This window comes from Saccoglossus kowalevskii, unplaced genomic scaffold, assembly GCF_978046115.1.
Source record: "Saccoglossus kowalevskii unplaced genomic scaffold, keSacKowa6.1 SCAFFOLD_35, whole genome shotgun sequence".
In the NCBI taxonomy this organism is placed as follows: Eukaryota; Metazoa; Hemichordata; class Enteropneusta; family Harrimaniidae; genus Saccoglossus; species Saccoglossus kowalevskii.
This window is the reverse complement of record NW_028188620.1, coordinates 1,161,107-1,233,195: the sequence shown is the minus strand read 5'-3', so window position 1 is coordinate 1,233,195 and position 72,089 is coordinate 1,161,107. Positions and strand designations below refer to the sequence as shown.

At 35.2% G+C, this 72,089-nt stretch overlaps 1 protein-coding gene and 1 long non-coding RNA gene across 2 annotated transcripts; both read right to left on the bottom strand.

Moving 5' to 3' along the window:
* Positions 1–36,651: 36,651 nt before the first annotated feature.
* On the bottom strand, positions 36,652–44,640 carry LOC146726096 (uncharacterized). The gene has a single exon (XM_085496277.1). The coding sequence runs from the start codon at positions 44,638–44,640 to the stop codon at positions 36,652–36,654; it is 7,989 nt and encodes a 2,662-aa protein (XP_085352403.1).
* Positions 44,641–44,900: 260 nt separating this feature from the next.
* LOC146726095 (uncharacterized) lies at positions 44,901–56,550 on the bottom strand. The gene is made up of 2 exons (XR_014928655.1): positions 56,487–56,550; positions 44,901–45,164 (listed from the first exon to the last, which is right to left on the bottom strand). It is a non-coding gene; the product is annotated as an uncharacterized LOC146726095 (long non-coding RNA).
* Between the last annotated feature and the right edge of the window lie 15,539 nt (positions 56,551–72,089).

Here is a 72,089-nt window from a genome sequence, read left to right as displayed (position 1 = left end):
TTACCATATATGGTCATAGAACACATTAAGTATGCATATCCATAATATCTCGAGCACTTTTAAAGGTAGGGACATGTACCCAAACCTATACTGAAAACATTGGACAAGAGAATTGTCCAACATATGAGATGACCATATATGGTCATAGAACTCATTAAATATGCATGCCTCTAATATCTTAGGCACTGATGCAGGTAGGAACATGGAACCAATGCTATATTGAAGTCATTGGACAAGAGAATTGACAAACATACCCGATGACTATATATGGTCATGGAACGCATTTAATATATGCATGGCAATAATATCTTGGACACTATCACATATACAAACATGGGACCAACGTTAATTTTGGGGGCTATTGCAAACAGTCATACCTGGCCATGCATTGCATGTGACTTGGCCATGTGCCATGGTCTTGAAAACCGGTCATTGCTGCTATGCAGCTATATTTAGGTTTTCAAGACACATGTCTTGGAAACCTTTTGTAATTGTTATGTTTTTTATTATTAGGTTTTCAAGACACATGTCTTGGAAACCTTTTGTAATTGTTATGTTTTTTATTATTATTATTCCGCCAGATTTTTCGCTAAGCGCCATTTGAACACCGTTGCACATATCTTGAAAATTTTTTCATATATTTGTAAAGTTTGATGAGATCTAATGCATATCCTAAGATGACGCATATTGGTCACGTGGTATGGCGGCCATTTTGAATTTAAGGCGAAAAATGGCATGCTCATTTAAACACCTTTCTGAGGGTCTAGGAGTCTCAAACTTTCGCCTAAAAGAAGCATTGGCCCTAGAGCTACGTATATCAGAAAAAAAAAGTTGAACGGTCATGTGACTTTTTTTTCTAGAATTTTCTGAAATATTGTTTTGCATCTCATTTGCATAATTTTGACCGTATCAAAATTCCACGCCATAATTTTGAAGAACATCATACATACTACAGATTAATCAAAGAATCATGCTAGTGCGACCAGTAGTTTTGGAGCAGTTGATTTATGAATATTTTTCACATTTTATATAAAATAGTCAGCAATGTTGCATTGTGGGAAAGGGGGGAGGGCCCATATACGATACACATTGAATTGACATATATTGAGAACTACTGCACATACAAACATGGCACTAACGCTATATTGAAGACATTGGACAAGAGAATTGACCAAAATATTGGATGACCATATATGGTCATGCAACTCATTAAATATGCATGTCTCTAATATCTCAGGCACTATTGCAAGTACAAACATGGAACCAACGCTGTATTGAAGACATTGGACAAGAAAATTGACCAAAACATTGGATGACCATATATGGTCATAGAACTCATTAAATATACATGTCTTTAATATCTCAGGCACTATTGCAAGTACAAACATCGAACCAATGCTATATTGAAGACATTGAACAAAAGAATTGATCAACATAGTTGATGACCATATATGGTCATATAACTCATTAAATATGCGTGTCTCTAATATCTCAGTCATTATTGCAAGTACAAACATCGAACCAACGCTATATTGAAGACATAGGACGAGAGATTTGACCAACATATTCGATGACCCTATATGGTCATAGAACTCTTTAAATATGCATATCCATAATATCTCGAGCACTTTTAAAGATAGAGACATGTACCCAAACCTATACTGAAGGCATTGGACAAAAGAATTGACCAACATTTTAAATGACCATATATGGTCATAGAACTCATTAAATGTGCAAGTTTCTAATATATTAGGCACTGTTGCAAGTAGGAACATTGAACCAATGCTATATTGAAGACATTGGACAAGAGAATTGACAAACATACCCGATGACTATATATGGTCATGCAACTCATTTAATATGCATGGCTATAATATCTCGGACACTGTCACATATACAAACATGGAACCAACGTTAATTTTCAGGGCTATTGCAAACAGTCATTCATGGCCATGCATTGCATGTGACTTCGCCATGTGCCATGGTCTTGAAAACCGGTGATTGCTGCTATGCAGCTATATTTATTAGGTTTTCAAGACACATGTCTTGGAAACCTATTGTAATCGTTATGTTTTTTATTATTCCGCCAGATTTTTTCGCTAAGCGCCATTTCGAGACCGTTGCACATATCTGGAAAAAATTTTCATATGTTTGTAAAGGTTGATGAGATCTAGTGCATATCCTAAGATGACGCATGTTGGTCACGTGTTACGGCGGCCATTTTGAATTTAAGACGAAATATGGCATGCTCATTTAAACACCTTTCTGAGGGTCTAGGAGTCTCAAACTTTCGCTTAAAAGAAGCATTGGCCCTAGAGCTACGTATTTCATGAAAAAAAAGTTGAAGGGTCATGTGACTTTTTTTTCTAGAATTTTCTGAAATATTGTTTTGCATCTCATTTGCATAATTTTGATCGTATCAAAATTCCACGCCATAATTTTGAAGAACATCATACATACTACCGATTAATCAAAGAATCATGAAAGTGCGACCAACAGTTTTGGAGGAGTTGATTTATGAATATTTTTCACATTTTATATAAAATAGTCAGCAATGTTGCATTATGGGAAAGGGGGGAGGGCCCATATACGATACACATTGAATTGACATATATTGAGAACTATTGCACATACAAGAATGGAACTAACGCTATATTGAAGACATTGGACAAGAGAATTTACCAAAATATTGGATGACCATATATGGTCATGCAACTCATTAAATATGCATGTCTCTAATATCTCAGGCACTATTGCAAGTACAAACATGGAACTAACGTTGTATTGAAGACATTGGACAAGAAAATGTACCAAAACATTGGATGACCATATATGGTCATATAACTCATTAAATATACATGTCTTTCATATCTCAGGCACTATTGCAAGTACAAACATGGAACCAATGCTATATTGAAGACATTGAACAAAAGAATTGATCAACATAGTTGATGACCATATATGGTCATAGAACTCATTAAATATGCGTGTCTCTAATATCTCAGGCATTATTGCAAGTACAAACATGGAACCAACGCTATATTGAAGACATAGGACGAGAGAATTGACCAAAATATTTGATAACCATATATGGTCATAGAACTCATTAAATATGCATGTCTCTAATATCTCATGCACTATTGCAAGTACAAACATGGAACAAAAGCTATATTGTAGATATTGAACAAGAGAATTGACCAACACAATCGTTGACTATATATGGTCATAGAACTCATTAAATATGCATGTTTTTAATATCTCAGGCACTATTGCAAGTACAAACATGCAACCAATGCTATATTGAAGACATTGGACAAGAGAATTGAGCAACAAAGTAGATGACCATATATGGTATTAAATATGCATGTCTCTAATATCTTAGGCACTGTTGCAAGTAGGAACATGGAACCAGTGCTACATTGAAGACATTGAACAAGAGAATTGACAAACATACCTGATGACTATATATGGTCATGGAACTCATTAAATATGCATGGCTATAATATCTCGGACACTATCACATATACAAACATGGAACCAACGTTAATTTTCATGGCTATTGCAAACAGTTATACATGGCCATGCATTGCATGTGACTTGGCAATGTGCCATGGTCTTGAAAACCGGTCATTGCTGCTATGCAGCTATATTTATTATTATTATTATTCCGCCAGATTTTTCGCTAAGCGCCATTCGAACACCGTTGCACATATCTTGAAAATGTTTGCACATGTTTGTAAAGTCTGATGAGATCTAGTGCATATCCTAAGATGACGCATATTGGTCACGTGGTACGGCGGCCATTTTGAATTTAATGCGAAAAATGGCATGCTCATTTAAACACCTTTCTGAGGGTCTAGGAGTCTCAAACTTTCGCTTAAAAGAAGCATTGGCCTTAGAGCTACGTATTTCATGAAAAAAAAGTTGAACGGTCATGTGACTTTTTTTTCTAGAATTTTCTAAAATATTGTTTTGCATCTCATTTGCATAATTTTGATCGTATCAAAATTCCACGCCATAATTTTGAAGAACATCATACGTTCTACAGATTAATCAAAGAATCATGAAAGTGCGACCAGTAGTTTTGGAGCAGTTGATTTATGAATATTTTTCACATTTTATATAAAATAGTCAGCAATGTTGCATTATGGGAAAGGGGGGAGGGCCCATATACGATACACATTGAATTGACATATATTGAGAACTATTGCACATACAAACATGGAACTAACGCTATATTGAAGACATTGGACAAGAGAATTGACCAAAATATAGGATGACCATATATGGTCATGCAACTCATTAAATATGCATGTCTCTAATATCTCAGGCACTATTGCAAGTACAAACATGGAACTAACGCTATATTGAAGACATTGGCCGAGAGAATTGACCAACATATTTGACTACCATATATGGTCATAGAACTCATTAAATATGCATATCCATAATATCTCGAGCACTTTTAATGATAGAGACATGTACCCAAACCTATATTGAAGGCATTGGACAAACAAATTGACCAACATATAAAATGACCATATATGGTCATATAACTCATTAAATATGCATGTCTCTAATATCTCAGACACTATTGCAAGTACAAACATGGAACCAACGCTATATTGAAGACATTGGCCGAGAGAATTGACTAACATATTTGACGACCATATATGGTCATAGAACTCATTAAATATGTATATCCATAATATCTCGAGCACTTTTAAAGATAGAGACATGTACCCAAACCTATGCTGAAGGCATTGGACAAAAGATTTGACCAATATTTTAAATTACCATATATGGTCATAGAACTCATTAAATATGCAAGTCTCTAATATCTTAGGCACTGTTGCAAGTAGGAACATTGAACCAATACTATATTAAAGACATTGGACAAGAGAATTGATAAACATACCCGATGACTATATATGGTCATAGAACTCATTAAAAATGCATGGCTATAATATCTCGGACACTATCACATATACAAACATGGAACCAACGTTAATTTTGAGGGCTTTTACAAACAGTCATACATGGCCATGCATTGCATATGACTTGGCCATGTGCCATGGTCTTGAAAACCGGTGATTGCTGCTATGCAGCTATATTTAGGGTTTCGAGCCCTATGGGGCGAAACCCTTTTGTAATTGCTATGTTTATTAGGGTTTCGAGCCCATTTGGTCGAAACCCTATTGTAATTGTTCCGTTTATTATTATTATTATGATTCCGCCTAAATTTTTGGTCACGCTTTATGTCAACGCTGTTGGACCGATCAGCTCAATACTTGCCACAATGGTAAAGCTGGATGAGATCTGGTGCATACCCTAAGTTCAGACACATAGGTCACATGACCAGGCCGCCATCTTGGGTTAAAGACGAAATTTTCAATGCCGAATTGCACACCTTTCTGAGGGTCTCAGTGCTCCAATTTTTTAATGGCAGTAGCAGTGGGATAAGGGCTACAAATTTCATCAAAAAAACTTTAGCGGTCACATGACTATTTTTTTTCTAGAATTTTTTTAATTTTGTTTTGCATCTCATTTGCATAATTTTCGACTAATCAACTAACCCTGAATAACTTTGAAAGATCATATGACATAGTATTTAATCCCAAAATATGAAGTCCTGGCGATAAGCCGTTTTTTAGAAGAAGATTTTAGAATGTTTTTTTCATATTTTTTTTGTTCTTTTATATGGTCACGTGACCTCATTTTGTAGACATAATTGCAATATCTCAAGCACTGTTACAGATAGGAACATGCAACCAATGCAATATTGAAGTGATGGTACAAGAAATTTTACTAACAAACAAGATGACCATATATGGTCATGTGACTTCATTAAATATGCATAAATGCAATATCTCAAGCATTCTAACATATAGCGACATGCAACCAGTGCAATATTGAAGTGATTGTACAAGAAATTTTACTAACAAACAAGGTGACCATATATGGTCATGTGACCTCATTAAATATGCATAAATGTAATAACTCAAGCACTGTTACAGACGGGAACGTGCAACCTGTGCAATATCAAAGCTATGAGACAAGAGATGGGACTAACTAATGTAATGACCGTATATGGTCATGTGACCTCATCAAATATGCATAATTGCAATATCTCAAGCACTGTTACAGACAGGAACATGAAACCAGTGCAATATCGAAGTTTTTGCACAACAGAAGTGACTAACACATCCGATGACCATATATGGTCATGTAACTTCATCAAATATGCATAAATGTAATAACTCAAGCACTGTTACAGACGGGAACATGCAACCTCTGCAATATCGAAGCTATGGGATAAAAGTTGTGACTAACTAATGTGATGACCATATATGGTCATGTGACCTCATCAAATATGCATAAATGTTATATGTCAAGCACTGTTACAGATAGGACCATGCATCCAGTGCAATATTGAAGTTATTGCACAACAGAAGTGACTAACACATCTGATGACCATATATGGTCATGTAACTTCATCAAATATGCATAAATGTAATAACTCAAGTATTGTTACAAACGGGAACATGCAACCAGTGCAATATTGAAGCTATTGCACAACAGAAGTGACTAACACATCCGATGACCATATATGGTCATGTGACCTCATCAAATATGCATAAATGTTATATCTCAAGCACTGTTACAGATAGGAACATGTAACATGTTTAGTATGAAGGCCATGCAATTCCTTTAATATATTCTTGTCAATGATGCTGATTTTGGAACGCTGCTAATAAGTCAGTGGGCTCGAAACCCGACATTGCTGCAACGCAGCTATATTTATTCTTATTTTTTTTCCGCCGTTTTTATAAATCACTGTAACTTGAAAAATAATGCTGCGAATGATTTGCCATTTTGCATGCTGATAAAGTGTTATGAGTTGTGGTGCATATCCGAAAACCAGCCATGTAGGTCACATGACCTGGCCGCCATCTTAGGTAGAACACAAACCGGAAGTGCTCAATTGCACCACTTTCTGAGTGTCTAGGAACTTCCGGTTTTTTTGTGTAGCATCATTGGCTCATGTCTAGCAAATATCAGCAATAAAATCTTTAGCGGTCATGTGACCTTGGCCGCCATATTGGATTTTCCGAAAATTGACAAAAAACTTTTAAAATCTTCTTCTCAAAAATGGCTCATTCATGTGATTATACATTTGCTTTGCAGCACCTATGGCCATAGCCCTACAAAGTGACTGAAGCAGATTTTTGAAAAATGGCTTCCTTTGGCAGCCATCTTGGATTTAATAAAAAGTGAAAGTACGCTATAACTCATGAACAATTTGCCAGATTTAAACCAAAGTTGGCATACAACAACCCTTCAATAAGATGATTATGTGTTCATAAAAATATTTCCCATGATTCAAGTGGTTTTGGCGGCCATATTGAATTTATCAAAAAATTGCAAAAAACCTCAAAAAATTATCTTCTTAAAAACTGCTTGTTTGTTTGACAATCAATTTAGCATATAGTATCTCTGTTCATAGCTCTACAAAGTAACTGTAGCAGATTTTCGAAAAATGGCTTCTTTTGGCAGCCATCTTGGATTTAGTAAAAAGTGAAAGTACACTATAACTTATGAACGATTTGCCAGATTTAAACAAAACTTGGCATACAACATCCGCTCAATGAGATGATTATGTGTTCATGGAAATATTTCCCATGATTCAAGTGGTTTTGGCGGCCATGTTGAATTTATTACAAAAATTCAAAAAACCTCAAAAAATTATCTTGTTAAAAACTGCTTCCTTGTTTGAAAAGCAATTCAGCATATAGTATCTCTGTCGATAGCTCTACAAAGTTACTGAAGCAGATTTTCGAAAAATGGCTTCCTTTGGCAGCCATCTTGGATTTAGTAAAAAGTGAAAGTACACTATAACTTATGAACGATTTGCCAGATTTAAAGAAAACTTGGCATACAACATCCGCTCAATGAGATGATTATGTGTTCATGGAAATATTTCCCATGATTCAAGTGGTTTTGGCGGCCATGTTGAATTTATCACAAAAATTCAAAAAACCTCAAAAAATTATCTTGTTAAAACTGCTTCCTTGTTTGAAAAGCAATTCAGCATATAGTATCTCTGTCGATAGCTCTACAAAGTTACTGAAGCAGATTTTCGAAAAATGGCTTCCTTTGGCAGCCATCTTGGATTTAGTAAAAAGTGAAAGCACGCTATAACTTATGAACAATTTGCCAGATTTAAACAAAACTTGGCATACAACATCCGCTCAATGAGATGATTATGTGTTCATGGAAAGATTTCCCATGATTCAAGTGGTTTTGGCGGCCATGTTGAATTTATCACAAAAATTCAAAAAACCTCAAAAAATATCTTGTTAAAAACTGCTTGCTTGTTTGAAAAGCAATTTAGCATATAGTATCTCTGTTGATAGCTCTACAAAGTTACTGAAGTAGATTTTTAAAAATGGCTTCCTTTGGCAGCCATCTTGGATTTAGTAAAAGAGAAAAAGTTCTATAACTCATGAACTATTTGTCCTTGCATTAAGTTTATCATATTCCTGTGAAATCAAATCCATATGTTATGTAGTTTGTCTGCTATCTTGCATTCTAGACATGAAACGTTCGTCAAATAATCACATCGAGCAAGTGCAATTTGTCATGAGCCACGCAGGCTCGAAACCCGTCATCGCTGCTATGCAGCTATATTTAGGGTTTCGAGCCCATTTGGTCGAAACCCTTTTGTAATTGTTCCGTTTATTATTATTAGGGTTTCGAGCCCATTTGGTCGAAACCCTATTGTAATTGTTCCGTTTACTATTATTATTATTATTATTATTATTATTATTCTTCCGCCTAAATTTTTGGTCACGCTTTATGTCAACACCGTTGGACCGATCAGTTCCATACTTGCCACAATGGTAAAGCTGTATGAGATCTGGTGCATATCCTAAGTTCAGACACATAGGTCATATGACCAGGCCGCCATCTTGGATTAAAGGCGAAATTTTCAATGCCGAATTGCGCACCTTTCTGAGGGTCTGAGTGCTCCAATTTTTTTATGATAGTAGCAGTGCGACAAGGGCTACAAATTTCATCAAAAAAAACTTTAGCGGTCACGTGACTTTTTTTTTTAGAATTTTTTTAAATTTTGTTTTGCATCTCATTTGCATAATTTTCGACAAATCAACTAACCCTGAATAACTTTGAAAGATCATATGACATAGTATTTAATTCCAAAATATTGAGTCCAGGCGATAAGCCGTTTTTTATAAGAAGATTTTAGAATGTTTTTCCATATTTTTTTGTTCTTTTACATGGTCACGTGACCTCATTTTTTATACATAATTGCAATATCTCAAGCACTGTTACAGATAGGAACATGCAACCAGTGCAATATTGAAGTGATGGTACATGAAATTCTACTAACAAACAAGATGACCATATATGGTCATGTGATCTCATTAAATATGCATAAATGTAATATATCAAGCACTGTTACAGATAGGGACATGCAACCTGTGCAATGTCGAAGCTATAAGACACGAGATGTGACTAACTAATGCGATGACCATATATGGTCATGTGACTTCATCAAATATGCATAAATGTAATAACTCAAGCACAGTTACAGACGGGAACATGCAACCAGTGCAATATTGAAGTGATGGTACATGACATTTTACTAACAAACAAGATGACTATATATGGTCATGTGACCTCATTGAATATGCATAAATGTAATATATCAAGCACTGCAAGAGTTAGTTACATGCAACCTGTGCAATATCGGAGGTATGGGTCAAGAGATGTGACTAACTAATGTGATGACCATATATGGTCATGTGACTTCATTAAATATGCATAATTGAATTATCTCAAGCACTGTTACAGATAGAAACATGCAACCTGTGCAAAATCGAAGCTATGGGACATGAGATGTGAGTAACTAATGTGATGACCGTATATGGTCATGTGCCGTCATTAAATATGCATAATTGTAATATCTCAAGCAGAATCACAGATAGAGACATGCAACCTATGCAATATCGAAGCTATGTGACAAGAGATATGACTAACTAATGTGATGACCATATATGGTCATGTAACTTCATCAAATATGCATAAATGTAATAACTCAAGCACTGTTACAGATAGGAACATGCAACCAGTGGAATATTGAAGCTATTGCACAACAGAAGTGACTAACACATCCGATGACCATATATGGTCATGTGACCTCATCAAATATGCATAAATGTTATATCTCAAGCACTGTTACAGATAGGAACACGCAACCAGAGCAATATTGAAGCTATTGCACAACAGAAGTAACTAACATATCCGTTGACCATATATGGTCATATGACCTCATCAAATAAGCATAAATGTAATAACTCAAGCACTATTACAGACGGGAACATGCAACCTATGCAATATCGAATCTATGGAACAAGAGATGTGACTAACTAATGTGATGACCATATATGGTCAGGTGACCTCATCAAATATGCATAAATGTTATATTTGAAACACAGTAACAGATAGAAACACACAACCTGTGCAATATCGAAGCTATGAGACAAGATATGTGACTAACACATCTGATGCCCATACACGGTCATGTGACATCATTAAATATGCATAAATGTAATAACTCAAGCACTGTTACAGACGGGAACATGCAACCTGTGCAATATCGAATCTATGGAACAAGAGATGTGACTAACTAATGTGATGACCACATATGGTCATGTGACCTCATCAAATATGCATAAATGTTATATCTCAAGCACTGTTACAGATATGAAAATGCAACCAATGCAATATTGAAGTTATTGCACAACAGAGCTGACAAAAACATCCGATGACCATATATGGTCATGGGACATCATTAAATATGCAAGAATGTAATACCTTAAGCAATGTTACAGACAGGAACATGCAACATGTTTAGTATGAAGGCCATGCTATTTCCTTTAATATATTATTGTCGATGATGCTGATTTTGGAACGCTGCTAATAAGTCAGTGGGCTCGAAACCCGACATTGCTGCAACGCAGCTATATTTATTATTATTATTATTATTATTATTCTTCCGCCTAAATTTTTGGTCACGCTTTATGTCAACACCGTTGGACCAATCAGTTCCATACTTGCCACAATGGTTAAGCTGGATGAGATCTGGTGCATATCCTAAGTTCAGACACATAGGTCACATGACCAGGCCGCCATCTTGGATTAAATGCGAAATTTTCAATGCCGAATTGCGCACCTTTCTGAGGGTCTGAGTGCTCCAATTTTTTTATGATAGTAGCAGTGCGAAAAGGGCTACAAATTTCATAAAAAAAAACTTTAGCGGTCACGTGACTTTTTTTTTTAGAATTTTTTTAAATTTTGTTTTGCATCTCATTTGCATAATTTGCGACAAATCAACTAACCCTGAATAACTTTGAAAGATCATATGACATAGTATTTAATTCCAAAACATGGAAGTCCAGGCGAAAAGCCGTTTTTTATAAGAAGATTTTAGAATGTTTTTTCATATTTTTTTGTTCTTTTATATGGTCACGTGACCTCATTTTATAGACATAATTGCAATATCTCAAGCACTGTTACAGATAGGAACATGCAACCAGTGCAATATTGAAGTGATGGTACATGAAATTCTACTAACAAACAAGATGACCATATATGGTCATGTGATCTCATTAAATATGCATAAATGTAATATATCAAGCACTGTTACAGATAGGGACATGCAACCTGTGCAATATCGAAGCTATAAGACACGACATGTGACTAACTAATGTGATGACCATATATGGTCATGTGACTTCATCAAATATGCATAAATGTAATAACTCAAGCACAGTTACAGACGGGAACATGCAACCAGTGCAATATTGAAGGGATGGTACATGAAATTTTACTAACAAACAAGATGACCTTATATGGTCATGTGACCTCATTGAATATGCATAAATGTAATATATCAAGCACTGCAAGAGTTAGGGACATGCAACTTGTGCAATATCGAAGGTATGGGTCAAGAGATGTGACTAACTAATGTGATGACCATATATGGTCATGTGACTTCATTAAATATGCATAATTGAATTATCTCAAGCACTGTTACAGACATGAACATGCAACCAGTGCAATATTGAAGTGATGGTACATGAAATTCTACTAACAAACAAGATGACCATATATGGTCTTGTGATCTCATTAAATATGCATAAATGTAATATATCAAGCACTGTTACAGATAGGGACATGCAACCTGTGCAATATCGAAGCTATAAGACACGAGATGTGACTAACTAATGTGATGACCATATATGGTCATGTGACTTCATTAAATATGCATAATTGAATTATCTCAAGCACTGTTACAGACATGAACATGCAACCTGTGCAAAATCGAAGCTGTAGGACATGAGATGTGAGTAACTAAAGTGATAACCGTATATGGTCATGTGACGTCATTAAATATGCATAATTGTAATATCTCAAGCAGAATCACAGATAGAGACATGCAACCTATGCAATATCGAAGCTATGAGACAAGAGATGTGGCTAACTAATGTGATGACCATATATGGTCACGTAATTTCATCAAATATGCATAAATGTAATAACTCAAGCACTGTTACAGATAGGAACATGCAACCAGTGCAATATTGAAGCTATTGCACAACAGAAGTGACTAACACATCCGATGACCATATATGGTCATGTGACCTCATCAAATATGCATAAATGTTATATCTCAAGCACTGTTACAGATAGGAACATGCAACCTGTGCAATATCGAATCTATGGAACGAGATGTGACTAACTAATGTGATGACCATATATGGTCATGTGACCTCATCAAATATGCATAAATGTTATATCTCAAGCACTGTTACAGATAGGAACATGCAACCAATGCAATATTGAAGTTATTGCACAACAGAGCTGACAAAAACATCAGATGACCATATATGGTCATGGGACATAATTAAATATGCGAGATTATAATACCTTAAGCACTGTTACAGACAGGAACATGTAACATGTTTAGTATGAAGGCCATGCAATTTCCTTTAATATATTATTGTCAATGATGCTGATTTTGGAACGTTGCTAATAAGTCAGTGGGCTCGAAACCCGACATTGCTGCAACGCAGCTATATTTAGGGTTTCGAGCCCATTTGGTCGAAACCCTTTTGTAATTGTTCCGTTTATTATTATTATTATTATTATTATTATTATTATTCTTCCGCCTAAATTTTTGGTCACGCTTTATGTCAACACCGTTGGACCGATCAGTTCCATACTTGCCACAGTGATAAAGCTGTATGAGATCTGGTGCATATCCTAAGTTCAGACACATAGGTCACATGACCAGGCCGCCATCTTGGATTAAAGGCGAAATTTTCAATGCCGAATTGCGCACCTTTCTGAGGGTCTGAGTGCTCCAATTTTTTTATGATAGTAGCAGTGCGACAAGGGCTACAAATATCATCAAAAAAAACTTTAGCGGTCACGTGACTTTTTTTTTTAGAATTTTTTTAAATTTTGTTTTGCATCTCATTTGCATAATTTTCGACAAATCAACTAACCCTGAATAACTTTGAAAGATCATATGACATAGTATTTAATTCCAAAATATGGAAGTCCAGGCGAAAAGCCGTTTTTTATAAGAAGATTTTAGAATGTTTTTTCATATTTTTTGTTCTTTTATATGGTCACGTGACCTCATTTTATAGACATAATTGCAATATCTCAAGCACTGTTACAGATAGGAACATGCAACCAGTGCAATATTGAAGTGATGGTACATGAAATTCTACTAACAAACAAGATGACCATATATGGTCATGTGATCCCATTAAATATGCATAAATGTAATATATCAAGCACTGTTACAGATAGGGACATGCAACCTGTGCAATATCGAAGCTATAAGACACGAGATGTGACTAACTAATGTGATGACCATATATGGTCATGTGACTTCATCAAATATGCATAAATGTAATAACTCAAGCACAGTTACAGACGGGAACATGCAACCAGTGCAATATTGAAGTGATGGTACATGAAATTTTACTAACAAACAAGATGACCATATATGGTCATGTGACCTCATTGAATATGCATAAATGTAATATATCAAGCACTGCAAGAGTTAGGGACATGCAACCTGTGCAATATCGAAGGTATGGGTCAAGAGATGTGACTAACTAATGTGATGACCATATATGGTCATGTGACTTCATTAAATATGCATAATTGAATTATCTCAAGCACTGTTACAGATAGAAACATGCAACCTATGCAATATCGAAGCTATGAGACAAGAGATGTGACTAACTAATGTGATGACCATATATGGTCATGTAACTTCATCAAATATGCATAAATGTAATAACTCAAGCACTGTTACAGATAGGAACACGCAACCAGTGCAATATTGAAGCTATTGCACAACAGAAGTGACTAACACATCCGATGACCATATATGGTCATGTGACCTCATCAAATAAGCATAAATGTAATAACTCAAGCACTATTACAGACGGGAACATGCAACCTGTGCAATATCGAATCTATGGAACAAGAGATGTGACTAACTAATGTGATGACCATATATGGTCATGTGACCTCATCAAATATGCATAAATGTTATATCTCAAGCACTGTTACAGATAGGAACATGCAACCAATGCAATATTGAAGTTATTGCACAACAGAGCTGACAAAAACATCAGATGACCATATATGGTCATGGGACATCATTAAATATGCGAGATTGTAATACCTTAAGCACTGTTACAGACAGGAACATGTAACATGTTTAGTATGAAGGCCATGCAATTTCCTTTAATATATTATTGTCAATGATGCTGATTTTGGAACGCTGCTAATAAGTCAGTGGGCTCGAAACCCGACATTGCTGCAACGCAGCTATATTTATTATTATTATTCTTCCGCCTAAATTTTTGGTCACGCTTTATGTCAACACCGTTGGAACGATCAGTTCCATACTTGCCACAATGGTAAAGCTGTATGAGATCTGGTGCATATCCTAAGTTCAGACACATAGGTCACATGACCAGGCCGCCATCTTGGATTAAAGGCGAAATTTTCAATGCCGAATTGCGCACCTTTCTGAGGGTCTGAGTGCTCCAATTTTTTTATGATAGTAGCAGTGCGACAAGGGCTACAAATTTCATCAAAAAAAACTTTAGCGGTCACGTGACTAATTTTTTTCTAGAATTTTTTTAATTTTCTTTTGCATCTCATTTGCATAATTTTCGACTAATCAACTATCCCTGAATAACTTTGAAAGATCATTTGACATAGTATTTAATTCCAAAATATGAAGTCCAGGCGATAAGCCGTTTTTTAGAAGAAGATTTTAGAATGTTTTTTCATATTTTTTGTTCTTTTATATGGTCACGTGACCTCATTTTATAGACATAATTGCAATATCTCAAGCACTGTTACAGATAGGAACATGCAACCAGTGCAATATTGAAGTGATGGTACATGAAATTCTACTAACAAACAAGATGACCATATATGGTCATGTGATCTCATTAAATATGCATAAATGTAATATATCAAGAACTATTACAGATAGCGAAATGCAACCTGTGCAATATCGAAGCTATAAGACACGAGATGTGACTAACTAATGTGATGACCATATATGGTCATGTGACTTCATCAAATATGCATAAATGTAATAACTCAAGCACAGTTACAGACGGGAACATGCAACCAGTGCAATATTGAAGTGATGGTACATGAAATTTTACTAACAAACAAGATGACCATATATGGTCATGTGACCTCATTGAATATGATTAAATGTAATATATCAAGAACTGTAAGAGTTAGGGACATGCATCCTGTGAAATATCGAAGGTATGGGTCAAGAGATGTGACTAACTAATGTGATGACCATATATGGTCATGTGACTTCATTAAATATGCATAATTGAATTATCTCAAGCACTGTTACAGTTAGAAACATGCAACCTGTGCAATATCGAAGCTGTGAGACAAGAGATGTGACTAACTAATGTGATGACCATATATGGTCATGTAACTTCATCAAATATGCATACATAAAATAACTCAAGCACTGTTACAGACATGAACATGCAACCTGTGCAAAATCGAAGCTATGGGACATGAGATGTGAGTAACTAATGAGATGACCGTATATGGTCATGTGACGTCATTAAATATGCATAATTGTAATATCTCAAGCAGAATCACAAATAGAGACATGCAACATATGCAATATCGAAGCTATGAGACAAGAGATGTGACTAACTAATGTGATGACCATATATGGTCATGTAACTTCATCAAATATGCATAAATGTAGTAACTCAAGCACTGTTACAGATAGGAACATGCAACCAGTGCAATATTGAAGCTATTGCACAACAAAAGTGACTAACACATCTGATGACCATATATGGTCATGTGACCTCATCAAATATGCATAAATGTTATATCTCAATCACTGTTACAGATAGGAACATGCAACCAGTGCATTATTGAAGCTATTGCACAACAGAAGTGACTAACATATCCGATGACCATATATGGTCATGTGACCTCATCAAATAAGCATAAATGTAATAACTCAAGCACTATTACAGACCGGAACATGCAACCTGTGCAATATCGAATCTATGGAACAATAGATGTGACTAACTAATGTGATGACCATATATGGTCATGTGACCTCATCAAATATGCATAAATGTTATATGTCAAGCACTGATACAGATAGGAACATGCAACCAGTGCAATATTGAAGTTATTGCACAACAGAAGTGACCGACACATCCGATGTCCTTATATGGTCATGTGACATCATTAAATATGTATGATTGTAAAACATTAAGCACTGTTACAGACAGGAACATGTAACATGTTTAGTATGAAGGCCATGCAAATCCATTAATATATTCTTGTCGATGATGCTGGTTTTGGAACGCTGCTAATAAGTCAGTGGGCTCGAAACCCGACATTGCTGCAACGCAGCTATATTTAGGGTTTCGAGCCCATTTGGTCGAAACCCTATTGTAATTGTTCCGTTTATTATTATTAGGTTTTCAAGACACATGTCTTGGAAACCTTTTGTAATTGTTATGTTTTTTATTATTATTATTATTATTAGGTTTTCAAGACACATGTCTTGGAAACCTATTGTAATCGTTATGTTTTTTATTATTATTATTCCGCCAGATTTTTCGCTAAGCGCCATTCGAACACCGTTGCACATATCTGGAAAATTTTTTCATATGTTTGTAAAGTTTGATGAGATCTAGTGCATATCCTAAGATGACGCATATTGGTCACGTGGTACGGCGGCCATTTTGAATTTAAGACGAAATATGGCATGCTCATTTAAACACCTTTCTGAGGGTCTAGGAGTCTCAAACTTTCGCTTAAAAGAAGCATTGGCCCTAGAGCTACGTATTTCATGAAAAAAAAGTTGAACGGTCATGTGACTTTTTTTTCTAGAATTTTCTGAAATATTGTTTTGCATCTCATTTGCATAATTTTGATCGTATCAAAATTCCACGCCATAATTTTGAAGAACATCATACATACTACAGATTAATCAAAGAATCATGCAAGTGCGACCAGTAGTTTTGGAGCAGTTGATTTATGAATATTTTTCACATTTTATATAAAATAGTCAGCAATGTTGCATTATGGGAAAGGGGGGAGGGCCCATATACGATAAACATTGAATTGACATATATTGAGAACTATTGCATATACAAACAGGGAACCAACGCTATATTGAAGACATTGGACAAGAGAATTGAGAAAAATATTGAATGACCATATATGGTCATGCAACTCATTAAATATGCATGTCTCTAATATCTCAGGCACTATTGCAAGTACAAACATGGAACCAATGCTATATTGAAGACATTGAACAAAAGAATTGATCAACATAGTTGATGACCATATATGGTCATATAACTCATTAAATATGCGTGTCTCTAATATCTCAGTCATTATTGCAAGTACAAACATGGAACCAACGCTATATTGAAGACATAGGACGAGAGAATTGACCAACATATTCGATGACCATATATGGTCATAGAACTGATTAAATATGCATATCCATATATCTCGAGCACTTTTAAAGATAGAGACATGTACCCAAACCTATATTGAAGGTATTGGGCAAGAGAATTGACCAACATATAAAATGACCATATATGGTCATAGAACTCATTAAATATGCATGTCTCTAATATCTCAGGCACTATTCCAAACACAAACATGGAACCAATGTTATATTGAAGACATTGAACAAAAGGATTGACCAACACATTTGATGACCATATATGGTCATATAATCCATTAAATATGCATGTCTCTAATATCTCAGGCACTATTGCAAGCACAAACATGAAACCAATGTTATATTGAAGACATTGGACAAAAGAATTGACCAACACAGTCGATGACTTTATATGGTCATACAACTCATTAAATATGCATGTCTCTAATATCTCGAGCACTATTGCAAGCACAAACATGGAACCAATGCTATATTGAAGACATTGAACAAAAGGATTGACCAACATATTCGATTACCATATATGGTCATATAACTCATTAAATATGCATATCCATAATATTTCGAGCACTTTTAAAGATAGGGACATGTACCCAACCCTATACTGAAGACATTGGACGAGAAAATTGTCCAACATATGAGATGACCATATATGGTCATAGAACTCATTAAATATGCATATCAATAATATCTCGAGCACTTTTAAAGATAGAGACATGTACCCAAACCTATACTGAAGGCATTGGACAAAAGAATTGACCAACATTTTAAATGACCATATATGGTCATAGAACTCATTAAATGTGCAAGTCTCTAATATCTTAGGATCTGTTGCAAGTAGGAACATTGAACCAATGCTATATTGAAGACATTGGACAAGATAATTGGCAAACATACCCGATGACTATATATGGTCATGCAACTCATTAAATATGCATGGCTATAATATCTCGGACACTATCACATATACAAACATGGAACCAACGTTAATTTTCAGGGCTATTGCAAACAGTCAGACATGGCCATGCTTTGCATGTGACTTCGCCATGTGCCATGGTCTTGAAAACCGGTGATTGCTGCTATGCAGCTATATTTATTAGGTTTTCAAGACACATGTCTTGGAAACCTTTTGTAATTGTTATGTTTTTTATTATTATTATTCCGCCAGATTTTTCGCTAAGCGCCATTCGAACACCGTTGCACATATCTGGAAAATTTTTTCACATGTTTGTTAAGTTTGATGAGATCTAGTGCATATCCTAAGATGACGCATATTGTTCACGTGGTACGGCGGCCATTTTGAATTTTAGGCAAAAAATGGCATGTTCATTTAAACACCTTTCTGAGGGTCTAGGAGTCTCAAACTTTCGCTTAAAAGAAGCATTGGCCATAGAGCTACGTATTTCATGAAAAAAAAGTTGAACGGTCATGTGACTTTTTTTTCTAGAATTTTCTAAAATATTGTTTTGCATCTCATTTGCATAATTTTGATCGTATCAAAATTGCACGCCATAATTTTGAAGAACATCATACATACTACAGATTAATCAAAGAATCATGCAAGTGCGACCAGTAGTTTTGGAGCAGTTGATTTATGAATATTTTTCACATTTTATATTAAATAGTCAGCAATGTTGCATTATGGGAAAGGGGGGAGGGCCCATATACGATACACATTGAATTGACATATATTGAGAACTATTGCACATACAAACATGGAACTAACGCTATATTGAAGACATTGGACAAGAGAATTGACCAAAATATTGGATGACCATATATGGTCATGCAACTCATTAAATATGCATGTCTCTAATATCTCAGGCACTATTGCAAGTACAAACATGGAACTAACGCTGTATTGAAGACATTGAACAAGAAAATTGACCAAAACATTGGATGACCATATATGGTCATAGAACTCATTAAATATACATGTCTTTAATATCTCAGGCACTATTGCAAGTACAAACATGGAACCAATGCTATATTGAAGACATTGAACAAAAGAATTGATCAACATAGTTGATTACCATATATGGTCATAAAACTCATTAAATATGCGTGTCTCTAATATATCAGGCATTATTGTAAGTACAAACATGCAACCAATGCTATATTGAAGACATAGGACGAGAGAATTGACCAACATATTCGATGACCATATATGGTCATAGAACTGATTAAATATGTATATCCATATATCTCGAGCACTTTTAAAGATAGAGACATGTACCCAAACCTATATTGAAGGTATTGGACAAGAGAATTGACCAACACGTTCGATGACCATATATGGTCAGAGTACTCTTTAAATATGCATGTCTCTAATATCTCAGGCACTATTGCAAGCACAAACATGAAACCAATGTTATATTGAAGACATTGGAAAAAAGAATTGACCAACACAGTCGATGACCTTATATGGTCATACAACTCATTAAATATGCATGTCTCTAATATCTCGAGCACTATTGCAAGCACAAACATGGAACCAATGCTATATTGAAGACATTGAACAAAAGGATTGACCAACATATTCGATTGCCATATATGGTCATATAACTCATTAAATATGCATATCCATAATATCTCGAGCACTTTTAAAGATAGGGACATGTACCCAAACCTATACTGAAGATATTGGACAAGAAAATTGTCCAACATATGAGATGACCATATATGGTCACAGAACTCATTAAATATGCATGCCTCTAATATCTTAGGCACTATCACATATACAAACATGGGACCAACGCTAATTTTGAGGGCTATTGCAAACAGTCATACATGGCCATGCATTGCATGTGACTTGGCCATGTGCCATGGTCTTGAAAACCGGTCATTGCTGCTATGCAGCTATATTTAGGTTTTCAAGACACATGTCTTGGAAACCTATTGTAATCGTTATGTTTTTTATTATTATTATTCCGCCAGATTTTTTCGCTAAGCGCCATTTCAACACCGTTGCACATATCTGGAAAAAATTTTCATATGTTTGTAAAGGTTGATGAGATCTAGTGCATATCCTAAGATGACGCATGTTGGTCACGTGGTACGGCGGCCATTTTGAATTTAAGACGAAATATGGCATGCTCATTTAACCACCTTTCTGAGGGTCTAGGAGTCTCAAACTTTCGCTTAAAAGAAGCATTGGCCCTAGAGCTACGTATTTCATGAAAAAAAAGTTGAACGGTCATGTGACTTTTTTTTCTAGAATTTTCTGAAATATTGTTTTGCATCTCATTTGCATAATTTTGATCGTATCAAAATTCCACGCCATAATTTTGAAGAACATCATACATACTACCGATTAATCAAAGAATCATGAAAGTGCGACCAACAGTTTTGGAGGAGTTGATTTATGAATATTTTTCACATTTTATATAAAATAGTGAGCAATGATGCATTATGGGAAAGGGGGGAGGGCCCTTAATACGATACACATTGTATTGCCATATATTGAGAACTATTGCATATACAAACATGGAACCAACGTTTTATTGAAGACATTGGACAAGAGAATTGACCAAAATATTGGATGACCATATATGGACATAAAACTCATTAAATATGCATGTCTTTTATATCTCATGCACTATTTCAAGTACAAACATGGAACCAATGCTATATTGAAGACATTGGACAAAAGAATTGACCAACATAGTCGATGACCATATATGGTCATAGAACTCATTAAATATGCATATCCATAATATCTCAAGCACTTTTAAAGATATCGACATGTACCCAAACCTATATTGAAGACATTGGACAAGAGAATTGACCAACACATTCGATGACCATATATGGTCAGAGAACTCATTAAATATGCATGTCTCTAATATCTCAGTCACTATTGCAAGTACAAACATGGAACCAACGCTATATTGAAGACATTGGCCGAGAGAATTGACTAACATATTCGATGACCATATATGGTCATAGAACTCATTAAATATGCATATCCATAATATCTCGAGCACTTTTAAAGATAGAGACATGTACCCAAACCTATACTGAAGGCATTGGACAAAAGAATTGACCAACATTTTAAATGACCATAAATGGTCATAGAACTCATTAAATATGCAAGTCTCTAATATTTTAGGCACTGTTGCAAGTAGGAACATTGAACCAATGCTATATTAAAGACATTGGACAAGAGAATTGACAAACATACCCGATGACTATATATGGTCATGGAACTCATTAAATATGCATGGCTATAATATCTCGGACACTATCACATATACAAACATGGAACCAACGTTAATTTTCAGGGCCATTGCAAACAGTCATACATGGCCATGCATTGCATGTGACTTGGCCATGTGCCATGGTCTTGAAAACCGGTGATTGCTGCTATGCAGCTATATTTATTATTATTATTATTATTCCGCCAGATTTTTCGCTAAGCGCCATTTGAACACCGTTGCACATATCTTGAAAATGTTTGCACATGTTTGTAAAGTTTGATGAGATCTAGTGCATATCCTAAGATGACACATATTGGTCACGTGGTACGGCGGCCATTTTGAATTTAAGGCGAAAAATGGCATGCTCATTTAAACACCTTTCTGAGGGTCTAGGAGTCTCAAACTTTCGCTTAAAAGAAGTATTGGCCCTAGAGCTACGTATTTCATGAAAAAAAAGTTGAACGGTCATGTGACTTTTTTTTCTAGAATTTTCTAAAATATTGTTTTGCATCTCATTTGCATAATTTTGATCGTATCAAAATTCCACGCCATAATTTTGAAGAACATCATACATACTACAGATTAATCAAAGAATCATGAAAGTGCGACCAGTAGTTTTGGAGCAGTTGATTTATGAATATTTTTCACATTTTATATAAAATAGTCAGCAATGTTGCATTATGGGAAAGGGGGGAGGACCCATATACGACACACATTGAATTGACATATATTGAGAACTATTGTATATACAAACATGGAACTAACGCTATATTGAAGACATTGGACAAGAGAATTGACCAAAATATTGGATGACCATATATGGTCATGCAACTCATTAAATATGCATGTCTCTAATATCTCAGGCACTATTGCAAGTACAAACATGGAACCAACGCTATATTGAAGACATTGACCGAGAGAATTGACTAACATATTCGATGACCATATATGGTCATGCAACTCATTAAATATGCATGTCTCTAATATCTCAGGCACTATTGCAAGTACAAACATGGAACCAATGCTATATTGAAGACATTGGACAAATGAATTGACCAACATAGTTGATGACCATATATGGTCATATAACTCATTAAATATGCATATCCATAATATCTCGAGCACTTTTAAAGATATAGACATGTACCCAAACCTATATTGAAGACATTGGACAAGAGAATTGACCAAAACATTCGATGACCATATATGGTCATATAACTCATGAAATATGCAAGTCTCTAATATCTCAGGCACCATTGCAAACACAAACATGGAACCAATGTTATATTGAAGACATAGAACAAAAGGATTGACCAACACATTCGATGACCATATATAGTCATAGAACTCATTAAATATGCATATCCATAATATCTCAAGCACTTTTAAAGATAGAGACATGTACCCAAACCTATACTGAAGGCATTGGACAAACGAATTGACCAACATTTTAAATGACCATATATGGTCATAGAACTCATTAAATATGCAAGTCTCTAATATCTTAGGCACTGTTGCAAGTAGGAACATTGAACCAATGCTATATTGAAGACATTGGACAAAAGAATTGACAAACATACCCGGTGACTATATATGGTCATGGAACTCGTTAAATATGCATGGCTATAATATCTCGGACACTATCACATATACAAACGTGGAACCAACGTTAATTTTGAGGGCCATTGCAAACAGTCATACATGGCCATGCATTGCATGTGACTTGGCCATGTGCCATGGTCTTGAAAACCGGTGATTGCTGCTATGCAGCTATATTTATTATTATTATTATTCCGCCAGATTTTTCGCTAAGCGCCATTCGAACACCGTTGCACATATCTTAAAAATTTTTTCATATGTTTGTAAAGTTTGATGAGATCTAATGCATATCCTAAGATGACGCATATTGGTCACGTGGTACGGCGGCCATTTTGAATTTAAAGCGAAAAATGGAATGCTCATTTAAACACCTTTCTGAGGGTCTAGGAGTCTCAAACTTTCACTTTAAAGAAGCATTTGCCCTAGAGCTACGTATTTCATGAAAAAAAAGTTGAACGGTCATGTGACTTTTTTTTCTAGAATTTTCTAAAATATTGTTTTGCATCTCATTTGCATAATTTTGATCGTATCAAAATTCCACGCCATAATTTTGAAGAACATCATACATACTACAGATTAATCAAAGAATCATGAAAGTGCGACCAGTAGTTTTGGAGCAGTTGATTTATGAATATTTTTCACATTTTATATGAAATAGTCAGCAATGTTGCATTATGGGAAAGGGGGGAGGGCCCATATACGATACACATTCAATTGACATATATTGAGAACTATTGCACATACAAGAATGGAACTAACGCTATATTGAAGACATTGGACAAGGGAATTTACCAAAATATTGGATGACCATATATGGATATGCAACTCATTAAATATGCATGTCTCTAATATCTCAGGCACTATTGCAAGTACAAACATGGAACTAACGTTGTATTGAAGACATTGGACAAGAAAATGTACCAAAACATTGGATGACCATATATGGTCATATAACTCATTAAATATACATGTCTTTCATATCTCAGGCACTATTGCAAGTACAAACATGGAACCAATGCTATATTGAAGACATTGAACAAAAGAATTGATCAACATTGTTGATGACCATATATGGTCATAGAACTCATTAAATATGCGTGTCTCTAATATCTCAGGCATTATTGCAAGTACAAACATGGAACCAATGCTATATTGAAGACAAAGGACGAGAGAATTGACCAAAATATTCGATGACCATATAAGGTCATAGAACTCATTAAATATGCATATCCATAATATCTCGATCACTTTTAAAGATATAAACATGTACCCAAAACTTTATTGAAGGCATTGGACAAAAAAATTGACCAACATATAAAATGACCATATATGGTCATAGAACTCATTAAATATGCAAGTCCCTAATATCTCATGCACTATTGCAAGTACAAACATAGTACCAACACTATATTGTAGATATTGAACAAGAGAATTGACCAACACAATCAATGACCATATATGGTCATAGAAATCATTAAATATGCTTGTCCCTAAAATCTCGGACACTATTGCAAGTATAGACATGCAACCAACACTATATTGAAGACATTGGACAAGAGAATTGAGCAACATAGTAGATGACCATATATGGTATTAAATATGCATGTCTCTGATATCTTAGGCACTGTTGCAAGTAGGAACATGGAACCAGTGCTACATTGAAGACATTGAACAAGAGAATTGACAAACATACCTGATGACTATATATGGTCATGGAACTCATTAAATATGCATGGCTATACTATCTCGGACACTATCACATATTCAAACATGGAACCAACGTTAATTTTCAGGGCTATTGCAAACAGTCATACATGGCCATGCATTGCATGTGACTTGGCCATGTGCCATGGTCTTGAAAACCGGTCATTGCTGCTATGCAGCTATATTTAGGGGCCCAAGCCCGAAGGGCGAGGCCCCTATTCTTATTGTCCGGTTTTTTTAGGGGCCCAAGCCCGAAGGGCTAGGCCCCTATTGTTATTGTTCAGTTTTTTCTTCTTTCTTTCTTTCTTCCGTAACTTTTTTCGTCAAGCCGTTTGAGAAAACCGCTGAAGAGAATGGTCTGATAATGCTGTATACTGATAGTCCCTAATGTGAACTGGTGCAACATGCTTTTAGAATTTTGATTGGTCAATTAGTTTGGCAGCCATATTGGATTGAAGTTAAACAGGAAGTGGGTATTTGACCACTTTCTGAGGGTCTAGGCGATCAGGGTTTTTTATGGCATATAGTACAACTCATGTGTAGTAGATATATGAAAAAAAATTCTAAACGTAAACCTCAACTTTTTCCGCCATGTTTTTTCTCCCAAAAACGGGAAAAAACGCTTGAAAATCTTCTTCTTCAAAACCACCAAGCGAAATGCCCCCATAAATAGTATTTAGCTTCAATATACAAAGCACATTTAAGTTTGAAAAAATTGTTATGATTGGTCACATGGTTTGGCCACCATTTTGGATTTCTTCTAGACAGGAAGTAGTTTTTTTTATCAAGCTACAATTATGTGACCATTTTCTAATCAGCTAAATTGCAGCTTTATAATGACCTCTTTCAGATATCGAAGACAAAATTCAGATAAGTCACATGGTTTGGCCGCCATCTTGGATTTTAGGCAAAATTGACCAAAATTTTGGACATTTGTTTCTCAGAGGTGCTTCAACCGATCAACTAGATACGTTGTATATCAGATGTATGGCCATAGGTCCATTTGAAAAAAATAATATATTTTCGATCAGTCACGTGGTTTGGCCGCCATCTTGGATTTTAGATAAAAATGACCAAAAGTTTGGCCATTTGTTTCTCAAAGGTGCTTCAACCTATCAACTAGATATGTTGTATATATTATGTTTGGCCATTGCTCCATTTGAAACAAATGATATAGTTTTGATCAGTCACATGGTTTGGCCGCCATCTTGGATTTCAAATAAAAATGACCAAAAGTTTGGGCATTTGTTTCTTTAAGCTGCTTCAACCGATCTACTAGATGTTTTCATTAATAATATGTCTGGCCATAGCTCCATATGAGAAAAATAATATAATTTTGATCAGTCACATGATTTAGCCGCCATCTTGGATATTGTGCAAACAGAAATTGTTCAATTACATGTGTTGTATTGGTCCGATTGGAATAAAATTTTGTACGTTTATTCCACTCTTTAGATACATTCTTTCCCCTGAATGGCATATGGCTAGGTCATGTGGCTACGCGCCCATGGGGTGGGGAGCTTCTAACCTCATTAGTATGCATAACTGCTATATCTCAAGCACTGTTGTAGTTAGGAAGATGTAACCTGCGCTATTATGATGACGTTAAACAAGAGATTTGACTAAAATAACAGAAGACCATATATGATCATGTGAACTCATTAATATGCATAATCATTATATCTCAAACACTGTTGCAGTTAGGAAGATGAATCCTGTGTTATTATCACAACAGTGAACAAGAGGTTTGATTAAAAGAACAGATGACCATATATGGTCATGTGAACTCATTAATATGCATAACCATTATATCTTAAACACTGTTGCAATTAGGAAGATGAATCCTGTGTTATTATGACAACAGTGAAGAAGAGATTTGATTAAAATAACAGATGACCATATATGGTCATGTGAACTCATTAATATGTATAGCAGTCATATCTGAAACACTGTCGGAGAGCAGGACATGTAACTAGTGTCATTATGAAGACATTGAATGAAAGATGTAACTGACATTAGAAATGGCTATATATGATTATGTAATCTCATTATTGTGCATAAGAACATGGCTCATTATATATCCTGAAAACCCTATTTCGATAACCAAACCAGGTAAATACATGGTACCAAGTTAATTTTGACCTCATGTTACTGATAATTCAAGCTACCTGATTGTCTAACATGTGACCACATTAATTATGAAACAGAATCTTGTCAGCTTGGGCCCCGGTGACGCCGCTTGCGGCTTTAATTAGGGGCCCAAGCCCAAAGGGCGAGGCCCCTATTATTATCGTTCAGTTTTTTCTTTCTTTCTTTCTTTCTTTCTTCCGTAACTTTTTTCGTCGAGCCGTTTGAGAAAACTGCTGAACCAAATAGTTTGAAAATGCTCTGTAATGATAGGCTCTACTATGAACTGGTGCAACATGCTTTCAGAATTTTGATTGGCCAATTAGTTTGGCAGCCATATTGGATTGAAATAAAACCGGAAGTGGCTGTTTGACCACTTTCTGAGGGTCTAGGTGTCTAGATTTTTTTTATGGTATATAGTACAACTCATGTGTAATAAATATCAGCAATAAAAACTTTAGCGGTCATGTGACTTTTCCCGCCATTTTGTTTTTCCTAAAAACGGCAAAAAACACTTAAAAATCTTCTTCTTCAGAACCACCAAGTAGAATGCTCTCATGTGTTGTATTTAGCTTCTATATATGAATCCGATTTAGGTTTGAAAAAATGTTTACGATTGGTCACGTGGTTTGGCCACCATTTTGGATTTCTTCTAAACAGGAAGTAGTTTTTTACTCTGGCAACACTTGAGGGATTATTTTCAATTTTGCTTCATGGCATCTGTATATCAAACTATTTCAGAAACCTAAACAAAATTTCAGATCAGTCACATGGTTTGGCCGCCATTTTGGATTTTAAGCAAAATTGACCAAAAGTTTGGGTAATTGTTTCTCAGAGACGATTCAACCAATCTACTATATGTTTTTATATTTACCATGCCTGGCCTTAGCTGCATACGAGAAAAATAATATTATTTTGATCAGTCACGTGGTTTGGCCGCCATCTTGGATTATGTGAAAATAGAAATTATGCAACTACATGTTTTGTATTAGTCTGATTTCTTTCAAATTTTGTATGTGCATTTGTGTCATCAGATGCATCATTTTGCCCCAATAGCACAATGTTAGGCCACGTGGCTGGGCACCCATGGGGTGGGGGCTTCTAACCTCATTAATATGCATAACTGTTATAACTCAAGCACTGTTGTAGTTAGGATGATGAATCCTGTGTTATTATGACAACCTTGAACAAGAGATTCGATTAAAATAACAAATGACCATATATGGTCATGTGAGCTCATTAATATGCATAACTGTCATATCTCAAACACTGTTGCAGTTAGGAAGTGGAATCCTGTGTTATTATGACAACAGTGAACAAGAGATTTGATTAAAATAACAGATAACCATATATGGTCATGTGAACTCATTAATATGCATAGCAGTCATATCTAAAACACTGTCGCAGTTAGGAAGATGAATCCTGTGTTATTATGACAACAGTGAACAAGAGATTTGATTAAAATAACAGATGACCATATATGGTCATGTGAACTCATTAATATGCATAACCATTATATCTTAAACACTGTTGCAGTTAGGAAGATGAATCCTGTGTTCTTATGACAACAGTGAACAAGAGATTTGATTAAAATAACAGATGACCATATATGGTCATGTGAACTCATTAATATGCATAGCAGTCATATCTGAAACACTGTCGCAGAGTAGGACATGTAACTAGTGTCATTATGAAGACATTGAATGAAAGATGTGTCCTGTGTCATTATGACAACAGTGAACAAGAGATTTGATTAAATAATAGATAACCATATATGGTCATGTGAACTCATTAATATGCATAGCAGTCATATCTAAAACACTGTCGCAGTTAGGAAGATGAATCCTGTGTTATTATGACAACAGTGAACAAGAGATTTGATTAACAGATGACCATATATGGTCATGTGAACTCATTAATATGCATAACCATTATATCTTAAACACTGTTGCAGTTAGGAAGATGAATCCTGTGTTCTTATGACAACAGTGAACAAGAGATTTGATTAAAATAACAGATGACCATATATGGTCATGTGAACTCATTAATATGCATAGCAGTCATATCTGAAACACTGTCGCAGAGCAGGACATGTAACTAGTGTCATTATGAAGACATTGAATGAAAGATGTAACTGACATTAGAAATGGCTATATATGATTATGTAATATATGATTATGTAATCTCATTATTGTGCATAAGAACATGGCTCATTATATATCCTGAAAACCATATTTTGATAACCAAACCAAGTAAATACATGGTACCAACTTCATTTTGACCTCATGTTACTGATAATTCAAGCTACCTGATTGTCTAACATGTGACCACATTAATTACGAAACAGAATCTTGTCAGCTTGGGCCCCGGTGACGCCGCTTGCGGCTTTAATCTTCTTTCTTCTTTCTTTCTTTCTTCCGTAACTTTTTTCGTCAAGCCGTTTGAGAAAACCGCTGAACGCAGTGGTCTAATAATGCTCTATACTGATAGTCCCTAATGTGAACTGGTGCAACATGCTTTCAGAATTTTGATTGGTCAATTAGTTTGGCAGCCATATTGGATTGAAATAAAACCGGAAGTGGCTGTTTGACCACTTTCTGAGGGTCTAGGCGTCTAGATTTTTTTATGATGTATAGTACAACTCATGTGTAATAAATATCAGCAATAAAAACTTTAGCGGTCATGTGACTTTTCCCGCCATTTTGTTTTTCCTAAAAACGGCAAAAAACACTTTAAAATCTTCTTCTTCAGAACCACCAAGTAGAATGCTCTCATATATGGTATTTAGCTTCTATATATGAATCCCATTTATGTTTGAACATTTTTTTACGATTGGTCACGTGGTTTGGCCACCATTTTGGATTTCTTCTAAACAGGAAGTAGTTTTTTACTCTGGCAACACTTGAGGGATTATTTTCAATTTTGCTTCATGGCATCTGTGTATCAAACCCTTTCAGAAATCTAAAAAAAATTTCAGATCAGTCACATGGTTTGGCCGCCATTTTGGATTTTAAGCAAAATTGACAAAAAGTTTGGGTATTTGTTTTTCAGAGACGATTCAACCAATCTACTAGATGTTTTTATATTTACCATGCCTGGCCTTAGCTCCATATGAGAAAAATAATATTATTTTGATCAGTCACATGGTTTGGCCGCCATCTTGGATTTTGTGAAAATATACATTATGCAACTACATGTTTTGTATTAGTCTGATTTCTTTCAAATTTTGTATGTGCATTTGTGTCATTAGATGCATCATTTTGCCACAATAGCATACTGCTTGGCCACGTGGCTGGGCACCCATGGGGTGGGGGTTTCTAACCTCATCAATATGCACAACTGTTATAACTCAAGCACTGTTGTAGTTAGGATGATGAATCCTGTGTTATTATGACAACAGTGAACAAGAGAATTGATTAAAATAACAGATGACCATATATAGTCATGTGAGCTCATTAATATGCGTAATCGTTATATCTCAAACACTGTTGCAGTTAGAGTGATGAATCCTGTGTTATTATGACAACGTTGAACAAGAGATTTGATTAAAATAACAGATGACCATATATGGTCATGTGAACTTATTAATATGCATAACCATTGTATCTTAAACACTTTTGCAGTTAGGAAGATGAATCCTGTGTCATTATGACAACAGTGAACAAGAGATTTGATTAAAATAACATAATCATATATGGTCATGTGAACTCATTAATATGCATAGCAGTCATATCTAAAACAGTCGCACAGCGACATTCTGAAGACATTGAATGAAAGATGTAACTGACATTAGAAATGGCTATAAATGATTATGTAATCTCATTATTGTGCATAAGAACATGGCTCATTATATATCCTGAAAACCATATTTTGATAACCAAACCAGGTAAATACATGGTACCAACTTCATTTCGACCTCATGTTACTGATAATACAAGCTACCTGATTGTCTAACATGTGACCACATTAATTGTGAGACAGAATTCACGTGATTTTCCCCGCCATATTGTTTTCCCTAAAAACGGCAAAAAACAATTAAAATCTTCTTCCTAAGAACCGCCAAGTAAAATGGTCTCATATTAATACTTAGCTTCTATATATGAAACGCATTTTAGCTTCTATATATGAAACGCATTTATGTTTGAAAAAAATATTATGATTGGTCACGTGGTTTGGCCACCATTATGGATTTCTTCTAAACAGGAAGTAGTTTTTTTACTCATGCCACACTTGAGGGAGTATTTTCTTTTTTTCTGTATGGCATCTAGACATCAAACCCTTTCAGAAACCTAAAAAAGATTTCAGATCAGTCACATGGTTTGGCCGCCATCTTGGATTTTAGGCAAAATTGTCCAAATGGTGGACATTTGTTTCTCAGAGGTGATTCAACCAATCGACTGTTGATTTTGCATTCAACATGCCTGAACATTGCCACATATGAGAAAGAAAAATATTTTCGATAAGTCACGTGGTTTGGCCGCCATCTTGAATTTTAGGAAAAATATACCAAAAGTTTAGTCATTTGTTTCTCAAAGGTGCATCCACAGGTCAACTAAATAAATATGGATGTGATATGTCTACATATGAGAAAAATAATATATTTTTGATAAGTCACATGGTTTGACTACAATTTTGTATGTGTATTCTACTCTTGAAGCACATTCTTCCACCTGCATGGCACATGGCTAGGTCATGTGATTGAGCACCCATGGGGTAGGGGCTTCTATCCTCATTAATATGCACAACTGCGATATCTCAAGCACTATTGCAGTTAGGAAGATGAATCTTAGAAGTGTAAATACTTTTATATCTTCTTCTTCAGAACCACTAGGCAAAATGTTGTCCAATACGGTGTTTTATTATTTCTGTTTGAAAAAATTATGATTTGTCACATGGTTTGGCCGCTATTTTGGTTTTCTTCCAAACAAAAAATAGTTTTTTACTCATTCCACAATTGCGTGATTATTAGCTTAATTTGATTAAAATAACAAATGACCGTATATGGTTAACGGGAGTTCATTAATATACATAACGGTCATATCTGTAACACCATTGCAGAACAGAACATACATATTTTGTTTGATGCCTTCATTATGGCACTGGCTGTAACTGACACAAGGAAGGCCCAATAAAAACTTACCTGTCACATGACCTTTTCCGCAATTTTGCATTTGGAATACTAGTATTTGCAAAGCCATCGGCTATTAATCATTCAAACTAAAAATACATATGGTTTGTTCAGAATTGTTCATTTCATGATGAGATATAAAATTTTTCAATTGGTCGAAAATGCTATTTTCGAATTGTTAAATTTTTTAATACTTCTCAGCGTCTAGCAATCTGAAACGATTTTGTTCCACAATTAAAAATGTAGCCCAGTTCATTTTGATATCCACACAATTCCAGAATTATTCTGTTATGTGTAAGTGCATTTGTAGTAACAGGACGCCCTCTTCAATCATGTATTTGTGAAATCTCTCAGTTTTAACTGAAAACACATGGGAATACTTGCGGCTGAATAACCATATTACAGTTAGTGATACACGTATGTATTCAGTAAATGGGCGACAGTGTAGGTGTAGATATACTTTTTGTAATAGAACCATTTGAATCAACACATCTGTTTTAGTGCATAATACTCGCAGAAAAACTGTGCGATTTATTTGCCAACAGTCAACGATGCATTAATAAACTACAACAAAATGTCTAGTTCTATAATAAATTTATTGAAGTAACAATATCATCATTCTGGCAAAAGCTAATACTACCACCATCATCATTACTACTACGGTATTCTATTTGATTTTTCGGATGATAATTAAATGCATAAGTTACTATCATGGGGATAGAACCATAAGTAATGCAGTAAAAGTTCACTGCATGTACTACATTCAATTACATTATTAGTAACTTCATTGTTGTCTTACACATCTCTCTCTTTCTGCAACCATATTAGACAACACAAGTCAGTAAAGTAATTCATTATAGATTCAATAATAGTTGTATAGTGCAGTGTTTCAGATATTCTATAGTTGACTGCAGATGCCCAGAGTGAATTATCCTATGTTCCGGTCACTACTGATATATAGCCATTGCAGACACATGTAATATCACAATGTATGACTATTATTATGTAAAGACAATGAAGTCTGATTGATAGCATCAGCGATGTCTTGTATAGTTACAGCAGAAGCCAAGATTGAATGATTCCAATGTTGGAATCATTACTGGAATGAATAGTTCCCTGCAGATACAAAGTCGAATGGTATACTTCGACAGGTTTCATGACAACACGTATGGCTCATATTATGTATCCATCAATAAATTCTGCTTGGTAGCATCCATGTTGGCGTATATAGTTCGATGTAGAGACTCGGATAGAATAATCTTAATGTTACAGTTATTATTTGGCTGCACAGTCCATTGCTGATAGAAATGTCAAATGGCATGTTTTGCAGAAATAATGTTGAAATATATGACTTTTAATAAGTATCCATCGTGAACTATGATTGGTAGTATCATTGCTGTCTTGTTTATTTCACTTTAGATGACGAAATACGATGGTGTGGCTGTTTAATGCAGATGAGCGCGATTTTTCTTGCCATGACTCCATATTGTAATGTTACATCGTAGTACCATTTTCATCTTGTAAAGCTGTCTTGATGTAATGCACAGTTCATCGGTTATCAATATTAAAAATATATTGACCCATATAATGTTGCCTAGAATAGCTGAGAGGAAGTACAACAATGAGGTGAATGTTTGATATTACAGACTTGTACCTAAAAATAGTAATGACGAGGGTAGTAGGATTGACAAAATATTGTGCTGATGTTAAATTACAGTAAGTTTTTGTGTTGATAGTTTTACATTACATTAGTCATTATATTATGATCATGTTGTGACATCATGAAACAGAAATAAAATTTCATTAGAACAAATTCATTAACATAATTACTAAAACTTACAACCACCCTGTCAACAAAATGTATATAACCACATGATAACCATGCAACAAGATAAATGACCCAGTCAACAAGGTGGATATCATCACACACTACTCATGCAAGAGGATAAACCAACCTGTCAAGGTGGATATCATCATATGGTACTCATGCGACAAGATAAACCACCCTGTCAACAAGGTGGATTTCACCACAATGTATTCATGTAACAAAATAGCCTACTTTGTTAACAAGGTGGATATCATCATATGGTAATCAAGTGACAAGATAAACCACCCTGCCAACAAGGTGGATTTCACAACAATGTATTCATGTAACAAAATAACCTACTTTGTTAACAAGGTGGATATCATCATATGGTAATCAAGTGACAAGATAAACCACCCTGCCAACAAGATAGCTCAATCTATCAACAAGGTGGATATTGTCACATAATGCACTCTGCCAATATGTTGTATATAATCTAATGGTTGTCGTGTAACAAATCATTCAGACACTATGCAGGTTAATTACAGAGATTAAAAAACACAATCAATGTACATTTACAAGTTTTGCAAATAAAATAAATTACAAGTGAAATGCAGCAACTGCATCCACAATTCTGTATTTTTCATTTTCTCTTCACTACAATAATCCTTGAAAACTATCAGTTTCTATATTGTACTGTGGAATACTTTATTTTCACTGGAATTAATTTTCGCTGAAAAGGCTTTTTGGGCGTTTTGCTTGGAATTTATTTTCACTGATTTTTGATGAGGTTAATGTGAAATATAGAAAAAAAGTATATTCGCTGAATTTTATTTTCACGGAATCATCCTTTCAGCGAAAATAGCGAAAATAAAGTATTCTACAGTATTACATTGTATCATTGTAATCAAGAGAACTTTTATGGCATATGCATTTGCTTAATCACTGTGTATAATAAATAAAAAATATTTTTTTGTATAACATAAATGCTTTAAATTTGAATTCATAAAATACATAACATGTTGCAATTTAAAATTAATATAGAAATAATCATGGTAGATAAAACTAGTAGTAAACAAATTGAAATTATTTTGACTGATTGTGGCATGTGCCAGCGACTTTCGTCAAATAACAAAATATTCAGTGTCAGCCACTGTAAAATAAATATACATGGTCATGTGACAGATAATCCACCCTGTGAATATAACATGGATAGTGATGTTAGCAAATTACTTTTGTTGACTGTCAATATGCTTCAACACGTCAGACAGGTGAATATATAATTTAGCTTATGAGCACTGTTGATATCAAGAGACATAATAATCTACGTTGTCAATAGAATTTTAACATAATAGAAATGAACAGGTTGGGTATTGTCACATATCACATACACAACAAAGCAAGCCAGTGGATATCATATGCATATAAAAGTGAAAAAAAAAATCTAGGAACATCCATAAAGTATGCAGGATTTAGTAGTGAAATGTTTGATCACATTTGCAAAGGCTAGAAAGTATTAAAGCTAGAAAAGTAAGTTAAATACCAGTTATAACACATATAAAGTTATCATATTGATAATAGATCTATAACTGGTTATCAGTAAGCTAACCGTTTACTATTATCTACAAAGAAATTGTTAACTTTTATCTACAAAGACACTCGTTCTTGTATAAAGCTCGAGCCACAACCAAACTGGCTGCAATATTAAACAGAACAATCAATGACAAATACAAGAAACAATACTCTCAAATTAAAAAAAAATGTATGATATAATTACATACATACTGATGACTGGCACACCACTACTCCATCCCCAAAACTCCACCCCCCTGCATACTTTATGGATGTTCCCCACTATAAAATGAAAAAAAAGAAAAAGGGGAGCCGCGATATCTATCCCTCCCCACACTCAGAAAATAGTTGCGAGGAGTGGGCACTCATTATTATTTTAAGCGGCGGATATAATACATACATCAAGTCAAATAAGTATACGTATAGCTTCATGGAAACTAAAATATCGTGGATGAACTGTTACATTAACACTTTCTTTACCTTTGACATACACATGATCAATAAGTGTGCCAGCTTCTGTAGTTGGTTGACATACACACTGCCTGAAACCATGTTCTTGCAGTAGCTTCATAATCGATGAAGAGACAAAGATATTTTGGTTGAAATCTCCCATGATAATTGTCCCACCTCGCCGTTTATCGAGCTCTTCCACAAGGACAAGTAAACTTTCTCTGAATATCTCTAGCTGATATGATGCCGGTCTGTATATAACAGCAACTGTTAAATTCAAATCAGTTAAACAAAATACCATGCATTCCATATTTGATATTGGCAAGTTCAAAATCTTAAATGATTTGTTTTGTTTTGCATATACTGCTACACCACCATGGCACTGCTCCATCAACTTTGCTGTATTGTCAGTAGATCTATTATAAGAAAGACATCTTGGTTTGTGATTAAAACTAAATCCATTCAATTCAATGTCAAACTGAGGTTGTCTGTCAGTTAGCCACGTTTCAGTAAGACATATGACATCAGACATCAGGAATGTATTATCATTCTGAATGTCTTGTATATGAGACTGAAGACCCTGAACATTATGCATAATTAAATTACATGTGTAATTTGTGCCTGACTGCTCGGACGACTCGGTGATGAACTTTGGCATGTTTTCCAATGCTGCTTGCACTTTCTCATTGCAATAAATTGCAGATGTTCGGAAGTCCTGCACAATGAGTCCACTCAAAGATGTCACTCGACTTAATGCCACATAAGCCTGTCCTGATGTAAAGATTTTTTTCAAATTAACAACAGCTCTGTTTACAGTTAAACCTTGTACTTTATGGACTGTACAAGCCCATGCTAACTTAAGAGGGAACTGTCTTCTGATACCACCATTTGGTGCAACAGTGTCTTCATTAACTTTAATGATAGTACTATTTTCTGGCAATGCTGAAGAAATTGCACTTGTTTTTCGTAACTTTTCACCCACTTTGGCATTATCGAATATTACATATATTGCAGACGGAAAATTATTCCCTGGTATCATAGTTATGTGACTTACAGTTCCAAATACACCATTAACTAGGCCATCTGAAACATCAATGTTTTTTGTAAGTTGAACTCTTGCACCAGTAGCTAATGTTATACTTTCTGGTAACAGATTCATGTAAACCTTCTTATGGGGATTTTGATTCCTTTCCAGTTTACCTGTCTTTGCATTTTTGGTATAATCCTGAGCCTCAATATATACAGGATCTGTGCATAGCTTATGAAGCATAGTTACATTGCATTCATCAACCTGTACATTTGTACCAAAAATGTGAATTGCATCAGTTTCCTCACCAGTTTCTCGACCTTCAAGCATTTTTACATCAGTGGAAGACAGTGCCTCTCCTTTCTTATGAATTCGTAGCCTATTAAGTGTTTCAGCAAATGCTACATCTGTCTGTCTCATTATTTCAGTCAACTCTGCAAACATGAAATTATCTTTCCACAGGTTTACAACTTCATTTCCAACACATAATGGGCTTCCTTTTACAGGTGGGAGTTGGTAAAAATCACCACAGGCAATGACAGAAACATTACCGAATGGTGAATGACTGCTAGTTTGTTTAATCTGTCTCAATCGACCATGGATATAAGCAAGTAATTTGTGGTCCACCATAGAAATTTCATCTATCACTAAGATTTGAAGTGTAGTTAGTTTACAACGAACGCTGTTAATCTTTTCATTACCCAGTGGTACATATGGTAGCTTGGCATTAACTGGTATAGATAAAGCACTGTGCACAGTCATACCTCCAATATTAAATGCAGCAACACCAGTTGGTGCTGTTAAAAGTACAGAAATATCATCAGGATTCGGTAATGAACGAGCAAGAGTGCGTGTAGCTTCATAATTCACAGATTTGATTAAATGACTTTTCCCAGTTCCAGCTCCACCAGTGACAAACACAAAAAATGGATCTGGGTTCAATCCATTGCTTTTATCTAGGCACCACTGTCGGATTTTGTAAAATATTTCAGATTGTTTCACATTCAATTTTCTCAGCATAGAGTGCCCCTCAATCGTTGACATTGAACACGAAGGTACTACAGCATGGCTATCTGAAATCTGTGGTTGTTCTTCTAGATCAGGAATTGAAGTGTCATACTCATTTTCATCAGTATTTTTCTGTGCTTCTTCAAGGCACTCAATTCGTTCAGATTCAGTTTCTGGGCATATTTTAGCCCATGCATCTTCTAATTGACCACATTCATCAAGTAATTTTGATGCAGTATCAATAGCATCAGCTTCTTTTTCGAATAAGGCTCGATTTCTGTCAACGATCAATTTCACCTTTTCCAATTGTGCATTTCCCAATTTAACTGCTCCATCCTGGTAAAAATTTTCAAAAGATTCAAATCCAACAGGTTTCAAATGTTCATCAATGCGATGAGGGAGAAAAAGTTGCAATATACTCTGATAATATTTCCCAGGATTCTTTGTCACTGAAAATCTTGCATATCTTATAACAGCAGGCTCACTTCTAGACCTTTTTTGCATATGACCAAGGTCGTTCTTTAAAGTTACTACTGGATTTGTTCTCTTGTCATTATTGACATTTGACATTTCAAATGTTGAAAGAACTCTGTACTCTGAGCAAAACGCAGCAAGACACAACATATCAAACTCTTGTTCATCTGGTCTAGCTTTGTATCTGTCAACTATGCTAGTCATCCATATATCATCTTCATCTACATTAGTACCTTCATTTTTTTTCCTGATAATCTCAAATGGCAAACTCATTTTAATAGGATTGTCCCCAGTTGGAATAAACTGGACTTTTCGTGATGACTGCTTCAGCTTTAGATTACATACTCTATATACAGCCTCTTGGGCACTAACTTCTCTGTTTTGAAGATATACATTTCCTAACTGTTTTAATGCTTTCTTAGCATCAACATTGCCTTCTTTTGTAGCTTCTTTTTGAGCATGATCCAACAATAACCCCATCTCTCGTTCTGCTTTGGAAATGTAAGAAACAATATATACAACACAGGAATATGCATCAACAACAAACTGTATATCCATATTTGCATCCCAACAACGGAGTAGATCTGCATTATACTGATTCACCCATACATCATTTGGCTGTCGTTTCAAAACAACAGATGTTTTCTTTGTTAACAATGTATTTGCCTTTTCAAAGATTTCCTGCGTAATTCCTATATCCGAGAATAAGGAATCTACACTTTCATATTCCTTTTGGTTATCAGAAAGGGCTTTCCAAACATTTCCAAGAATTTTCTTTGCATTTTCTTTTGTCATGGACAATTTATGTATTCCCATATCAGAATCTTCGTCCTCAGTTACATCAGAATCTTCTTCTAAAACGTTTTTTAATTGCAACTCATCTGTTTCATTATCAGGTCGACAAATGAATGACCTTGTGCAAGGAGGTCGTGGAAAATTGAACCTGCAATTCATGCCTTTCTTCTTGCAAGATTTTGAATGTCTTGTGCTGTGTTTTTGGACTTTGTTTACAATATCATGCAATTCTGAATCCTCTTCTTGAGAAGGCATATTACAAGTTACATACTTGTCAACAAAATCAACCACTTTATCATCAGCATCATTATCAACAATCGGAGCATTTTCCACCCAGAATAAGCAATGCGTGTGTGGTGAACCACGTTGTTGAAATTCTACTCTGTAAAAATAGTCTTTGATGTGCCCAATGGGACGTGCTGAAGACATTATTACACGAGTTAAAAAATAATGGAATCTGTGATCAAACATTCTAGCTGCTGTTACTGGGTTCTGTCTTAGTATTTCACATTTCTGAGACCATTCAAGATCACTAGCGGAAGTGCTATAGTCACCCTGTTCATGAAGTATTGTTTCCACAATTTCCTTCCATCGCAAGTCAGCAGATGAAAATGAGCAAAACCAAGTTGGTATACCTAATTGCCTTATCATTGCAAAAATATCTTTTTGGGTAGCTTGCCAGTATGGCGGTGTTCCTCTGATAGGCGTCATAAATTTGTAGCCTTCATCATTCTTTATAATCTCTATCAGTTTGTCTCGGTTTGTTAGAACCTTTGATGTTACTTTCTCACCTAAAGCAATACCATTTCCTTTACGAAGAGCAATTGACACTTTTGACTGGACCTGCTCCAATTCAGACAAATATTGTGCATAGAATATAAAGTCTATATTTCTGGCAAATCTGCCATCAGCATTCATTAAACGTGTATGTAGATACCGTCCTAGGGTTATTCGAACATCTCGGTCATCTTGAAGTGTTGGGGATCCAGTTGGATACAATACTGGAAAGCATTTTGCTTCATTGCATTTGTCCATCAGGACTCTTACTGGTTTATTGTGCTCTGCTGGTGCAACACATACATCATCAAAGTGATAATCAAGAACTTCTTGACCTATGTCAAGTGGTTGTAAGCAAGTGTCCACAAACATTCCATGAACATCGTCTGGTTCATTCTCTGTATCAGATGTTTCACTATGTTCTTTGTCAGAAGAGTTCTCATTATCTTCATTTCTTGATAAAGTGTTTTCCCAATCCACATTGAATTTTACATCTTTATACCATTTATTATTCGTTTGAAGATACACTAAAGCATTTTTGACATGACCTTTCTTAACACATTTAAACTGGTAGTGACCTTTGTATGTAAGTTTTCGCTTCAGTTTAACTCTTATTGTCTGATCCTCTGATTCAATTCTTGGTAAAAAGCTTGTTGCTTTCACCACACTCGATGGTACACAAACAACTGGCCCATGAACGCCTTTTTGACCACCTCTTGGCAAAGCCAACATTTTCAAAAATGGAATATGCAATGCTACTAAATGCTGTTCCAAATCATTGAGGCATTTTAATTCATCAGGGATAGTTTTCAAGTCAAGGTTGTTCACAACCGCTTCTGCAGGCATCTTTCCATGCAAAAGTTTCCTTTGACATGTATAACAAATCCATAATTTACCAGCAGAGCTTTCCTTTAACTGACATTTATCATCACATGACAAGTTGCATGTATGTAAATAGGTCTCTGTTATACACTTCTGTGCAATATATTCTCTTTCCTTGTCAAAAGCGTGTTTGTTACATATAATCACTTGATTTCGAAATAGTCGTCTGTGACAGACACTACAAATGCAATCCGGTCCTTTGGAGACTTCACATTTGAATAGAGCTGTAACATGTTCAATATTTTCATTTTCTGTTTTCATATACACTTTTTGGTTAATACTACGTTCAATCAAGCGCTGCTTATAATCTACATCACAACGGTATTTTTCTACACTCAACCTCTTTTTAGTCTTTCTGAATTCAACATCTTGCTGATACTTTTCTGTAAACTTTGATTTCTTGGTCTCCCTGAATTCAGCATCATGCTGATACTTTTCAGCAGACTGAGCTGCACAACGTGCTTTCTTTGTTTCTCTGAATTCAACATCTTGCTGATACTTTTCTGTAAACTTTGATTTCTTGGTCTCCCTGAATTCAGCATCCTGCTGATACTTTTCAGCAGACTGAGCTGCACAACGTGCTTTCTTTGTTTCTCTGAATTCAGCATCTTGCTGATACTTTTCAGCAGACTGAGCTGCACAACGTGTTTTTTTGGTCTCCCTGAATTCAGCATCTTGCTGATACTTTTCAGCAGACTGAGCGGCACAACATGCTTTCTTTTTTTCTCTGAACTTAGCGTTTTCATGGTATTTGTCATAACTCTGCTTTTTCTTTCTCTCTCTAAATTCTGAATCCATGTGGTATAGTTCTTGCTCTCTTACATAACTTTGCTTCTTATCATTTGATTTGGGTAATAAACTTTGACTAACTGTCAGGTTTTTCTTTTCATGATATCTATCCCGTCTGACTTTCAATTGCTGACGTCTCGATAGAGATTTACGTTTTCTTGCCTTGTTTAATTTGCATACAACAGGTACATTATCATCAGTTTCCATACAAACATTTTCTGTAGCACAGTTACTATGTGTACAATTCCTCGATTCACCATGCATCTTTACACACTTCACAACTTCATAGTGGTTTTCATTGCAGTGCTTTAAGTACAAACCATTAGTACTATTACGGGAGCTTTTACTAGTTTGAGTAAATCGTCTCCACCTATCAACATTGAATGTATAAATATCTGTTGCCAGCATATCGGCTGCGACAAAAATTTCAACCTCTGTGCCCCATACACCGGGCAATTGTATATTTGATCGTGTTACATAATCATTAACTGATTGGTATTCCGGTCTAATATATTGAGAGAAAAGTTGGGCATTCAACTGCAAGTGCTGCACAATCTTGTCTCTTATCGTCTGGTGATTTTGCTCAGTACCACTTATACAATATGATAAAGCTCTGAACAAGCAATTACCATCACCTTCAATATTCTTCGTATAACAAGGATCTCTTAGTTCAGAACCATATAAATGCCCTAAGGTTTCAGTTTGATGTTCATATGTTAAACCAAGTGTCCTGCAAATGCCTACACATGTACTTGCCTCAAGTGGATTAAATGTAAAAGTAACTTCCCTGTACTCATTCATAATTACTAAATCATCATCACTAGACGTTACGTTAATTTCATTTGCTATGCCTCTGGAAGCAACAACACTAATTCCTGTTACTTCAAATTGTGTGTGTTCACTTACGTTCATGGATATTCCAAGATTACAACAGTGTTGATACACCTGCTCAACATTTTTCATTTGCAAGAGAATACTCGAGCCATCTGCTTCAACCATGCCTTCAGAATTTCTTGAATGTGAATCAAATACACAGTAAATGCCATCTGCATTCAATACAGCAAACGTTGCTCCATTAAAAGTGATAAAACAAGCATCAAACTCTGACAGTGTTTTGTGCAATGCAGTATCCAATGATACAACAAACTCACTTTCTGCATGTTGCTGGGAACCCATTAAACCAACTAAACTGTTACCAACTGTGACAGAGAATCTAGTGTCAAATAACTCCACTTCTTTGTCTAATTCAGAAACTAGAAGATATATTGCATTAATTCTCGAGGACAAATCATTATAATATTCATTGCCAGCTTTCAAAATTGTGTCTAAATCATAACTATCCCATGATATAACATTTTTAATTTTACTGTATACAAGCGACAATAAACAGTTAGCTACACACTGTCTTCCAACATTTTCTGATGGGAAAACAAATGGATCTCCTTGATGAAAATTGCCACTGATTGCATTTACATTCCCATCAGTGAACAGCTTTTGAAGCTGGTCAAATGTTTTGTAATCTATTTCACATTGGTTTCTCAATTCATTAGTAAGTATTGCATCCTTTCGGAATTCATTTGTAAGCATTGTGTCCTTTCGTTGCTCATTTTGACAATCATCATCCTGAAAATCATCAAGATACTTAGTACTGTAATTTGTGTTTTGCTGGAGGCACGAAACCTCACTGTAATTCATGTTTTGCAGGAGGCAAGAAACCTCACTATCATTCCTGTTTTGCTGGAGGTCAGGATCCTCACAATCATTCCTGTTTTGCTGGAGGTCAGGATCCTCACAATCATTCCTGTTTTGCTGGAGGTCAGGATCCTCACAATCATTCCTGTTTTGCTGGAGGTCAGGATCCTCACAATCATTCCTGTTTTGCTGGAGGTCAGGATCCTCACCGTCATTCCTGTTTTGCTGGAGGTCAGGATCCTCACTATCATTCCTGTTTTGCTGGAGGCCAGGATCCTCACTACTGTCATTCCTGTTTTGCTGGAGGCCAGGATCCTCCGTCCTCCTGTTTTTTGAGAGGACAGGATCCTCTATGTCAATATTCCTGTTTTGTAAGAGGCCAGGATCCTCAGTCTCATTACTGTCGTTGTCATTCCTGTTTGTAAAGAGGCCAGGATCCTCTGTTGTGGTCAAGTTTCTTCTGTGTTTCCTTCCTTTCTTCCAGTATTTACTTCGAGGCATCTGGAAACGACATAAACCAAAACGCAGAATACATTATTCAAACATGCATTGCAAACATTTTTTAAAAACACTGAAGCAACACCACCACAGTGTTGATCAATGAAGTGCACAATTACTCCATACTAGTACTTTACTGGAGTTTTAAATATTAACAACATTCAAGTCGATTAGTTTCTATGCCAACCATTCTTCCAATAAAGTAAATTTACATTTCATCACTTATTGCACATCCACCAAAAATAACTTGCCTGCACAAGTAATAGTTTTGGGTAACAGGTTTATTTGTAATCAATATTTACCTTCCCTTTATGGAAAAAAATACAAGCTCATGAGTCAATGTCACTCACTAAAAGTCTATAACTAAAGGCTTATGAAAATGCAATAATATTTTTGTTTTAATGCAACAAATATTTGAAAATTTCATACACAGACTTCAATCTGAGTAATCTAAGAACAATCCTCCAAAAAGAGAAAAATGGTGGTGACCTTCTCCATTAAAATGCAGCTTTGAGACATAATCTCACCTGAAAATATATAAGCCAAGAAAACAAAACTCCATTAATTAAAATTATTTACGTACATATACTATCAGGTGACAGCATAGGTTTACTGAGTAAACTGTATACTATCATGTGACAGCATAGGTTTACTAGGAAAACTGTATACTATCAAGTGAGAGTATAGGTTTACTGAATAAACTGTATACTATCAAATGACAGCATAGGTTTACTAGGAAAACTGTATACTATCAAGTGACAGCATTGGTTTACTGAGTAAACTGTATACTATCAAGTGACAGCATAGATTTAATGAGTAAACTGTATACTATCAAGTGACAGCATAGGTTTACTGAGTAAACTGTATACTATCAGGTGACAGCATAGGTTTACTGAATAAACTGTATACTATCAAATGACAGCATAGGTTTACTGAGTAAACTGTATACTATCAAGTGACAGCATAGGTTTACTGAGTAAACTGTATACTATCAAATGACAGCATAGGTTTACTGAATAAACTGTATACTATCAAATGACAGCATAGGTTTACTGAATAAACTGTATACTATAAAATGACAGCATAGGTTTACTGAGTAAACTGTATACTATCAAGTGACAGCATAGATTTACTGAGTAAACTGTACACTATCAACAGATAGCATAGATTTACACTAGCATAGTGTACAGGTTACTCAGTAAATGTATGCTATTAGTTGACAGTAGACAGGTTACTCAGTAAATCTATGCTATCAGTTGATAGCATAGATTTACTGAATAAACTGTACCATCAGTTGACAGCATAGATTTACTGAGTAAACTGTATACTATCAGTTGACAGCATAGATTTACTGAATAAACTGTACATCAGTTGATAGCATAAACTTACTGAGTAACCTGTACATTATGCTAGTGTAAATCTATGCTATCAGTAGATAGTGTACAGTTTACTCAGTAAATCTATGCTGTCAACTGATGTACAGTTTATTCAGTAAATCTATGCTATCAACTGATAGCATAGATTTACTGAGTAACCTGTATACTGTCAACTAATAGCATACATTTACTGAGTAAACTGTATACTATCAAATGACAGCATAGGTTTACTGAATAAACTGTATACTATCAAATGACAGCATAGATTTACTGAGTAAACTGTATACTATCAGGTGACAGCATAGGTTTACTGAGTAAACTGTATACTATCAAATGACAGCATAGGTTTACTGAGTAAACTGTATACTATCAGATGACAGCATAGGTTTACTGAGTAAACTGTATACTATCAGGTGACAGCATAGGTTTACTAGGAAAACTGTATGCTATCAGGTGACAGCATAGATTTACTGAGTAAACTGTATACTATCAAATGACAGCATAGGTTTACTGAATAAACTGTATACTATCAAATGACAGCATAGGTTTACTAGGAAAACTGTATGCTATCAGGTGACAGCATAGATTTACTGAGTAAACTGTATACTATCAGGTGACAGCATAGGTTTACTAGGAAAACTGTATGCTATCAGGTGACAGCATAGATTTACTGAATAAACTGTATACTATCAGGTGACAGCATAGATTTACTGAGTAAACTGTATACTATCAGGTGACAGCATTGATTTACCGAGTAAACTGTATACTATCAGGTGACAGCATAGATTTACTGAGTAAACTGTATACTATCAGGTGACAGCATAGATTTACCGAGTAAACTGTATACTATCAGGTGACAGCATAGATTTACTGAGTTTACTGTATACTATCAAGTAACAGCATAGATTTACTGAGTAAACTGTATACTATCAGATGACAGCATAGATTTACTGAGTAAACTGTATGCTATCAGGTGACAGCATATATTTACTAAATAAACTTACTGTATACTATCAAGTGACAGCATAGATTTACTGAGTAACCTGTATACTATCAGATGACAGCATAGATTTACAGAGTAAACTGTATACTATCAGGTGACAGCATAGATTTACAGAGTAAACTGTATGCTATCAGATGACAGCATAGATTTACAGAGTAAACTGTATACTATCAGATGACAGCATAGATTTACAGAGTAAACTGTATACTATCAGATGACAGCATAGATTTACAGAGTAAACTGTATACTATCAGGTGACAGCATAGATTTACAGAGTAAACTGTATACTATCAGGTGACAGCATAGATTTACAGAGTAACTGTATACTATCAGATGACAGCATAGATTTACAGAGTAAACTGTATACTATCAGGTGACAGCATAGATTTACAGAGTAAACTGTATGCTATCAGATGACAGCATAGATTTACAGAGTAAACTGTATACTATCAGATGACAGCATAGATTTACAGAGTAAACTGTATACTATCAGATGACAGCATAGATTTACAGAGTAAACTGTATACTATCAGGTGACAGCATAGATTTACAGAGTAAACTGTATACTATCAGGTGACAGCATAGATTTACAGAGTACCGGTAAACTGTATACTATCAGGTGACAGCATAGATTTACTGAGTAAACTGTACACTATCAACAGATAGCATAGATTTACACTAGCATAGTGTACAGGTTACTTAGTAAATCTATGCTATTGGTTGACAGTATACAGGTTACTCAGTAAATCTATGCTATTGGTTGACAGTATACAGGTTACTCAGTAAATCTATGCTATCAGTTGATAGTGTTCAGTTTACTCAGTAAATCTATGCTGTCAACTGATAGTATACAGTTAACTCAGTAAATCTATGCTATTAGTTGACAGCACACTCTCATAAAATTTGCAAAAGCCAAAGACCTTGGGATGCTCACAAAGGTAAGTGAGAGATTTTCTACGGATTATGTAAATTGAAGATGCAGCTTTAACAATGCAAAACTTCTTGTACTTAACTATGTTCCAACATGCACACTTTCCCTTACACCACTATGTCAATCATATAGCTGTTAATTAATTCTCACCTGCAAAATACGAAGGCAAAGAACATTATATTGGTATGTTAGTGCAGCAGTATGGTCAAAACAATCACACTGAAATGACTTGCTGACTTCATATTAACAAAATTGAAATATACTCTACAGATTTGTATTATCAGTTTGCACTAATAAAAACATACTTATTGACAGGAATATTCCAAACACATGTGATTCAAAATAGCAAACTCATTGTCACTTATAAAAATTTTTGATGTACCATAAAATCTGTATTAGAAGCCACATCCCTAATAGAAGTCACACCCATTCTTTTTGAATAATTGACAACCAAACATTCACAATTTCTCATATGATGCTCTAGTAGAAGCCGTATAATACAGATTTTACCATATATTTTCTTAAAATCGCTTTAACTGATAAAGCATGTTAATACACAGTGCAAAGAAACAAATTATAGGAAGCATATGTTGCAATCTGGCTCAATGTGTTTAATAAGTCATTATCATACACAACTGACAGAATGTCAATTATTTGAAATGTTTTAACAATATTAAGATTAAAAAATAATTACGCACAAATGAAATGAAATTAAATCACCTTGAAGCAGACATAATTTTTCCCACAACATACACAGACAATTTGATACCGTAAAAATCCTAATATAAACCACAGTTTATATTACCTTACAATGTATAAATTTAAAAATTGGGGTCAAAAGCTCTAATTCAGGGTGCAGTTTATATTACGCACATATTGCAATCACTAAATGGGCGTGGCCACCCCCCACAAAACATGCAAAAAACAAACAACACACCATACAATCTCTTGAATAGGCATCAGGGAAGTATGAAAGGCCTTAACTTCGGTTCTAAAATAGGCGTCGTGTATTGTTGAAAAATTACAGTCAATCAAAATCAAAGAAAGCTTAGAAAGAACTCCCATGTGCTGAGAGTATTGGAGACACATTAAATATAATTCGAAATTACTTAGCTGAAAACTAATTATGCAAATCAGAAAATTAATATGACCAGATTTGAGTGTAAAACTAATGAGGTCTGCGCAATGTAACAGAAAATCTATGTCTCCAAGTTTAATTGAAATGTGATTAGAACCAAAATATTATGAATTATTATGCTTATTAGGGAATTAATATGAACAGATTTTTACCCCAAACTAATTAGGTTTGTACATTGTCCTAGAGCATCTTTGTACTAAGTTTCATTGAAATGGAATAATTAGTACCGTGAAAACTCCAAAATTTCGACCCCTCTAAAAATTCGACCACCTATTTGTTTGCCGGGTTTCGGTGTTTTATTTACCTCCAAATTTTCGACTCCACTAAAAATTGCCGACTCATTCTTATTCGAAAATTGCGACCAGTTTTAGTTTTCCCCCAAACGAAAAAAAAAACCGATGTGAGCGTTCAAACGGGACCTTCCTCGAAGGCATGAATCCGGGTTTCTGATTGACTGAGAGATTTTTATTTTATTGGTAACGAAAATATATTCTAAATAAACGAAGTTTCAAATAAAAACGAACACAAAAATCTCGGCATGCTGCGTTTCTGAATTGTTGATTATTACTGTACTCAGTAGTGATTATAATAATGTACACAAAATAAATTTGTTGAATGGTTATGAAATACAAATAAAAGTCAACTTAGTTTCATCGTAAGCGAATGATTCCGGTCTCGTATAAACGTTTGATGCTGTAGGATATCCGCCATGTTCTCTTAGGTCAAATAGGTCAAATCGCTAATTAACCAATCAAAAAGCTGGATGATGCCAACGTGTTCAAATTACCATAGCTTATTTAAATATGTTAATGTTATTGAACGCAATGCGGAAGAGATTGATGTTGTAGTACGATATTTTGGCTTGGATTTTGATGCGAAAACGGCATGATTTTTTTTAAATAAAAAAATTAGTTGTTTTTAAAAAATAAACTGGTCATCTGAAGAATAATTTAACATTGTTCTCTTGAATAGGCGTCGGGGAAGAGTGAAAGGCCTTATTTTGGTTCTAAAATAGGCGTTACGAAATATTGAAAAATTAGTCAATCAAAAAAAAATTGTACATGATACAAAAAATACTCAGTATTTTTAATGTAATATGCATTTATTTTTTTTAATTTTCTTGGTAACGAAAAGTATATTCTAACAGAAGTTTCAAATAAAAACACGAATGCATTGCTTAGTAGCAAATGATCTCATAACGGTAGCTCGATCCGGCCATGCTGCGGGTCACAAGTGAATAACTTACTTGTTTTCGAAGTGTTGATATTGGTGATTATTATTTAGTAGTGATTACAATAACGCACGAAAAATAAATTCGTTGAATTGTTATAAAATGCTACCCCAGACCATTCGTCCCGGTGTTATCGCTATCGCCACACGAGACTCCAGCTTGTCTCCTATACAATTTGACTGCGCACATCCAGAAAGTAGATGTAGCTGTGATTGGTGGAATACTAATGAGTTGAGTGTCAATCAAACGCCCACGCTATCTTTAGTAAACAAAGTCACGTGACACGCGCCATTTTAGTTTTGGCAGGCGATTTCAAGGCAGCACGCTTAACCCTTTCGTTCACAGGTTGGGAGATATTAGAATGACTGACAATTTCACGCCACTGTTTTACATTATTGGCGGATTTTTCTGCGCTATCAATCTTTCTCTTACAAACTAGACATAGATGAGACGACAGAGTCGCTCCTTTCACAACGTCGCACTGGATCAAATTGGAAAGACGATTTCCATAAGTTATCCCTCCTGCTTTTCCTGGCTTGAATAAATTCACACACGACTTTAACTGTCCACAAACTAGAAGACTACACGAACACAGTCTACAATAGTCATCCGCAACAATATGTATGTATTTCTTCGGTGTACTGATGCACGAATGCACCGTGACACGGTGTTTCTCGGGTGTCGCCATCGCTGAGAATGCCGCCGGCGCAATTTTTCACCCAATTCGCGATTCTGTTTTGCAACATTTTATCAAAATTCCCTTTGACAAAATCGCCGACAAAAGCACCGCTTTGCTGATCTTTTGTTCTATAATTCTTAATGCAAACACCGACCCTAGTAGTAATTAGTAACGTCGCCTAGTACATATGAACGGTCGTCATTGCAAATCGAACATCCTTTTGAAATTTGGACGTCGGGCAGGCGATTTCAAGGCACCGCACTTAAATATTAGCAACATATTTTTCTGAGCGGTTGTTTATTCTCTTTCAAACGAGACATAAATGTGACGACATAGTCGATCCCTTATCCACCGCTAAGAATGCCGCAATGTTTCGTTCGTTTTGCAACATGCCACAAATCGTCGAAAAAAACACCACTTCGACGGAAGCTTGCGTAATAAGGGGGTTAAAACAAGAAAACAAATGCCATGTTTAATACATATCGACCTGTTTTACTTGCGAAAGATAACGGAACATGAACTCGTTTCGTGCGACTTCGAACCCGAAGGAACACACCAACAACGTTGAATTTACCCGCTATCTTCCAAATATGGTATATTAATTTATTCAGTTGTTTATTTAGAGTGACGTCCGCGGTCGAATGCGATTGGCTATCGATGTCAGTGCAAAGGTCATATGAATATTAAAATTAAGTGGGCGGAAGGAAAATTGTATAGGAGACAAGCTGGAGTCTCGTGTGGCGATAGCGATAACACCGGGACGAATGGTCTGGGGTAATAAAATGCAAGTAAAATTCAACTTAGTTTCCCCGTAAGCGAATGATTTCAGTCACATGTAAACAGCCGATACGATATCCGCCATGCTTTTGAATGCTCACGTGACGTATTATTGACCGATGCTGGATGGTGCCCATGTGTCTAAATTACATAGCTCATTTAAATATGTTAATGACAGTTCAGCGACCTCATGGTGAACGCAACACAGAAGAGATTTACCGATAATGTAGTGCGATCTTTTGCCTTTGATTTCCATGGGAAAACGGCATAATTTTTTTTTTTAAATCAAGAAATTATTTGTTTTCGAAAGATAAATTATTCTTCAATGCTCAGTTTAACACTTTTACGGTGATAAAAGCTCATTGTCTAAAACTTACGAAACACAGACGTATTCAGAAAGAGTATTGACAGAGGTCGCAGCCAGAACAAAAGCAGTTTCATTGCCTGAATGAGATGTTATCACCGCTGAACAATAAATAGGTGTGAATATTTTTAGGCATGTTGTCGAAACAAAGAATAGGATTAGGAACAATGCTGTTTTGGAACAGCTGGTTGAAACAATGAAGTCAGTCACGGTCTTGTTGAATTGGGGGTTAGTAATAGGTACTTTTCATGTTTTCAATTTTTGTTAAGAACTCTTTAACCCCAAAGCCGGAATTGGGGGTGCGGTTACTATTACGTATGCGGTTTATATTAGGACTTTAACGGTATCCACGGATTATTACCAAAAACTAATCAAAACCTAGCATTAGTTCAGAGCATCTATGTACCAAGTTTCATCAAAATCCAATGAGTGGTTGTTTAGATATCAGTGGAACAGTCATGGAACCACTAAAAAATAGCTAATTATCATGCAAATTAGGTAATTAATATGCACGGATTTTTACCAAAAATTAATCAAATCTGCGCATATGTTCAGAGCATCTATGTACCAAGTTTCATCAAAATCCAATGAGTGGTTCTTTAGATATCAGTGGAACAGTCATAGAACAGCTAAAAATTAGCTAATTATCATGCAAAATAGGTAATTAACGAGCATGGATTTTTACCAAAACCTAATCAAATCTGCGCATTGGCCCAGAGCATCTATGCACCAAGTTTCATCAAAAACCGATGTATGGTTCTTGAGATAGCAGTGGAACAGTCGGACACACATACACACACACATACACACATACAGACACACTAACTGTTCACATGATAAAAAAAAAAAATACTCAGTATATTTAATAAATATGTATCCATTTTTTTAATTTTCTTTGTAATGGAAAGTACATTCTAGCAGAAGTTTCAAATAAACACAAACATGAATGCATTGCTTTATAATAGTAGCAAATGATCATAGTACAGTAGCGCAATCCGGCCATACTGCATAAATAACTTACTTGTTTTCTTAGTGTTGAAAAGTATTACTTAGTAGTGATTATAATTACGCACAAAAAATAAATTCTTTGAATTGTTATGAACTGCAAGCAAAATTCAACTTAATTTCGCCATAAGCGAATGATTCCGGTCATATGTAAATGTTCAATGTGATACAATATGATATCTGCCATGTTTTTTGAATGCACACAAAACGTGTTTATTGACCAGATAGATCAAGTTGCTAATTAACCAATCAAAAAGCTAGATGGTGCCAACGTGTTCAAATTACCATAACTCATTTAAATAGTAGTTGTTTTTGAAAGATAAACTGAGCATTGAAGAAGAAATTAACTGTTTTACAGTGATAACAGCTCATTGTCAGAAATTTACGAAAACATGGACATATTCATAAGGAATTATGACAGAGCTTGCTACCAGAACAAAAGCAGTTTCACTGCATGTCTGACATCTTATCACCGTTGAACAATAAATAGATGTGAATATGTTTAGGCACGATGATGAAACAAATGAATAGGATGAGAAACAATGTCGTTTTGAACCAGCTGGTTAAAACAACGAAGTCAGTCACGGTCTTATTGAATTGGAGGTGTGATTTTCAATTTTTTTTGAGAACTCTGTAACCCCAAAGCCGGAATTAGGGGTGTGGTTACTATTACATATTTGGTTGATATTAGAACTTTAACGTTACAAATAATAAGTAAAAAATAGGTATTGAAAAAAATTTTGAGGAAAAAATTACAGCAAATATTACACACAAAAAATGTTAAATAAAAAATCCCACACACAAGAGGCAATAATTAGCATGCGTTGAATGTGAACAACAAATAAGTGAACTTCATCCTATCATGGAGGTAAAAAAGAAGAATACAATCAAAGCAAGGCTTGGATCAAAGGTACCAGGAGAATCGCCACTGTTTCTACATACTTCATGGAGTTTATTTGCCGAATGGACCAAACAGTTGGCTTTTAGTGTGGTAAGGATTACCATGCAATAGCATATCACAGACACCTTCAGCAGCACTTGGTGATTTTCATTACAAATTCAGTCAAAATTTTATAAACAAATATGGCGTTGATAGATAACACACACAAGTTTGACTACGAAGCTGAAACTGCTATTTCCTTCAATTCAGAAGACGTAAATAAAATCTAAGGCCATATTACAGACAAAGAATTGTTTTGCATATGCTGTGAATGAAACAATTGCTCGAAAACAGAAAATGCAGCAAATATCTTGTACATTGTGTATAAAGAAAATTGACACACTGTCACGGGAAGTATGACATACACAGGGTATAAAATTCAAAAATTGTAATTTCTAACATCAAAATTCAGTGTCTGGTACAACACAGTGTGGTCCATGTCATGGACCATTGCAAACACCATACAAGCTTTCTTTTTACTAAAAAAACATTTGTATTAAGATTTTGAAATATTACAATATTAAGTTTATTTCCTGTTCGAAAGTATTTGAAAAATTATTTCAATGCCACAAAAATGATAAATACATCTATTTAATTTACTTTTTCAATTCCACAGCCAGCTGGCATACAAGTGATAATAAAATAAATGCAAAATTGTCATCTAACTGTAAGGCCATCGCTGACTAGCTCCTGATTTGGAATGACAATTTTGGTTTCAAATACCCCAGTAAATTTGTTTATTTGTTCTTCGTGTTATTAGGCTCTTATATCATAATAATAATACTATTTATTCAACACTAAAACGACCTACAATAGTGGCGATCACGTTAGAGATCTCGGCACGTGCTGAGACTCGGGACCGAGTCGGCACGTGCCGAAAATTGTGTGTGAACGGTCGGGACTGAGTCAGCATGTGCCGAAAAGAACTCGATCTCGGTCCCGATGGATGCTTGGGACCGAAACTCGGCACGTGCCGAGATTTACTGCCTGAACGCTCGGCACGAGCCGAAATCACGCCCTCGGTGGTAAATTTAAGAAAAACATAAGTTGATTGATACTAGCATGAAATTACGATAACAGGAAATTCGGATATACGAGTAGATGGTCGGATGCTGTAGTAATGAATGCAAACCGTCATCAGCGACCCATATTTATGTGCTGCTACAACCTCTATTTTCTTGCACATTTTACATTGACGTGAAAAAAATAATTATGTTTCGAATTTTCTTTGCCTTTCATGTGCACGATGGCTCGTAATAAACACCATTGCAACAAATGGATATAATTTCACTATAACAATTATTATTATCATCATATGCGTATCGTTTGGGCCAACAGATCGACGAATGAGAGCGTGATTTCGGCACGAGCCCAGTCGGTCCTAAGTGGGTCCTAAATAACGTGAACACAACTGCTGTAATCCCTCTGCAAACACAACTGATTAAAAATTTCGGCACGTGCCGAGATCCCGTAACGTGAACGTAGTAAATGAGTTGTTCTATGGTCGTATAAAATTAAAAATAAAGATAAAATAGAATAAACTAAGAAAGGTTAATCAACTACACAAAATGCTAAATAAAGCTAAATAATATTACAAACACACAAAGGATCACAATAAACTTGTATGGTACAATACAATACACTAGCTATTACTGCTAAGTAGTGAAAAATCACATTAAAATCACATTAGAGTCCATTGTGGAAAGAATATTTTAATTTTGGTGGGGCTGCTCACATCTCATTTGCATACATTTGTGTATGTATTGTGCAGTCTTATTCCTCAACAATATTTCATAATTGCTTTGAATTTTTGGATTTCATCTAACTTACTGAAATTTAGTATAATTACCTTACAGTACTTGAATAATTCAATTCTGTGTTCATTGTAAAGACTGCAGTGCATAAGGAAATGTACCTCATCTTCAATCTGCTTTTTATCACAGTTTTGCAATGCCAATGTTATTTTTTTATATGCAAGGAATTTTTCCACACAAAAAAAGACGAACCCAGCCGGATCGTTTGACTGTAAACTTTATGGTATTTCTTTCCGATTTATAGGAATCTCAAAAAACAGTTTCTCAACTTGTCTCTTATTTGGTTTCACGGCGGCGCACATATAGTTAATATCGATAAATCAATCGCTTTTATTTTATTATCACTTGTCCGCCAGTCCGAATGTAGGTCCGGATCAAACATGACGTCATTTGAAAAACGCGCCATGCTCCTGAAGCTAAATTGTTTTCATTCATAATTCAACAACAACAGGTACAAATTATTAAAAAATCACAGTCACGGTATTCTAGAATATATATGAATTGACAATAAGCAGTAAGAATACTTAGATAGCGAATTAAAATCATGATATCCCTAATTAAACACAGCGGTATTTAAAATGTAGTACTCACCTTCAAGGAAATCAGGTTATGACCCTTCACCGAACCTCGTTCCCAGATGTGCACAGCTTTCGACATTGTACTTCGCAAATATGCAGTAAATTCTATTTTATTACAAAAATTGTTACGTGTATTTTACTTAGAAATTTTAAAACTCCAGATCCAATTAAAAATGAATTCAAGAATAGTTTATACTTATTTAGTGACCAGTCACGCTGATTATGTCTTGGAATCGAGGTCAATCGGTAACTAAATAGTCCCTTTTGTCTTTGGCGATTTTCTGCATTTATCTGCCAGATTTTTTAATCTTTTATCATTGTTTGGTGTTAGTCTTTTAATTGTATTAATGATAATACAGTACGTCCCTATTGTATGCAAGTTTTAATTACTAGTAACTTGTCGCGAAACATTGATCGAAGTCACTCCGAGAAGTGAACAAGACCATGGAGGTGATAAGACAGAACAATGTGAAAATTTCAGAAAGATTAGTTCTCTGAAAACCGGGGCTCGTTTACTCATGAAAACGGACTTGCATTGATCATTCAGTATGATACTAGTAAATGATTGCTTCAGTACTCGGACTATCCATTGTCATCACGTCGGAATTAATCATGCCAACACACCCGGAAGTTGTACACGTCGATTCGCGGTCCTGTTGACAAATAAGAAATAACAGCGAGAATAGCCAACAAGTATGTGCGGCAATAGCCAACTACTGTAATGCCTCTGACAGTGAGTACTTGGGCGAGTAAAGTGTACTGTACATACATGTAGCGACCAAAGTAACTATAACTAAAACAAAGTGCACATCTCTAAGCAGCTCACATTAATATCTTATGACTACTGTAAAATAATTTATTTTAGCTGGAATTATTTTTCACTGTTTAGGTGTTTTGTATGGTATTTTTTTTCACTGACTTCTAACGAGTTGAATGTAAAATGTACATGTAAAAAGCTATATTTGCTAGATTTTAGTTTTACTGAATCGTTGCTTCAGCGAAAATTAATTCCAAGCAAAAATTTATTTCACTAATTGAATTCCAGATACTGAAGTCACAGTGTCAGACATTTCTAGCACTGTGACAGATGTGTGAACCAATGAAATATAGTAAGTCGTTATGGTTATTATACATTATTCACTCTGTACAAGAATCTGTTTTGCTTGTGAAGTATTACAATAAATACCAGTTCCCTATGGACATAAATTAAATCTTGGTTTGTATTCATTTTTTACTTGAATAATCGTCCTGTTACAACAGACTTCACACATAAATGACAATTATGTAGCAGTAACAAATTCTCTGGGGTCCTATGACATTGTAACTTTCACAAAATTTTGTAAATTTTATAACTGCCATAAAATAACAAAAATTAGCGGTTAAAATTAAGAATCTCCCTTTAGTCATCCAAATCTACAGCTGACCGAAAAACTTTCCTCATTTTTAGGGGCCCAAGCCCGAAGGGCGAGGCCCCTATTCTTATTGTCCGGTTTTTTTAGGGGCCCAAGCCCGAAGGGCGAGGCCCCTATTCTTATTGTTCGGTTTTTAGGGGCCCAAGCCCGAAGGGCGAGGCCCCTATTCTTATTGTCCGGTTTTTTCTTCTTTCTTTCTTTCTTCCGTAACTTTTTTCGTCAAGCCGTTTGAGAAAACTGCTGAACGGAATGGTCTGATAATGCTCTATACTGATAGTCCCTAATGTGAACTGGTGCAACATGCTTTCAGAATTTCGATTGGTCAATTAGTTTGGCAGCCATATTGGATTGAAATAAAACCGGAAGTGGCTGTTTGACCACTTTCTGAGGGTCTAGGCGTTTAGATTTTTTTATGGTATATAGTACAACTCATGTGTAATAAATATCAGCAATAAAAACTTTAACGGTCATGTGACTTTTCCCGCCATTTTGTTTTTCCTAAAAACGGCATTAAACACTAAAAAATCTTCTTCTTCAGAACCACCAAGCAGAATGCTCTCATATGTAGTATTTAGCTTCTATATATGAATCCCATTTATGTTTGAAAAAATGTTTACGATTGGTCACGTGGTTTGGCCACCATTTTGGATTTCTTCTAAACAGGAAGTAGTTTTTTACTCTGGCAACACTTGAGGGAATATTTTCAATTTTGCTTCATGGCATCTGTGTATCAAGCCCTTTCCGAAACCTAAAAAAAAATTCAGATCAGTCACATGGTTTGGCCGCCATTTTGGATTTTAAGCAAAATTGACCAAAAGTTTGGGTATTTGTTTCTCAGAGACGATTCAACTAATCTACTAGATGTTTTTATATTTACCATGCCTGGCCTTAGCTGCATACGAGAAAAATAATATTATTTTGATCAGTCACGTGGTTTGGCCGCCATCTTGGATTTTGTGAAAATAGAAATTATGCAACTACATGTTTTGTATTAGTCTGATTTCTTTCAAATTTTGTATGTGCATTTGTGTCATCAGATGCATCATTTTGCCCCAATAGCACACTGTTAGGCCACGTGGCTGGGCACCCATGGGGTGGGGGCTTCTAACCTCATTAATATGCATAACTGTTATAACTCAAGCACTGTTGTAGTTAGGATGATGAATCCTGTGTTATTATGACAACCTTGAACAAGAGATTCGATTAAAATAACAAATGACCATATATGGTCATGTGAGCTCATTAATATGCATAACTGTCATATCTCAAACACTGTTGCAGTTAGGAAGTGGAATCCTGTGTTATTATGACAACATTGATCAAAAGATTTGATTAAAATAACAGATGACCATATATAGTCACGTGAGCTCATTAATATGCGTAATCGTTATATCTCAAACACTGTTGCAGTTAGGAAGATGAATCCTGTGTCATTATGACAACAGTGAACAAGAGATTTGATTAAAATAACAGATAACCATATATGGTCATGTGAACTCATTAATATGCATAACCATTATATCTTAAACACTATCGCAGTTAGGAAGATGAATCCTGTGTCATTATGACAACAGTGAACAAGAGATTTGATTAAATAATAGATAACCATATATGGTCATGTGAACTCATTAATATGCATAGCAGTCATATCTAAAACACTGTCGCAGTTAGGAAGATGAATCTTGTGTTATGACAACAGTGAACAAGAGATTTGATTAAAATAACAGATGACCATATATGGTCATGTGAACTCATTAATATGCATAACCATTATATCTTAAACACTGTTGCAGTTAGGAAGATGAATCCTGTGTTCTTATGACAACAGTGAACAAGAAATTTGATTAAAAATAACAGATGACCATATATGGTCATGTGAACTCATTAATATGCAAAGCAGTCATATCTGAAACACTGTCGCAGAGCAGGACATGTAACTAGTGTCATTATGAAGACATTGAATGAAAGATGTAACTGACATTAGAAATGGCTATATATGATTATGTAATCTCATTATTGTGCATAAGAACATGGCTCATTATATATCCTGAAAACCATATTTTGATAACCAAACCAAGTAAATACATGGTACCAACTTCATTTTGACCTCATGTTACTGATAATTCAAGCTACCTGATTGTCTAACATGTGACCTCATTAATTATGAAACAGAATCTTGTCAGCTTGGGCCCCGGTGATGCCGCTTGCGGCTTTAATTTATTATTATTATTATGATTCCGCCTAAATTTTTGGTCACGCTTTATGTCAACACCGTTGGACCGATCAGTTCCATTCTTGCCACAATGGTAAAGCTGTATGAGATCTGGTGCATATCCTAAGTTCAGACACATAGGTCACATGACCAGGCCGCCATCTTGGATTAAAGGCGAAATTTTCAATGCCGAATTGCGCACCTTTCTGAGGGTCTGAGTGCTCCAATTTTTTTATGATAGTAGCAGTGCGACAAGGGCTACAAATTTCATCAAAAAAAACTTTAGCGGTCACGTGACCTTTTTTTTTAGAATTTTTTTAAATTTTGTTTTGCATCTCATTTGCATAATTTTCGACAAATCAACTAACCCTGAATAACTTTGAAAGATCATATGACATAGTATTTAATTCCAAAATATTGAGTCCAGGCGTTAAGCCGTTTTTTATAAGAAGATTTTAGAATGTTTTTCCATATTTTTTTGTTTTTTTACATGGTCACGTGACCTCATTTTTTAGACATAATTGCAATATCTCAAGCACTGTTACAGATGGGAACATGCAACCAGTGCAATATTGAAGTGATGGTACATGAAATTCTACTAACAAACAAGATGACCATATATGGTCATGTGGTCTCATTAAATATGCATAAATGTAATATATCAAGCACTGTTACAGATAGGGACATGCAACCTGTGCAATATCGAAGCTATAAGACACGAGATGTGACTAACTAATGTGATGACCATATATGGTCATGTGACTTCATCAAATATGCATAAATGTAATAACTCAAGCACAGTTACAGACGGAAACATGCAACCAGTGCAATATTGAAGTGATGGTACATGAAATTTTACTAACAAACAAGATGACTATATATGGTCATGTGACCACATTGAATATGCATAAATGTAATATATCAAGCACTGCAAGAGTTAGTTACATGCAACCTGTGCAATATCGGAGGTATGGGTCAAGAGATGTGACTAACTAATGTGATGACCATATATGGTAATGTCACTTCATTAAATATGCATAATTGAATTATCTCAAGCACTGTTACAGATAGAAACATGCAACCTGTGCAAAATCGAAGCTATGGGACATGAGATGTGAGTAACTAATGTGATGACCGTATATGGTCATGTGCCGTCATTAAATATGCATAATTGTAATATCTCAAGCAGAATCACAGACAGAGACATGCAACCTATGCAATATCGAAGCTATGTGACAAGAGATATGACTAACTAATGTGATGACCATATATGGTCACGTGACCTCATTTTATAGACATAATTGCAATATCTCAAGCACTGTTACAGATAGGAACATGCAACCAGTGCAATATTGAAGTGATGGTACATGAAATTTTACTAACAAACAAGATGACCATATATGGTCATGTGACCTCATTGAATATGCATAAATGTAATATATCAAGCACTGTAAGAGTTAGGGACATGCAACCTGTGCAATATCGAAGGTATGGGTCAAGAGATGTGACTAATGTGATGACCATATATGGTCATGTGACTTCATTAAATATGCATAATTGAATTATTTCAAGCACTGTTACAGATAGAAACATGCAATCTGTGCAATATCGAATCTATGAGACAAGAGATGTGACTAACTAATGTGATGACCATATATGGTCATGTAACTTAATCAAATATGCATACATGTAATAACTCAAGCACTGTTACAGACATGAACATGCAACCTGTGCAAAATCGAAGCTATGGGACATGAGATGTGAGTAACTAATGTGATGATCGTATATGGTCATGTGACGTCATTACATATGCATAATTGTAATATCTCAAGCAGAATCACAGATACAGACATGCAACCTATGTAATATCGAAGCTATGAGACAAGAGATGTGACTAACTAATGTGATGACCATATATGGTCATGTAACTTCATCAAATATGCATAAATGTAATTACTCAAGCACTGTTACAGATAGGAACATGCAACCAGTGCAATATTGAAGTTATTGCACAACAGAGGTAACTAACATATCCGATGACCGTATATGGTCATGTGACCTCATCAAATATGCATAAATGTAATAACTCAAGCACTGTTATAGACAGGAACATGCAACTAGTGCAATATTGAAGGTGTTGCACAAGAGAGATGACTAACACATCTGATGACCATACACGGTCATGTGACATCATTAAATATTCATAAATGTAATAACTCAAGCACTGTTACAGACGGGAACATGCAACCTGTGCAATATCGAATATATGGAACAAGAGATGTGACTAACTAATGTAATGACCATATATGGTCATGTGACATTAAATATGCAAGATTGTAATACCTTAAGCACTGTTACAGACAGGAACATGTAACATGTTTAGTATGTAGGCCATGCAATTTCCTTTAATATATTATTGTCAATGATGCTGATTTTGGAACGCTGCTAATAAGGCAGTGGGCTCGAAACCCGACATTGCTGCAACGCAGCTATATTTATTAGGGTTTCGAGCCCATTTGGTCGAAACCCTTTTGTAATTGTTCCGTTTATTATTATTATTATTATTAGGGTTTCGAGCCCATTTGGTCGAAACCCTTTTGTAATTGTTCCGTTTATTATTAGGGTTTCGAGCCCATTTGGTCGAAACCCTATTGTAATTGTTCCGTTTATTATTAGGTTTTCAAGACACATGTCTTGGAAACCTATTGTAATCGTTATGTTTTTTATTATTATTATTATTCCGCCAGATTTTTTCGCTAAGCGCCATTTCGACACCGTTGCACATATCTGGAAAATTTTTTCATATGTTTGTAAAGGTTGATGAGATCTAGTGCATATCCTAAGATGACGCATGTTGGTCACGTGGTACGGCGGCCATTTTGAATTTAAGACGAAATATGGCATGCTCATTTAAACACCTTTCTGAGGGTCTAGGTGTCTCAAACTTTCGCTTAAAAGAAGCATTGGCCCTAGAGCTACGTATTTCAAGAAAAAAAAGTTGAACGGTCATGTGACTTTTTTTTCTAGAATTTTCTGAAATATTGTTTTGCATCTCATTTGCATAATTTTGATCGTATCAAAATTCTACGCCATAATTTTGAAGAACATCATACATACTACAGATTAATCAAAGAATCGTGAAAGTGCGACCAGTAGTTTTGGAGCAGTTGATTTATGAATATTTTTCACATTTTATATAAAATAGTCAGAATGTTGCATTATGGGAAAGGGGGGAGTGCCCATATACGATACACATTGAATTGACATATATTGAGAACTATTGCATATACAAACATGGAACTAAGGCTATATTGAAGACATTGGACAAGAGAATTGACCAAAATATTGGATGACCATAAATGGTCATGCTACTCATTAAATATGCATGTCTCTAATATCTCAGGCACTATTGCAAGTACAAACATGGAACTAACGCTATATTGAAGACATTGGACAAGTTAATTGACCAAGATATTGGATGACCATATATGGTCATGTAACTCATTAAATATGCATGTCTTTAATATCTCAGGCACTATTGCAAGTATAAACATGGAACCAATGCTATATTGAAGACATTGAACAAAAGAATTGATCAACATAGTGTATGACCATATATGGTCATATAACTCATTAAATATGCGTGTCTCTAATATCTCGGGCATTATTGCAAGTTCAAACATGGAATCAACGCTATATTGAAGACATAGGACGAGAGAATTGACCAACATATTCGATGACCATATATGGTCATAGAACTGATTAAATATGCATATCCATATATCTCGAACACTTTTAAAGATAGAAACATGTACCCAAACCTATATTGAAGACTTTGGACAAGATAATTGACCAACACAGTCGATGAACATATATGGTCATACAACTCATTAAATATGCATGTCTCTAATATCTCGAGTACTATTGTAAGCACAAACATGGAACCAATACTATATTGAAGACATTGGACAAAAGGATTGACCAACATATTCGATTACCATATATGGTCATAGAACACATTAAGTATGCATATCCATAATATCTCGAGCACTTTTAAAGATAGGGACAAGTACCCAAACCTATACTGAAGACATTGGACAAGAGAATTGTCCAACATATGAGATGACCATATATGGTCATAGAACTCATTAAATATGCATGCCTCTAATATCTTAGGCACTGATGCAGGTAGGAACATGGAACCAATGCTATATTGAAGTCATTGGACAAGAGAATTGACAAACATACCTGATGACTATATATGGTCATATAACTCATTACATATGCATGGCAATAATATCTTGGACACTATCACATATACAAACATGGGACCAACGTTAATTTTGGGGGCTATTGCAAACAGTCATACCTGGCAATGCATTGCATGTGACTTGGCCATGTGCCATGGTCTTGAAAACCGGTCATTGCTGCTATGCAGCTATATTTATTATTATTATTATTCCGCCAGATTTTTCGCTAAGCGCCATTCGAACACCGTTGCACATATCTTGAAAATGTTTGCACATATTTGTAAAGTTTGATGAGATCTAGTGCATATCCTAAGATGACGCATATTGGTCACGTGGTACGGCGGCCATTTTGAATTTAAGGCGAAAAATGGCATGCTCATTTAAACACCTTTCTGAGGGTCTAGGAGTCTCAAACTTTCGCTTAAAAGAAGCATTGGCCTTAGAGCTACGTATTTCATGAAAAAAAAGTTGAACGGTCATGTGACTTTTTTTTCTAGAATTTTCTAAAATATTGTTTTGCATCTCATTTGCATAATTTTGATCGTATCAAAATTCCACGCCATAATTTTGAAGAACATCATACATACTACAGATTATTCAAAGAATCATGAAAGTGCGACCAGTAGTTTTGGAGCAGTTGATTTATGAATATTTTTCACATTTTATAATAGTCAGCAATGTTGCATTATGGGAAAGGGGGGAGGGCTCATATACGATACACATTGAATTGACATATATTGAGAACTATTGCACATACAAACTGGAACTAACGCTATATTGAAGACATTGGACAAGAGAATTGACCAAAATATTGGATGACCATATATGGTCATGCAACTCATTAAATATGCATGTCTCTAATATCTCAGGCACTATTGCAAGTACAAACATGGAACGAACGCTATATTGAAGACATTGGCCAAGAGAATTGACTAACATATTCGATGACCATATATGGTCATAGAAGTCATTAAATATGCATATCCATAATATCTAGAGCACTTCTAAAGACAGAGACATGTACCCAAATCTATATTGAAGGCATTGGGCAAAAAAATTGACCAACATATAAAATGACCATATATGGTCATAGAACTCATTAAATATGCATGTCTCTAATATCTCAGGCACTATTGCAAACACAAACATGGAACCAATGCTATATTGAAGACATTGGACAAATAAATTGACCAACATAGTTGATGACCATATATGGTCATAGAACTCATTAAATATGCATATCCATAATATCTCGAGCACTTTTAAAGATATAGACATGTACCCAAACCTATATTGAAGACATTGGACAAGAGAATTGACCAACACATTCGATGACCATATATGGTCATAGAACACATTAAATATGCATGTATCTTATATCTCAGACACTATTGCAAACACAAACATGGAACCAATGCTATATTGAAGACATTGGACAAAAGGATTGACCAACATATTCGATGACCATATATGGTTATAGAACTCATTAAATATGCATATCCATAATATCTCGAGCACTTTTAAAGATAGAGACATGTACCCAAACCTATACTGAAGGCATTGGACAAGAGATTTGAGCAACATATTAGATGACCATATATTGTCTTAGAACTCATTAAATATGCATGTCTCTAATATCTTAGGCACTGTTGCAAGTAGGAACATGGAACCAATGCTATATTGAAGACATTGGACAAGAGAATTGACAAACATACCTGATGACTACATATGGTCATAGAACTCATTAAATATGCATGGCTATTATAGCTCGGACACTATCACATATACAAACATGGGACCAACGTTAATTTTGAGGGCTGTTGCAAACAGTCATACATGGCCATGCATTGCATGTGACTTGGCCATGTGCCATGGTCTTGAAAACCGGTGATTGCTGCTATGCAGCTATATTTATTATTATTATTATTCCGCCAGATTTTTCGCTAAGCGCCATTCGAACACCGTTGCACATATCTTGAAAATTTTTTCATATGTTAGTAAAGTTTGATGAGATCTAATGCATATCCTAAGATGACGCATATTGGTCACGTGGTACGGCGGCCATTTTGAATTTAAGGCGAAAAATGGAATGCTCATTTAAACACCTTTCTGAGGGTCTAGGAGTCTCAAACTTTCGCTTAAAAGAAGCATTGACCCTAGAGCTACGTATTTCATGAAAAAAAAGTTGAACGGTCATGTGACTTTTTTTTCTAGAATTTTCTGAAATATTGTTTTGCATCTCATTTGCATAATTTTGATCGTATCAAAATTCCACGCCATAGTTTTGAAGAACATCATACATACTACAGATTAATCAAAGAATCATGAACGTGCGACCAGTAGTTTTGGAGCAGTTGATTTATGAATATTTTTCACATTTTATATAAAATAGTCAGCAATGTTGCATTATGGGAAAGGGGGGAGGGCCCATATACGATACACATTGAATTGACATATATTGAGAACTATTGCACGTACAAGAATGGAACTAATGCTATATTGAAGACATTGAACAAGAGAATTTACCAAAATATTGGATGACCATATATGGTCATGCAACTCATTAAATATGCATGTCTCTAATATCTCAGGCACTACTGCAAGTACAAACATGGAACCAACGCTATATTGAAGACATTGGCCGAGAGAATTGACCAACATATTCGATGACCATATATGGTCATAGAACTCATTAAATATGCATGTCTTTAATATCTCAGGCACTATTGCAAGTACAAACATGGAACCAATGCTATATTGAAAACATTGAACAAAAGAATTGATCAACATAGTGTATGACCATATATGGTCATAGAACTCATTAAATATGCGTGTCTCTAATATCTCAGGCATTATTGCAAGTACAAACATGGAACCAACGCTATATTGAAGACATTGGACAAAAGAATTGACCAACATATTCGATGACCATATATGGTCATAGAACTCATTAAATATGCGTGTCTCTAATATCTCAGGCACTATTGCAAACACAAACAGGGAACCAATGTTATATTGAAGACATTGGACAAAAGGATTGACCAACATATTCGATGACCATATATGGTCATAGAACTCATTAAATATGCATATCCATAATATCTCGAGCACTTTTAAAGATAGAGACATGTACCCAAACCTATACTGAAGGCATTGGACAAAAGAATTGACCAACATTTTAAATGACCATATATGGTCATAGAACTCATTAAATATGCATGTCTCTAATATCTTAGGCACTGTTACAAGTAGGAACATTGAACCAATGCTATATTGAAGACATTGGACAAGAGAATTGACAAACATACCTGATGACTATATATGGTCATGAAACTCATTAAATATGCATGGCTATAATATCTCAGACACTATCACATATACAAACATGGAACCAACTTTAATTTTCAGGGCTATTGCAAACAGTCATACATGGCCATGCATTGCATGTGACTTGGCCATGTGCCATGGTCTTGAAAACCGGTGATTGCTGCTATGCAGCTATATTTATTATTATTATTATTCCGCCAGATATTTCGCTAAGCGCCATTCGAACACCGTTGCACATATCTTGAAAATGTTTGCACATGTTTGTAAAGTCTGATGAGATCTAGTGCATATCCTAAGATGACGCATATTGGTCACGTGGTACGGCGGCCATTTTGAATTTAAGGCGAAAAATGGCATGCTCATTTAAACACCTTTCTGAGGGTCTAGGAGTCTCAAACTTTCACTTAAAAGAAGCATTGGCCCTAGAGCTACGTATTTCATGAAAAAAAAGTTGAACGGTCATGTGACTTTTTTTTCTAGAATTTTCTAAAATATTGTTTTGCATCTCATTTGCATAATTTTGATCGTATCGAAATTCCACGCCATAATTTTTAAGAACATCATACATACTACAGATTAATCAAAGAATCATGCAAGTGCGACCAGTAGTTTTGGAGCAGTTGATTTATGAATATTTTTCACATTTTATAATAGTCAGCAATGTTGCATTATGGGAAAGGGGGGAGGGCCCATATACGATACACATTGAATTGACATATATTGAGAACTATTGCACATACAAACATGGAACTAACGCTATATTGAAGTCATTGGACAATAGAATTGACCAAAATATTGGATGACCATATATGGTCATGCAACTCATTAAATATGCATGTCTCTAATATCTCAGGCACTATTGCAAGTACAAACATGGAACCAACGCTATATTGAAGACATTGGCCGAGAGAATTGACTAACATATTCGATGACCACATATGGTCATAGAAGTCATTAAATATGCATATCCATAATATCTCGAGCACTTTTAAAGACAGAGACATGTACCCAAATCTATATTGAAGGCATTGGGCAAAAAAATTGACCAACATATAAAATGACCATATATGGTCATAGAACTCATTAAATATACATGTCTCTAATATCTCATGCACTATTGCAAGTACAAACACGGAACCAACGCTATATTGTAGATATTGAAGAAGAGAATTGACCAACACAATCGATGACCATATATGGTCATAGAACTCATTAAAAATGCATATCCATAATATCTCGAGCACTTTTAAAGATAGAGACATATACCCAAACTTATATTGAAGGCATTGGACAAGAAAATTGACCAACATATTCGATGACCATATATGGTCATAGAACTCATTAAATATACATGTCTCTAATATCTTAGGCACAATTGCAAGTACAAACATGGAACCAATGCTATATTGAAGACATTGGAGAAAAGAATTGACCAGCACAGTCAATGACCATATATGGTCATAGAACTCATTAAAAATGCATATCCATAATATCTCCAGCACTTTTAAAGATAGAGACATGTACCCAAACTTATATTGAAGGCATTGGACAAGAAAATTGACCAACATATTCGATGACCAAATATGGTCACAGAACTCATTAAACATGCATGTCTTTAATATCTCAGGTACTATTGCAAGCACAAACGTGGAACCAATGCTATATTGAAGACATTGGACAAAAGAATTGACCAACGCAGTCGATGACCATCTATGGTCATATAACTCATTAAATATGCATGCTTCTAATATCTCAGGCACTATTGCAAGTACAAACATGGAACCAATGCTATATTGAAGACATTGTAAAAAAGAATTGACCAACACATTCGATGACCATATATGGTCATAGAACTCATTAAATATGCATATCCATAATATCTCGAGCACTTTTAAAGATAGAGACATGTACCCAAACATATATTGAAGACATTGGACAAGAGAATTGACCAACATAGTTGATGACCATATATGGTCATATTACTCATTAACCATAATATCTCGATCACTTTTAAAGATATAGACATGTACCCAAACCTATATTGAAGACATTGGACAAGAGAATTGACCAATACATTCGATGACCATAAATGGTCATAGAACTCATTAAATATGCATATCCATAATATCTAGAGCACTTTTAAAGATAGAGACATGTACCCAAACCTAAACTGAAGGCATTGGACAAAAGAATTGACCAACATTTTAAATGACAATATATGGTCATAGAACTCATAAAATATGCAAGTCTCTAATATCTGAGGCACTGTTGCAAGTAGGAACATTGAATCAATGCTATATTGAAGACATTGGACAAGAGAATTGACAAACATACCCGATGACTATATATTGTCATGGAACTCATTAAATATGCATGGCTATAATATCTCGGACATTATCACATATACAAACGTGGAACCAACGTTAATTTTCGGGGCTATTGCAAACAGTCATACATGGCCATGCATTGCATGTGACTTGGCCATGTGCCATGGTCTTGAAAACCGGTGATTGCTGCTATGCAGCTATATTTATTATTATTATTATTCCGCCAGATTTTTCGCTAAGCGCCATTCGAACACCGTTGCACATATCTTGAAAATGTTTGCACATGTTTGTAAAGTCTGATGAGATCTAGTGCATATCCTAAGATGACGCATGTTGGTCACGTGGTACGGCGGCCATTTTGAATTTAAGGCGGAAAATGGCATGCTCATTTAAACACCTTTCTGAGGGTCTAGGAGTTTCAAACTTTCGCTTAAAAGAAGCATTGGCCCTAGAGCTACGTATTTCATGAAAAAAATGTTGAACGGTCATGTGACTTTTTTTCTAGGATTTTCTGAAATATTGTTTTGCATCTCATTTGCATAATTTTGATCGTATCAAAATTCCATGCCATAATTTTGAAGAACATCATACATACTACAGATTAATCAAAGAATCATGAAAGTGCGACCAGTAGTTTTGGAGCAGTTGATTTATGAATATTTTTCACATTTTATATAAAATAGTCAGCAATGTTGCATTATGGGAAAGGGGGGAGGGCCCATATACGATCAGCATTGAATTGACATATATTGAGAACTATTGCATATACAAACATGGAACTAACGCTATATTGAAGACATTGGACAAGAGAATTGACCAAAATATTGGATGACCATATATGGTCATGCAACTCATTAAATATGCATGTCTCTAATATCTCAGGCACTATTGCAAGTGCAAACATGGAACCAACGCCGTATTGAAGACATTGGACAAGAGAATTGACCAAAACATTGGATGACCATATATGGTCATACAACTCATTAAATATGCATGTCTTTAATATCTCAGGCACTATTGCAAGTACAAACATGGAACCAATGCTATATTGAAGACATTGAACAAAAGAATTGATCAACATTTTAAATGACCATATATGGTCATAGAACTCTTTAAATATGCATGTCTCTAATATCTCAGGCATTATTGCAAGTACAAACATGGAACCCACGCTATATTGAAGACATTGGACAAAAGAATTGACCAACATATTCGATGACCATATATGGTCATAGAACTCATTAAATATGCATGTCTCTAATATCTAAGGCACTATTGCAAACACAAACATGGAACCAATGTTATATTGAAGACATTGGACAAAATGATTGACCAACACATTCGATGACCATATATGGTCATAGAACTCATTAAATATGCATATCCATAATATCTCGAGCACTTTTAAAGATAGAGACATGTACCCAAACCTATACTGAAGGCATTGGACAAAAGAATTGATCAACATTTTAAATGACCATATATGGTCATAGAACTCATTAAATATGCAAGTCTCTAATATCTTAGGCACTGTTGCAAGTAGGAACATTGAACCAATGCTATATTGAAGACATTGGACAAGAGAATTGACAAACATACCCGATGACTATATATGGTCATGGAACGCATTTAATATATGCATGGCTATAATATCTCGGACACTATCACATATACAAACATGGAACCAACGTTAATTTTGAGGGCTATTGCAAACAGTCATACATGGCCATGCATTGCATGTGACTTGGCCATGTGCCATGGTCTTGAAAACCGGTCATTGCTGCTATGCAGCTATATTTAGGTTTTCAAGACACATGTCTTGGAAACCTATTGTAATCGTTATGTTTTTTATTATTCCGCCAGATTTTTTCGCTAAGCGCCATTTCGACACCGTTGCACATATCTGTAAACAATTTTCGTATGTTTGTAAAGGTTGATGAGATCTAGTGCATATCCTAAGATGACGCATATTGATCACGTGGTACGGCGGCCATTTTGAATTTAAGGCGAAAAATGGCATGCTCATTTGAACACCTTTCTGAGGGCCTAGGAGTCTCAAACTTTCGCCTAAAAGAAGCATTAGCCCTA

Coding starts and splice junctions, on each gene's coding strand:
- LOC146726096 (XM_085496277.1), bottom strand. CDS start 44,640: ATGCCTCGAAGTAAATACTGGAAGAAAGGAAGGAAACACAGAAGAAAC.